We start from the raw sequence: 72,089 nt of genomic DNA, 5'->3' as shown, positions 1-72,089 counted from the left end.
CACACTCTTTCTCTTTCAAATCTGCCCAGCATCTCTCTTTCTACCTTTCTCTCTTTCTCTCATAGGAGACTAGAGTCACTCTCCCTCACTCTGCCTCTCTCAAAGAATCCTTGCATATATAACTCTCTCTCTCTGAAAGGAGTCTAGCATCCCTATGTCTCTCACTCTCAAAGTAGAGTAGCATCTCTCTCTCTCTGTCTCTCAAAGGAGCTCAGCATCTCTCTCTCTCAATGGAGCCAAGCATCTCTCTCTCTTCCTTTCTCTCAAGAAGATTTGCATCTCTCTCTTTCTCTCTCTCTCTCTCTCTCTCAAAGGAGCCTACAATCTCCCTGTCTTTCTATCTCCCTCTTTCTCTCAAAAGAGCCGAGCATCCCTCACTCTCTCTCCCTCTCTCTACGAGTCTTTCATCTCTCTCTGTCTGTCTCTCTCTCTCGCAACGGAACCTAGCATGTATCTCTCTCTGTCTCTCTTTCAAAGGAGTCTAGCATCACTCTCTCTATCAAAGTAGCCTGCAGTCTCTCTGTCTCTCTATATCTTTCTTTCTCTAAATGGAGCCTAGCATCTCTCTCTCTGTCTCTCCCGGGCTCTCTCTCTCTCTCTCTCAAAGAAGCCTAGCAAATCTATCCCGCTTTCTCTCTCTAAGGAGCCTAGCATATCTCTCCCTCCCTCTCTCTCAAAGTAGCCTAGCATATCTCTATCTCTCCCTCTCTCTTTGTCTCGAAGCAGCTTAGCATTTCTCTCCCTCTCTCTCTCTCGCTCTCAACAGTGTCAACCTTCTCACTCTTTCTCTCTCCAAGGAGTAAATCGTCTCTCCCTCTCCCTCCCTCCCCGTCAAAGTGTACTAGCATCCCTTTCTCTCTCTCTCTAAAGGGATTCTAGGATCTCTATCTTTCTCCATCTCGATAGGATATCTACCATCACACTCGCTCTCTTTCAAAGGAGACTAGCATCTCTCTCTCTCTCTCAACGGATTCTAGCATCTCTCTCTTTCTCACTCTCACTAAGAAGACTAGCATCACACTCTCTCTCTTTCAAAAGAGCTTACCATCTCTCTGTCTAACTATCTCTCTTTTTCTCAAAGGAGACTAGAATCTCCGTCTTTTTTCTCTCTTTCTCTCAAAGGAGCCTAGCATCCCTCACTCTCTCTGTGTCTCTCAACGGAGCCTTGCATGTATCCCTTTATCTCTCTCATTCAAAGGAGCCGAGCATGTCTCTCTCTCTCGAAGGAGCCTAGCATATCTCTGTTACTGTATATCTCTCTTTCTCTCAAAGTAGCCTAGAATATCTCTCCCTCTCTCTCTCAAAAAAGCCAATCATCTCTCTCTCTGTCTCTCCCAAAGGAGCCTAGCATCTCCCTGTCTTTCTATCTCTCCTTCTCACAAAGGGGCCTATCATCTCTCAGTGTCTCTCTGTCTATCCCTCTCTCTAAGGTGTCTAGCATGTATCTCCCTCTCTCTCTCTCAAATGAGTCTAGTATCTCTCTCTCTTTCTCAAATGATCCCAGCATCTATCTCTTTCTCTCAAAGGTGTCTAGCATCTCTCTCTCTTTCTCACAGTAGTCTAGAATCTTTCTCTAAGAGTTGCATAGCATCTCTGTCTGTCTCTCTCTCTATAATAAGCCAAGCTTTTCTCTCTCTCTCTCAAATTAGTCTAGATACTCTCTCTTCACTGTCCCGCTGTCTCTCCTGTAATGAGCCTAGCATCTCTCTCAAAGGAGCCTAGCATCTCTCTGTCTCTGTATATCTCTCTTACTCTCTAAGGAACCTAGAATCTCTCAATCCCCTCTCTCTCTCTCAGAGTGGCCTATTATCCCTCTCTCTCTCTCACAAAAGAGCCTATCATCTCTCTCTGTGCATCTCTCTCTGTTTCTCTCTCTGTGAAAGGAGACTAGCATTTAACTCTCTCTCTTTCAAAAGAGACTAGCATCCCTCTCTCTCTCGAAGAATAGCATCTCTCTGTCTCTGTATATCTCTCTTTTCTCAAAGGAGCCTAGATTCTCTCTCTCTCTCACTCTCTCTCTCAAAGGAGCCAACCATTACCCCCTCTCTCTCTCAAAGTAGACCAGCATCTCTCTCCCCCCTCTCTCTCTCAAAGAAGCCTAGCATATCTCTCTCTCTGTCCAAGGATTCTAGCATCTCACCCTTTATCTCTCTCCCTACGAAGCCTAGACTCACACTCTCCCTCTTTCAAAGGAGCCTAACATCTCTCTCTCTCTCTTTCTCTAAAAGGAGACTATAATCTCCCTGTATTTCTATCTCTCTCACTTTACCTATTATCCCAGGTTCCTGGGAATATGTCCCCATGGGACCATCTATGGGATGTCCAGATAGAAGGAATATTGGAAAAGCTTCCCACATACACCCAGAGAAATCTACCAGTTCTCCCCAGAGTGGAGCTAAAGCCCCTGTGAGGAAGGAGCTATGGGGGAACACAAGGAGGGTAAAAATATCCACACTTTGGTTGGACGCCCAGGTTCTAAGTCTGTTCAAACTCACATTCGAATGTGGGGCTTGGTGTCATCCTTGATAACATAGCTGCCAGAAGAGTCATCCAGTTGATCTAGAAAACGCACAACAGAAAGCATCAAGAACACTGACTGGAAGTGATGCAGGATCCCCTTTTACCTGCTTTTGTAGAGCAGCTGAAAGCAGGGTTTCCAAGCTTGCAAGGACGGGAGCTCCCTCAGAACACTAACAGCAGAACTACCGTATGATCCAGCAACCACACTTGTGGTTATTGACCCAAAAGGACTAAAATCGGGCTCTCAACGAGACACCTGCACTCCATTGTTCACTGCAACGTGATTCTGAATAGCTAAGAGGTGGTAACAACCAAGATGCCCATCGACATATGAATGGGGAAAGAATATGTGGTTTATACATACAATGGAATCCAATTTATCCTTGAGAAAAGGAAATTTTGCAATATGCAACACCATGGATCAAACCCTTGAGAACATTAAATGAAACAAGCCAGTCACAGAAAGAGAAATACTGCATGAATACACTTAACATGTAGTATCTAAAGTAGTCAAATTCATATAACCAAATGGTGGAATGGTGTTGGCCAGGGTTAGGGTCATGGGAATTGCGGATTTACTAAACAAGGAGTGTAAAGTCTCAGTTAAGGAAGATGAATAAACTCTGGAGATCTGCTGTACGGCACTGCCAACAATACTACACTAAACACTAAAAAAAACATCTGTTAGACGGTAGGTCTTATGTTAACTCTTCTAGCCACAACAAATATTGTTTAAAAATCATGTGGAAGAGGACTGGGACTTCTAGAAAGACAAATTGCAAATCAACAAAGTAATAGGTAAAAATTACTTTTAAGGCCGTTATAGTCTCTAGAAGTTATCCTAAAGGTATACAGCATTTTAAGAAATATTCATTCAGGACAACTGAGTATTTGTCGGTAAGAATAGTGAGTTTGTGGCATCTTAGGCATGACTTGTAACCTTACCTACCAAACCCATGCACTGTGTATCAGAAGCTCTACTTGGAGTGCTCTACTCCTGGGAGGTGCAGGCAGGGACAAAGTGGGTACCTTTCCTCACAGCTCTCATACGTAAAGAGCTAAAGGAAGGTACAGTGAAAAAAGCTCATCAAAGAGAGAATACTATTGAGAGGTAGAAATTGTATTTTTTTAGAACCAAATGGAAATCTTGGAGTTAAGAACCATAACCAAAATGTGGATTTGAGCTGGCAGAAGTAACCAGCAGCCAACTTAAAGCGAGATCCATGGAGACTATGGATTTTGCAGAACAGAGAGAAAAATTAATGAGTGAAGCAAAACGAAGAGCCACAGAGAAATGTGGGGCATCAATAAGTGCAGCCACACGTGCATTGCGAATACAAGCAGGATTGGAGAAAGGAACAGAAAAATATTTAAAGTATTTAATGGCAGAAAATTCCCAAAATGTGACCAAAAAGCAATACATACATCCAAGAAACTCTATAAATTCCAAGTAGCATACACACAAAGAGCACTCCATCTGGGCACATCATAGGCAAAATACCGAAAGCCAAAGATAAAGATCTTATAGGCAAAAAGAGAAAAATAAAGTGATATACATGTACACTCCAGTAAGCTTAACAGCTGACTTCTCATCAGACATGATAGCAGTTGGAAGGCAGTGGGGACAACATGTTCTCATTGCTGGAAGTAAAAACTCAAACAAGAATCTTATATCCAGCAAATTACCTTTCACAGATGAAGGTGAAAAAAGACATCCTTAGGTAAATAAAAACTGAGGAAACTTGTTGCTAGCTGACATGTCTTACAAGGAACATTAAAGGGAGAGAATTATTCAGCCATGAGAAATATGAAGTTCTGATACACACAACATGGGTGAAACCCTAAGTTTTCATGCTAACTGGAGGAAAACACAAAGATTCACACATTGTATGATTCTCACTTATAGGAAATGTCCAGAAGAGCCGAGCCTACAGGACAGAAAGTAGATTCGTGATTACCTACGGCTAGGGACAGTTCTCCCTTGTGTCATAATGAAAATATCTGAAAATTGATGGTAGCAATGGTGGCACAGCTCTGCGAATATACCAGCCACCACTCTATTGTGTATTTTAAGGGGATGAATTGTATGACATGTGAATTACACCTACACAAGGAATATAAATGCTACAGGAATTTCTTCAGACTGAATAATTAAATTAAATGAGACAGCTATCTGAATCCAAACAAACAGAAAACACTGGTAAATGTACTTCTATAGGTAATTATAAAAGTCAGTATAATTGCATACTTTTTCTCTTTACTTAATTCTCTCAAAGAATCCTAGCATGTCTCTCTCAAAGGAGCCTATATCCTCTCTGTCTCTCTCTGTTTATCTCTCTCTCAAAGAGCCAGCATGTATTGCTCTCTCTCTCTCAAAGGAACCCAGAATCTCTATCTCTCTGTCTCACTCTGTCTCTCTCTCTCAGAGAAGCCTAGCATCTCTCTCTCTCTCTCTCTCTCTAAGATTCTAGCATCTCTCAAATTCTCTCTCACCGTAAGAAGCTTAGCACCACACTCTCCCTCTTTCAAAGGAGCATAACATCTCTCTATCTCTCCCTCTTTCTCTCAAATAGACTAGAATCTCAGTCTTTCTATCTCTCTCTATTTCTCTCAAAGGATCCTAGCATCCCTCAACCTCTCTCTCTCTCTAAGGAGCCTATCTTCTCTCTCCCTCTCTCTCTGTCTCTCTGTTTATCTCTCTCTCAAGGAGCCAGCGTGTATTGCTCTCACTCTCTCAAAGGAACTTAGAATCTCTATCTCTCTGTCTCACTCTGACTCTCTCTCTCTCAAAGAAGCCTAGCATCTCTCTCTCTCTCTCAAAGGATTCTAGCATCGCTCTCTTTCTCTCTCTCCCTAAGAAGCCTAGCATCACACTGTCTGTCTGTCAAAGGAGCCTAATATCTATCGGTCTACATTTCTCTCTTCCTCCCAAAGCAGACTAGACACTCTCTCTCTCACTCTCTCTCTCAAAGAAGCCTACCATCTCTCTCTATCTCCATCTCAAAGGAGCCTACCAGCCCTCTCTCTCTCTCTCTCTTAAAGTAGAATAGCATCTCTCTCCCTCTCTCTCTCTCTCAAAGAAGTATAGTATATATACATATATACATATATATATATATATATCAAAGGATATTAGCATCTCACTTTCTCTGTCTCCGTAAGAGACCTTGCATCACACTCTTTCTCTTTCAAATCTGCCCAGCATCTCTCTTTCTACCTTTCTCTCTTTCTCTCAAAGGAGACTAGAATCACTCTCCCTCACTCTGCCTCTCTCAAAGAATCCTTGCATATATAACTCTCTCTCTCTGAAAGGAGTCTAGCATCCCTATGTCTCTCACTCTCAAAGTAGAGTAGCATCTCTCTCTCTCTGTCCCTCAAAGGAGCTCAGCATCTCTCTCTCTCAATGGAGCCAAGCATCTCTCTCTCTTCCTCTCTCTCAAGAAGATTTGCATATCTCTCTCTCTCTCTCTCCCTCTCTCTCTCAAAGGAGCCTACAATCTCCCTGTCTTTCTATCTCCCTCTTTCTCTCAAAAGCGCCGAGCATCCCTCACTCTCTCTCCCTCTCTCTAACGAGTCTTCCATCTCTCTCTGTCTGTCTCTCTCTCTCGCAACGGAACCTAGCATGTATCTCTCTCTGTCTCTCTTTCAAAGGAGTCTAGCATCACTCTCTCTATCAAAGTAGCCTGGAGTCTCTCTGTCTCTCTATATCTTTCTTTCTCTAAAAGGAGCCTAGCATCTCTCTCTCTGTCTCTCCCGGGCTCTCTCTCTCTCTCTCAAAGAAGCCTAGCAAATCTATCCCGCTTTCTCTCTCTAAGGAGCCTAGCATATCTCTCCCTCCCTCTCTCTCAAAGTAGCCTAGCATATCTCTATCTCTCCCTCTCTCTTTGTCTCGAAGCAGCTTAGCATTTCTCTCCCTCTCTCTCTCTCGCTCTCAACAGTGTCAACCTTCTCACTCTTTCTCTCTCCAAGGAGTAAATCGTCTCTCCCTCTCCCTCCCTCCCCGTCAAAGTGTAATAGCATCCCTTTCTCACTCTCTCTAAAGGGATTCTAGGATCTCTATCTTTCTACATCTCGATAAGATACCTACCATCACACTCGCTCTCTTTCAAAGGAGACTGGCATCTCTCTCTCTCTCTCAAAGGATTCTAGCATCTCTCTCTTTCTCACTCTCACTAAGAAGACTAGCATCACACTCTCTCTCTTTCAAAAGAGCTTACCATCTCTCTGTCTAACTATCTCTCTTTTTCTCAAAGGAGACTAGAATCTCCGTCTTTATTCTCTCTTTCTCTCAAAGGAGCCTAGCATCCCTCACTCTCTCTCTGTGTCTCTCAACGGAGCCTTGCATGTATCCCTTTATCTCTCTCATTCAAAGGAGCCGAGCATGTCTCTCTCACTCGAAGGAGCCTAGCATATCTCTGTTACTGTATATCTCTCTTTCTCTCAAAGTAGCCTAGAATATCTCTCCCTCTATCTCTCAAAGAAGCCAATCATCTCTCTCTCTGTCTCTCCCAAAGGAGCCTAGCAACTCCCTGTCTTTCTATCTCTCCTTCTCACAAAGGGGCCTATCATCTCTCAGTGTCTCTCTGTCTATCTCTCTCTCTAAGTTGTCTAGCATGTATCTCCCTCTCTCTCTCTCAAATGTGTCTAGTATCTCTCTCTCTTTCTCAAATGATCCTAGCATCTATCTCTTTCTCTCAAAGGTGTCTAGCATCTCTCTCTCTTTCTCACAGTAGTCTAGAATCTCTCTCTAAGAGTTGCATAGCATCTCTGTCTGTCTCTCTCTCTATAATAAGCCAAGCTTTTCTCTCTCTCTCTCAAATTAGTCTAGATACTCTCTCTTCACTGTCCCGCTGTCTCTCTCTGTAATGAGCCTAGCATCTCTCTCAAAGGAGCCTAGCATCTCTTTGTCTCTGCATATCTCTCTTACTCTCTAAGGAACCTAGAATCTCTCAACCCCCTCTCTCTCTCTCAGAGTGGCCTATTATCCCTCTCTCTCTCTCACAAAAGAGCCTATCATCTCTCTCTGTGCATCTCTCTCTGTTTCTCTCTCTGTGAAAGGAGACTAGCATGTAACTCTCTCTCTCTTTCAAAAGAGACTAGCATCCCTCTCTCTCTCGAAGCATAGCATCTCTCTGTCTCTGTTTATCTCTCTTTTCTCAAAGGAGCCTAGATTCTCTCTCTCTCTCTCTCTCAAAGGAGCCAACCATTACCCCCTCTCTCTCTCAAAGTAGACCAGCATCTCTCTCCCCCCTCTCTCTCTCAAAGAAGCCTAGCATATCTCTCTCTCTGTCCAAGGATTCTAGCATCTCACCCTTTATCTCTCTCCCTACGACGCCTAGACTCACACTCTCCCTCTTTCAAAGGAGCCTAACATCTCTCTCTCTCTCTTTCTCTAAAAGGAGTCTATAATCTCCCTGTATTTCTATCTCTCTCACTTTACCTATTATCCCAGGTTCCTGGGAATATGTCCCCATGGGACCATCTATGGGATGTCCACATAGAAGGAATATTGGAAAAGCTTCCCACATACACCCAGAGAAATCTACCACATCTCCCCAGAGTGGAGCTAAAGCCCCTGTGAGGAAGGAGCTATGGGGGAACACAAGGAGGGTAAAAATATCCACACTTTGGTTGGACGCCCAGGTTCTAAGTCTGTTCAAACTCACATTCGAATGTGGGGCTTGGTGTCATCCTTGATAACATAGCTGCCAGAAGAGTCATCCAGTTGATCTAGAAAACGCACAACAGAAAGCATCAAGAACACTGACTGGAAGTGATGCAGGATCCCCTTTTACCTGCTTTTGTAGAGCAGCTGAAAGCAGGGTTTCCAAGCTTGCAAGGACGGGAACTCCCTCAGAACACTAACAGCAGAACTACCGTATGATCCAGCAACCACACTTGTGGTTATTGACCCAAAAGGACTAAAATCGGGCTCTCAACGAGACACCTGCACTCCATTGTTCACTGCAACGTGATTCTGAATAGCTAAGAGGTGGTAACAACCAAGATGCCCATCGACATATGAATGGGGAAAGAATATGTGGTTTATACATACAATGGAATCCAATTTATCCTTGAGAAAAGGAAATTTTGCAATATGCAACACCATGGATGAAACCATTGAGAACATTAAATGAAACAAGCCAGTCACAGAAAGAGAAATACTGCATGAATACACTTAACATGTAGTATCTGAAGTAGTCAAATTCATATAACCAAATGGTGGAATGGTGTTGGCCAGGGTTAGGGTCATGGGAATTGCGGATTTACTAAACAAGGAGTGTAAAGTCTCAGTTAAGGAAGATGAATAAACTCTGGAGATCTGCTGTACGGCACTGCCAACAATACTACACTAAACACTAAAAAAAACATCTGGTAGACGGTAGGACTTATGTTAACTCTTCTAGCCACAACAAATATTGTTTAAAAATCATGTGGAAGAGGACTGGGACTTCTAGAAAGACAAATTGTAAATCAACAAAGTAATAGGTAAAAATTACTTTTAAGGCCGTTATAGTCTCTAGAAGTTATCCTAAAGGTATACAGCATTTTAAGAAATATTCATTCAGGACAACTGAGTATTTGTCGGTAAGAATAGTGAGTTTGTGGCATCTTAGGCATGACTTGTAACCTTACCTACCAAACCCATGCACTGTGTATCAGAAGCTCTACTTGGAGTGCTCTACTCCTGGGAGGTGCAGGCAGGGACAAAGTGGGTACCTTTCCTCACAGCTCTCATACGTAAAGAGCTAAAGGAAGGTACATTGAAAAAAGCTCATCAAAGAGAGAATACTATTGAGAGGTAGAAATTGTATTTTTTTAGAACCAAATGGAAATCTTGGAGTTAAGAACCATAACCAAAATGTGGATTTGAGCTGGCAGAAGTAACCAGCAGCCAACTTAAAGCGAGATCCATGGAGACTATGGATTTTGCAGAACAGAGAGAAAAATTAATGAGTGAAGCAAAACGAAGAGCCACAGAGAAATGTGGGGCATCAATAAGTGCAGCCACACGTGCAATGCGAATACAAGCAGGATTGGAGAAAGGAACAGAAAAATATTTAAAGTATTTAATGGCAGAAAATTCCCAAAATGTGACCAAAAAGCAATACATACATCCAAGAAACTCTATAAATTCCAAGTAGCATACACACAAAGAGCACTCCATCTGGGCAAATCATAGGCAAAATATCGAAAGCCAAAGATAAAGATCTTATAGGCAAAAAGAGAAAAATAAAGTGATATACATGTACACTCCAGTAAGCTTAACAGCTGACTTCTCATCAGACATGATAGCAGTTGGAAGGCAGTGGGGACAACATGTTCTCATTGCTGGAAGTAAAAACTCAAACAAGAATCTTATATCCAGCAAATTACCTTTCACAGATGAAGGTGAAAAAAGACATCCTTAGGTAAATAAAAACTGAGGAAACTTGTTGCTAGCTGACATGTCTTACAAGGAACATTAAAGGGAGAGAATTATTCAGCCATGAGAAATATGAAGTTCTGATACACACAACATGGGTGAAACCCTAAGTTTTCATGCTAACTGGAGGAAAACACAAAGATTCACACATTGTATGATTCTCACTTATAGGAAATGTCCAGAAGAGCCGAGCCTACAGGACAGAAAGTAGATTCGTGATTACCTACGGCTAGGGACAGTTCTCCCTTGTGTCATAATGAAAATATCTGAAAATTGATGGTAGCAATGGTGGCACAGCTCTGCGAATATACCAGCCACAACTCTATTGTGTATTTTAAGGGGATGAATTGTATGACATGTGAATTACACCTACACAAGGAATATAAATGCTACAGGAATTTCTTCAGACTGAATAATTAAATTAAATGAGACAGCTATCTGAATCCAAACAAACAGAAAATACTGGGAAATGTACTTCTATAGGTAATTATAAAAGTCAGTATAATTGCATACTTTTTCTCTTTACTTAATTCTCTCAAAGAATCCTAGCATGTCTCTCTCAAAGGAGCCTATATCCTCTCTGTCTCTCTCTGTTTATCTCTCTCTCAAAGAGCCAGCATGTATTGCTCTCTCTCTCTCAAAGGAACCCAGAATCTCTATCTCTCTGTCTCACTCTGTCTCTCTCTCTCAGAGAAGCCTAGCATCTCTCTCTCTCTCTCTCTCTCTAAGATTCTAGCATCTCTCAAATTCTCTCTCTCCGTAAGAAGCCTAGCACCACACTCTCCCTCTTTCAAAGGAGCATAACATCTCTCTATCTCTCCCTCTTTCTCTCAAATAGACTAGAATCTCAGTCTTTCTATCTCTCTCTATTTCTCTCAAAGGATCCTAGCATCCCTCAACCTCTCTCTCTCTCTAAGGAGCCTATCTTCTCTCTCCCTCTCTCTCTGTCTCTCTGTTTATCTCTCTCTCAAGGAGCCAGCGTGTATTGCTCTCACTCTCTCAAAGGAACTTAGAATCTCTTTCTCTCTGTCTCACTCTGACTCTCTCTCTCTCAAAGAAGCCTAGCATCTCTCTCTCTCTCTCAAAGGATTCTAGCATCGCTCTCTTTCTCTCTCTCCCTAAGAAGCCTAGCATCACACTGTCTGTCTTTCAAAGGAGCCTAATATCTATCGGTCTACATTTCTCTCTTCCTCCCAAAGCAGACTAGACACTCTCTCTCTCACTCTCTCTCTCAAAGAAGCCTACCATCTCTCTCTATCTCTATCTCAAAGGAGCCTACCAGCCCCCTCTCTCTCTCTCTCTTAAAGTAGATTAGCATCTCTCTCCCTCTCTCTCTGTCTCTCTCAAAGAAGTATAGTATATATACATATATACATAAATATATATATATATATATATCAAAGGATATTAGCATCTCACTTTCTCTGTCTCCGTAAGAGACCTTGCATCACACTCTTTCTCTTTCAAATCTGCCCAGCATCTCTCTTTCTACCTTTCTCTCTTTCTCTCAAAGGAGACTAGAATCACTCTCCCTCACTCTGCCTCTCTCAAAGAATCCTTGCATATATAACTCTCTCTCTCTGAAAGGAGTCTAGCATCCCTATGTCTCTCACTCTCAAAGTAGAGTAGCATCTCTCTCTCTCTGTCCCTCAAAGGAGCTCAGCATCTCTCTCTCTCAATGGAGCCAAGCATCTCTCTCTCTTCCTCTCTCTCAAGAAGATTTGCATATCTCTCTCTCTCTCTCTCTCTCCCTCTCTCTCTCAAAGGAGCCTACAATCTCCCTGTCTTTCTATCTCCCTCTTTCTCTCAAAAGCGCCGAGCATCCCTCACTCTCTCTCCCTCTCTCTAACGAGTCTTCCATCTCTCTCTGTCTGTCTCTCTCTCTCGCAACGGAACCTAGCATGTATCTCTCTCTGTCTCTCTTTCAAAGGAGTCTAGCATCACTCTCTCTATCAAAGTAGCCTGGAGTCTCTCTGTCTCTCTATATCTTTCTTTCTCTAAAAGGAGCCTAGCATCTCTCTCTCTGTCTCTCCCGGGCTCTCTCTCTCTCTCTCAAAGAAGCCTAGCAAATTTATCCCGCTTTCTCTCTCTAAGGAGCCTAGCATATCTCTCCCTCCCTCTCTCTCAAAGTAGCCTAGCATATCTCTATCTCTCCCTCTCTCTTTGTCTCGAAGCAGCTTAGCATTTCTCTCCCTCTCTCTCTCTCGCTCTCAACAGTGTCAACCTTCTCACTCTTTCTCTCTCCAAGGAGTAAATCGTCTCTCCCTCTCCCTCCCTCCCCGTCAAAGTGTACTAGCATCCCTTTCTCTCTCTCTCTAAAGGGATTCTAGGATCTCTATCTTTCTCCATCTCGATAAGATACCTACCATCACACTCGCTCTCTTTCAAAGGAGACTGGCATCTCTCTCTCTCTCTCAAAGGATTCTAGCATCTCTCTCTTTCTCACTCTCACTAAGAAGACTAGCATCACACTCTCTCTCTTTCAAAAGAGCTTACCATCTCTCTGTCTAACTATCTCTCTTTTTCTCAAAGGAGACTAGAATCTCCGTCTTTTTTCTCTCTTTCTCTCAAAGGAGCCTAGCATCCCTCACTCTCTCTCTGTGTCTCTCAACGGAGCCTTGCATGTATCCCTTTATCTCTCTCATTCAAAGGAGCCGAGCATGTCTCTCTCACTCGAAGGAGCCTAGCATATCTCTGTTACTGTATATCTCTCTTTCTCTCAAAGTAGCCTAGAATATCTCTCCCTCTATCTCTCAAAGAAGCCAATCATCTCTCTCTCTGTCTCTCCCAAAGGAGCCTAGCAACTCCCTGTCTTTCTATCTCTCCTTCTCACAAAGGGGCCTATCATCTCTCAGTGTCTCTCTGTCTATATCTCTCTAAGTTGTCTAGCATGTATCTCCCTCTCTCTCTCTCAAATGAGTCTAGTATCTCTCTCTCTTTCTCAAATGATCCTAGCATCTATCTCTTTTTCTCAAAGGTGTCTAGCATCTCTCTCTCTTTCTCACAGTAGTCTAGAATCTCTCTCTAAGAGTTGCATAGCATCTCTGTCTGTCTCTCTCTCTATAATAAGCCAAGCTTTTCTCTCTCTCTCTCAAATTAGTCTAGATACTCTCTCTTCACTGTCCCGCTGTCTCTCTCTGTAATGAGCCTAGCATCTCTCTCAAAGGAGCCAGCATCTCTCTGTCTCTGTATATCTCTCTTACTCTCTAAGAAACCTAGAATCTCTCAATCCCCTCTCTCTCTCTCAGAGTGGCCTATTTTCCCTCTCTCTCTCTCACAAAAGAGCCTATCATCTCTCTCTGTGCATCTCTCTCTGTTTCTCTCTCTGTGAAAGGAGACTAGCATGTAACTCTCTCTCTCTTTCAAAAGAGACTAGCATCACTCTCTCTCTCGAAGCATAGAATCTCTCTGTCTCTGTTTATCTCTCTTTTCTCAAAGGAGCCTAGATTCTCTCTCTCTCTCACTCTCTCTCTCAAAGGAGCCAACCATTACCCCCTCTCTCTCTCAAAGTAGACCAGCATCTCTCTCCCCCCTCTCTCTCTCAAAGAAGCCTAGCATATCTCTCTCTCTGTCCAAGGATTCTAGCATCTCACCCTTTATCTCTCTCCCTACGACGCCTAGACTCACACTCTCCCTCTTTCAAAGGAGCCTAACATCTCTCTCTCTCTCTTTCTCTAAAAGGAGACTATAATCTCCCTGTATTTCTATCTCTCTCACTTTACCTATTATCCCAGGTTCCTGGGAATATGTCCCCATGGGACCATCTATGGGATGTCCACATAGAAGGAATATTGGAAAAGCTTCCCACATACACCCAGAGAAATCTACCACTTCTCCCCAGAGTGGAGCTAAAGCCCCTGTGAGGAAGGAGCTATGGGGGAACACAAGGAGGGTAAAAATATCCACACTTTGGTTGGACGCCCAGGTTCTAAGTCTGTTCAAACTCACATTCGAATGTGGGGCTTGGTGTCATCCTTGATAACATAGCTGCCAGAAGAGTCATCCAGTTGATCTAGAAAACGCACAACAGAAAGCATCAAGAACACTGACTGGAAGTGATGCAGGATCCCCTTTTACCTGCTTTTGTAGAGCAGCTGAAAGCAGGGTTTCCAAGCTTGCAAGGACGGGAGCTCCCTCAGAACACTAACAGCAGAACTACCGTATGATCCAGCAACCACACTTGTGGTTATTGACCCAAAAGGACTAAAATCGGGCTCTCAACGAGACACCTGCACTCCATTGTTCACTGCAACGTGATTCTGAATAGCTAAGAGGTGGTAACAACCAAGATGCCCATCGACATATGAATGGGGAAAGAATATGTGGTTTATACATACAATGGAATCCAATTTATCCTTGAGAAAAGGAAATTTTGCAATATGCAACACCATGGATGAAACCCTTGAGAACATTAAATGAAACAAGCCAGTCACAGAAAGAGAAATACTGCATGAATACACTTAACATGTAGTATCTAAAGTAGTCAAATTCATATAACCAAATGGTGGAATGGTGTTGGCCAGGGTTAGGGTCATGGGAATTGCGGATTTACTAAACAAGGAGTGTAAAGTCTCAGTTAAGGAAGATGAATAAACTCTGGAGATCTGCTGTACGGCACTGCCAACAATACTACACTAAACACTAAGAAAAACATCTGGTAGACGGTAGGTCTTATGTTAACTCTTCTAGCCACAACAAATATTGTTTAAAAATCATGTGGAAGAGGACTGGGACTTCTAGAAAGACAAATTGTAAATCAACAAAGTAATAGGTAAAAATTACTTTTAAGGCCGTTATAGTCTCTAGAAGTTATCCTAAAGGTATACAGCATTTTAAGAAATATTCATTCAGGACAACTGAGTATTTGTCGGTAAGAATAGTGAGTTTGTGGCATCTGAGGCATGACTTGTAACCTTAACTACCAAACCCATGCACTGTGTATCAGAAGCTCTACGTGGAGTGCTCTACTCCTGGGAGGTGCAGGCAGGGACAAAGTGGGTACCTTTCCTCACAGCTCTCATACGTAAAGAGCTAAAGGAAGGTACAGTGAAAAAAGCTCATCAAAGAGAGAATACTATTGAGAGGTAGAAATTGTATTTTTTTAGAACCAAATGGAAATCTTGGAGTTAAGAACCATAACCAAAATGTGGATTTGAGCTGGCAGAAGTAACCAGCAGCCAACTTAAAGCGAGATCCATGGAGACTATGGATTTTGCAGAACAGAGAGAAAAATTAATGAGTGAAGCAAAACGAAGAGCCACAGAGAAATGTGGGGCATCAATAAGTGCAGCCACACGTGCATTGCGAATACAAGCAGGATTGGAGAAAGGAACAGAAAAATATTTAAAGTATTTAATGGCAGAAAATTCCCAAAATGTGACCAAAAAGCAATACATACATCCAAGAAACTCTATAAATTCCAAGTAGCATACACACAAAGAGCACTCCATCTGGGCACATCATAGGCAAAATACCGAAAGCCAAAGATAAAGATCTTATAGGCAAAAAGAGAAAAATAAAGTGATATACATGTACACTCCAGTAAGCTTAACAGCTGACTTCTCATCAGACATGATAGCAGTTGGAAGGCAGTGGGGACAACATGTTCTCATTGCTGGAAGTAAAAACTCAAACAAGAATCTTATATCCAGCAAATTACCTTTCACAGATGAAGGTGAAAAAAGACATCCTTAGGTAAATAAAAACTGAGGAAACTTGTTGCTAGCTGACATGTCTTACAAGGAACATTAAAGGGAGAGAATTATTCAGCCATGAGAAATATGAAGTTCTGATACACACAACATGGGTGAAACCCTAAGTTTTCATGCTAACTGGAGGAAAACACAAAGATTCACACATTGTATGATTCTCACTTATAGGAAATGTCCAGAAGAGCCGAGCCTACAGGACAGAAAGTAGATTCGTGATTACCTACGGCTAGGGACAGTTCTCCCTTGTGTCATAATGAAAATATCTGAAAATTGATGGTAGCAATGGTGGCACAGCTCTGCGAATATACCAGCCACCACTCTATTGTGTATTTTAAGGGGATGAATTGTATGACATGTGAATTACACCTACACAAGGAATATAAATGCTACAGGAATTTCTTCAGACTGAATAATTAAATTAAATGAGACAGCTATCTGAATCCAAACAAACAGAAAATACTGGGAAATGTACTTCTATAGGTAATTATAAAAGTCAGTATAATTGCATACTTTTTCTCTTTACTTAATTCTCTCAAAGAATCCTAGCATGTCTCTCTCAAAGGAGCCTATATCCTCTCTGTCTCTCTCTGTTTATCTCTCTCTCAAAGAGCCAGCATGTATTGCTCTCTCTCTCTCAAAGGAACCCAGAATCTCTATCTCTCTGTCTCACTGTGTCTCTCTCTCTCAGAGAAGCCTAGCATCTCTCTCTCTCTCTCTCTCTCTAAGATTCTAGCATCTCTCAAATTCTCTCTCTCCCTAAGAAGCCTAGCACCACACTCTCCCTCTTTCAAAGGAGCATAACATCTCTCTATCTCTCCCTCTTTCTCTCAAATAGACTAGAATCTCAGTCTTTCTATCTCTCTCTATTTCTCTCAAAGGATCCTAGCATCCCTCAACCTCTCTCTCTCTCTAAGGAGCCTATCTTCTCTCTCCCTCTCTCTCTGTCTCTCTGTTTATCTCTCTCTCAAGGAGCCAGCGTGTATTGCTCTCACTCTCTCAAAGGAACTTAGAATCTCTATCTCTCTGTCTCACTCTGACTCTCTCTCTCTCAAAGAAGCCTAGCATCTCTCTCTCTCTCTCAAAGGATTCTAGCATCGCTCTCTTTCTCTCTCTCCCTAAGAAGCCTAGCATCACACTGTCTGTCTTTCAAAGGAGCCTAATATCTATCGGTCTACATTTCTCTCTTCCTCCCAAAGCAGACTAGACACTCTCTCTCTCACTCTCTCTCTCAAAGAAGCCTACCATCTCTCTCTATCTCTATCTCAAAGGAGCCTACCAGCCCCCTCTCTCTCTCTCTCTTAAAGTAGATTATCATCTCTCTCCCTCTCTCTCTGTCTCTCTCAAAGAAGTATAGTATATATACATATATACATATATATATATATATATATATATATATCAAAGGATATTAGCATCTCACTTTCTCTGTCTCCGTAAGAGACCTTGCATCACACTCTTTCTCTTTCAAATCTGCCCAGCATCTCTCTTTCTACCTTTCTCTCTTTCTCTCAAAGGAGACTAGAATCACTCTCCCTCACTCTGCCTCTCTCAAAGAATCCTTGCATATATAACTCTCTCTCTCTGAAAGGAGTCTAGCATCCCTATGTCTCTCACTCTCAAAGTAGAGTAGCATCTCTCTCTCTCTGTCCCTCAAAGGAGCTCAGCATCTCTCTCTCTCAATGGAGCCAAGCATCTCTCTCTCTTCCTCTCTCTCAAGAAGATTTGCATCTCTCTCTCTCTCTCTCTCTCTCTCTCTCTCTCTCAAAGGAGCCTACAATCTCCCTGTCTTTCTATCTCCCTCTTTCTCTCAAAAGCGCCGAGCATCCCTCACTCTCTCTCCCTCTCTCTAACGAGTCTTCCATCTCTCTCTGTCTGTCTCTCTCTCTCGCAACGGAACCTAGCATGTATCTCTCTCTGTCTCTCTTTCAAAGGAGTCTAGCATCACTCTCTCTATCAAAGTAGCCTGGAGTCTCTCTGTCTCTCTATATCTTTCTTTCTCTAAAAGGAGCCTAGCATCTCTCTCTCTGTCTCTCCCGGGCTCTCTCTCTCTCTCTCAAAGAAGCCTAGCAAATCTATCCCGCTTTCTCTCTCTAAGGAGCCTAGCATATCTCTCCCTCCCTCTCTCTCAAAGTAGCCTAGCATATCTCTATCTCTCCCTCTCTCTTTGTCTCGAAGCAGCTTAGCATTTCTCTCCCTCTCTCTCTCTCGCTCTCAACAGTGTCAACCTTCTCACTCTTTCTCTCTTCAAGGAATAAATCGTCTCTCCCTCTCCCTCCCTCCCCGTCAAAGTGTACTAGCATCCCTTTCTCTCTCTCTCTAAAGGGATTCTAGGATCTCTATCTTTCTCCATCTCGATAAGATACCTACCATCACACTCGCTCTCTTTCAAAGGAGACTGGCATCTCTCTCTCTCTCTCAAAGGATTCTAGCATCTCTCTCTTTCTCACTCTCACTAAGAAGACTAGCATCACACTATCTCTCTTTCAAAAGAGCTTACCATCTCTCTGTCTAACTATCTCTCTTTTTCTCAAAGGAGACTAGAATCTCCGTCTTTATTCTCTCTTTCTCTCAAAGGAGCCTAGCATCCCTCACTCTCTCTCTGTGTCTCTCAACGGAGCCTTGCATGTATCCCTTTATCTCTCTCATTCAAAGGAGCCGAGCATGTCTCTCTCACTCGAAGGAGCCTAGCATATCTCTGTTACTGTATATCTCTCTTTCTCTCAAAGTAGCCTAGAATATCTCTCCCTCTATCTCTCAAAGAAGCCAATCATCTCTCTCTCTGTCTCTCCCAAAGGAGCCTAGCAACTCCCTGTCTTTCTATCTCTCCTTCTCACAAAGGGGCCTATCATCTCTCAGTGTCTCTCTGTCTATCTCTCTCTCTAAGTTGTCTAGCATGTATCTCCCTCTCTCTCTCTCAAATGAGTCTAGTATCTCTCTCTCTTTCTCAAATGATCCTAGCATCTATCTCTTTCTCTCAAAGGTGTCTAGCATCTCTCTCTCTTTCTCACAGTAGTCTAGAATCTCTCTCTAAGAGTTGCATAGCATCTCTGTCTGTCTCTCTCTCTATAATAAGCCAAGCTTTTCTCTCTCTCTCTCAAATTAGTCTAGATACTCTCTCTTCACTGTCCCGCTGTCTCTCTCTGTAATGAGCCTAGCATCTCTCTCAAAGGAGCCTAGCATCTCTCTGTCTCTGTATATCTCTCTTACTCTCTAAGAAACCTAGAATCTCTCAATCCCCTCTCTCTCTCTCAGAGTGGCCTATTTTCCCTCTCTCTCTCTCACAAAAGAGCCTATCATCTCTCTCTGTGCATCTCTCTCTGTTTCTCTCTCTGTGAAAGGAGACTAGCATGTAACTCTCTCTCTCTTTCAAAAGAGACTAGCATCCCTCTCTCTCTCGAAGCATAGCATCTCTCTGTCTCTGTTTATCTCTCTTTTCTCAAAGGAGCCTAGATTCTCTCTCTCTCTCACTCTCTCTCTCAAAGGAGCCAACCATTACCCCCTCTCTCTCTCAAAGTAGACCAGCATCTCTCTCCCCCCTCTCTCTCTCAAAGAAGCCTAGCATATCTCTCTCTCTGTCCAAGGATTCTAGCATCTCACCCTTTATCTCTCTCCCTACGACGCCTAGACTCACACTCTCCCTCTTTCAAAGGAGCCTAACATCTCTCTCTCTCTCTTTCTCTAAAAGGAGACTATAATCTCCCTGTATTTCTATCTCTCTCACTTTACCTATTATCCCAGGTTCCTGGGAATATGTCCCCATGGGACCATCTATGGGATGTCCACATAGAAGGAATATTGGAAAAGCTTCCCACATACACCCAGAGAAATCTACCACTTCTCCCCAGAGTGGAGCTAAAGCCCCTGTGAGGAAGGAGCTATGGGGGAACACAAGGAGGGTAAAAATATCCACACTTTGGTTGGACGCCCAGGTTCTAAGTCTGTTCAAACTCACATTCGAATGTGGGGCTTGGTGTCATCCTTGATAACATAGCTGCCAGAAGAGTCATCCAGTTGATCTAGAAAACGCACAACAGAAAGCATCAAGAACACTGACTGGAAGTGATGCAGGATCCCCTTTTACCTGCTTTTGTAGAGCAGCTGAAAGCAGGGTTTCCAAGCTTGCAAGGACGGGAGCTCCCTCAGAACACTAACAGCAGAACTACCGTATGATCCAGCAACCACACTTGTGGTTATTGACCCAAAAGGACTAAAATCGGGCTCTCAACGAGACACCTGCACTCCATTGTTCACTGCAACGTGATTCTGAATAGCTAAGAGGTGGTAACAACCAAGATGCCCATCGACATATGAATGGGGAAAGAATATGTGGTTTATACATACAATGGAATCCAATTTATCCTTGAGAAAAGGAAATTTTGCAATATGCAACACCATGGATGAAACCCTTGAGAACATTAAATGAAACAAGCCAGTCACAGAAAGAGAAATACTGCATGAATACACTTAACATGTAGTATCTAAAGTAGTCAAATTCATATAACCAAATGGTGGAATGGTGTTGGCCAGGGTTAGGGTCATGGGAATTGTGGATTTACTAAACAAGGAGTGTAAAGTCTCAGTTAAGGAAGATGAATAAACTCTGGAGATCTTCTGTACGGCACTGCCAACAATACTACACTAAACACTAAAAAAAACATCTGGTAGACGTTAGGTCTTATGTTAACTCTTCTAGCCACAACAAATATTGTTTAAAAATCATGTGGAAGAGGACTGGGACTTCTAGAAAGACAAATTGTAAATCAACAAAGTAATAGGTAAAAATTACTTTTAAGGCCGTTATAGTCTCTAGAAGTTATCCTAAAGGTATACAGCATTTTAAGAAATATTCATTCAGGACAACTGAGTATTTGTCGGTAAGAATAGTGAGTTTGTGGCATCTGAGGCATGACTTGTAACCTTACCTACCAAACCCATGCACTGTGTATCAGAAGCTCTACTTGGAGTGCTCTACTCCTGGGAGGTGCAGGCTGGGACAAAGTGGGTACCTTTCCTCACAGCTCTCATACGTAAAGAGCTAAAGGAAGGTACAGTGAAAAAAGCTCATCAAAGAGAGAATACTATTGAGAGGTAGAAATTGTATTTTTTTAGAACCAAATGGAAATCTTGGAGTTAAGAACCATAACCAAAATGTGGATTTGAGCTGGCAGAAGTAACCAGCAGCCAACTTAAAGCGAGATCCATGGAGACTATGGATTTTGCAGAACAGAGAGAAAAATTAATGAGTGAAGCAAAACGAAGAGCCACAGAGAAATGTGGGGCATCAATAAGTGCAGCCACACGTGCATTGCGAATACAAGCAGGATTGGAGAAAGGAACAGAAAAATATTTAAAGTATTTAATGGCAGAAAATTCCCAAAATGTGACCAAAAAGCAATACATACATCCAAGAAACTCTATAAATTCCAAGTAGCATACACACAAAGAGCACTCCATCTGGGCACATCATAGGCAAAATACCGAAAGCCAAAGATAAAGATCTTATAGGCAAAAAGAGAAAAATAAAGTGATATACATGTACACTCCAGTAAGCTTAACAGCTGACTTCTCATCAGACATGATAGCAGTTGGAAGGCAGTGGGGACAACATGTTCTCATTGCTGGAAGTAAAAACTCAAACAAGAATCTTATATCCAGCAAATTACCTTTCACAGATGAAGGTGAAAAAAGACATCCTTAGGTAAATAAAAACTGAGGAAACTTGTTGCTAGCTGACATGTCTTACAAGGAACATTAAAGGGAGAGAATTATTCAGCCATGAGAAATATGAAGTTCTGATACACACAACATGGGTGAAACCCTAAGTTTTCATGCTAACTGGAGGAAAACACAAAGATTCACACATTGTATGATTCTCACTTATAGGAAATGTCCAGAAGAGCCGAGCCTACAGGACAGAAAGTAGATTCGTGATTACCTACGGCTAGGGACAGTTCTCCCTTGTGTCATAATGAAAATATCTGAAAATTGATGGTAGCAATGGTGGCACAGCTCTGCGAATATACCAGCCACCACTCTATTGTGTATTTTAAGGGGATGAATTGTATGACATGTGAATTACACCTACACAAGGAATATAAATGCTACAGGAATTTCTTCAGACTGAATAATTAAATTAAATGAGACAGCTATCTGAATCCAAACAAACAGAAAATACTGGGAAATGTACTTCTATAGGTAATTATAAAAGTCAGTATAATTGCATACTTTTTCTCTTTACTTAATTCTCTCAAAGAATCCTAGCATGTCTCTCTCAAAGGAGCCTATATCCTCTCTGTCTCTCTCTGTTTATCTCTCTCTCAATGAGCCAGAATGTATTGCTCTCTCTCTCTCAAAGGAACCCAGAATCTCTATCTCTCTGTCTCACTCTGTCTCTCTCTCTCAGAGAAGCCTAGCATCTCTCTCTCTCTCTCTCTCTCTAAGATTCTAGCATCTCTCAAATTCTCTCTCTCCGTAAGAAGCCTAGCACCACACTCTCCCTCTTTCAAAGGAGCATAACATCTCTCTATCTCTCCCTCTTTCTCTCAAATAGACTAGAATCTCAGTCTTTCTATCTCTCTCTATTTCTCTCAAAGGATCCTAGCATCCCTCAACCTCTCTCTCTCTCTAAGGAGCCTATCTTCTCTCTCCCTCTCTCTCTGTCTCTCTGTTTATCTCTCTCTCAAGGAGCCAGCGTGTATTGCTCTCACTCTCTCAAAGGAACTTAGAATCTCTATCTCTCTGTCTCACTCTGACTCTCTCTCTCTCAAAGAAGCCTAGCATCTCTCTCTCTCTCTCAAAGGATTCTAGCATCGCTCTCTTTCTCTCTCTCCCTAAGAAGCCTAGCATCACACTGTCTGTCTTTCAAAGGAGCCTAATATCTATCGGTCTACATTTCTCTCTTCCTCCCAAAGCAGACTAGACACTCTCTCTCTCACTCTCTCTCTCAAAGAAGCCTACCATCTCTCTCTATCTCTATCTCAAAGGAGCCTACCAGCCCCCTCTCTCTCTCTCTCTTAAAGTAGATTAGCATCTCTCTCCCTCTCTCTCTGTCTCTCTCAAAGAAGTATAGTATATATACATATATACATATATATATATATATATATCAAAGGATATTAGCATCTCACTTTCTCTGTCTCCGTAAGAGACCTTGCATCACACTCTTTCTCTTTCAAATCTGCCCAGCATCTCTCTTTCTACCTTTCTCTCTTTCTCTCAAAGGAGACTAGAATCACTCTCCCTCACTCTGCCTCTCTCAAAGAATCCTTGCATATATAACTCTCTCTCTCTGAAAGGAGTCTAGCATCCCTATGTCTCTCACTCTCAAAGTAGAGTAGCATCTCTCTCTCTCTGTCCCTCAAAGGAGCTCAGCATCTCTCTCTCTCAATGGAGCCAAGCATCTCTCTCTCTTCCTCTCTCTCAAGAAGATTTGCATCTCTCTCTCTCTCTCTCTCTCTCTCTCTCTCAAAGGAGCCTACAATCTCCCTGTCTTTCTATCTCCCTCTTTCTCTCAAAAGCGCCGAGCATCCCTCACTCTCTCTCCCTCTCTCTAACGAGTCTTCCATCTCTCTCTGTCTGTCTCTCTCTCTCGCAACGGAACCTAGCATGTATCTCTCTCTGTCTCTCTTTCAAAGGAGTCTAGCATCACTCTCTCTATCAAAGTAGCCTGGAGTCTCTCTGTCTCTCTATATCTTTCTTTCTCTAAAAGGAGCCTAGCATCTCTCTCTCTGTCTCTCCCGGGCTCTCTCTCTCTCTCTCAAAGAAGCCTAGCAAATCTATCCCGCTTTCTCTCTCTAAGGAGCCTAGCATATCTCTCCCTCCCTCTCTCTCAAAGTAGCCTAGCATATCTCTATCTCTCCCTCTCTCTTTGTCTCGAAGCAGCTTAGCATTTCTCTCCCTCTCTCTCTCTCGCTCTCAACAGTGTCAACCTTCTCACTCTTTCTCTCTCCAAGGAGTAAATCGTCTCTCCCTCTCCCTCCCTCCCCGTCAAAGTGTACTAGCATCCCTTTCTCTCTCTCTCTAAAGGGATTCTAGGATCTCTATCTTTCTCCATCTCGATAAGATACCTACCATCACACTCGCTCTCTTTCAAAGGAGACTGGCATCTCTCTCTCTCTCTCAAAGGATTCTAGCATCTCTCTCTTTCTCACTCTCACTAAGAAGACTAGCATCACACTCTCTCTCTTTCAAAAGAGCTTACCATCTCTCTGTCTAACTATCTCTCTTTTTCTCAAAGGAGACTAGAATCTCCGTCTTTTTTCTCTCTTTCTCTCAAAGGAGCCTAGCATCCCTCACTCTCTCTCTGTGTCTCTCAACGGAGCCTTGCATGTATCCCTTTATCTCTCTCATTCAAAGGAGCCGAGCATGTCTCTCTCACTCGAAGGAACCTAGCATATCTCTGTTACTGTATATCTCTCTTTCTCTCAAAGTAGCCTAGAATATCTCTCCCTCTATCTCTCAAAGAAGCCAATCATCTCTCTCTCTGTCTCTCCCAAAGGAGCCTAGCAACTCCCTGTCTTTCTATCTCTCCTTCTCACAAAGGGGCCTATCATCTCTCAGTGTCTCTCTGTCTATCTCTCTCTCTAAGTTGTCTAGCATGTATCTCCCTCTCTCTCTCTCAAATGAGTCTAGTATCTCTCTCTCTTTCTCAAATGATCCTAGCATCTATCTCTTTCTCTCAAAGGTGTCTAGCATCTCTCTCTCTTTCTCACAGTAGTCTAGAATCTCTCTCTAAGAGTTGCATAGCATCTCTGTCTGTCTCTCTCTCTATAATAAGCCAAGCTTTTCTCTCTCTCTCTCAAATTAGTCTAGATACTCTCTCTTCACTGTCCCGCTGTCTCTCTCTGTAATGAGCCTAGCATCTCTCTCAAAGGAGCCTAGCATCTCTCTGTCTCTGTATATCTCTCTTACTCTCTAAGAAACCTAGAATCTCTCAATCCCCTCTCTCTCTCTCAGAGTGGCCTATTTTCCCTCTCTCTCTCTCACAAAAGAGCCTATCATCTCTCTCTGTGCATCTCTCTCTGTTTCTCTCTCTGTGAAAGGAGACTAGCATGTAACTCTCTCTCTCTTTCAAAAGAGACTAGCATCCCTCTCTCTCTCGAAGCATAGCATCTCTCTGTCTCTGTTTATCTCTCTTTTCTCAAAGGAGCCTAGATTCTCTCTCTCTCTCACTCTCTCTCTCAAAGGAGCCAACCATTACCCCCTCTCTCTCTCAAAGTAGACCAGCATCTCTCTCCCCCCACTCTCTCTCAAAGAAGCCTAGCATATCTCTCTCTCTGTCCAAGGATTCTAGCATCTCACCCTTTACCTCTCTCCCTACGACGCCTAGACTCACACTCTCCCTCTTTCAAAGGAGCCTAACATCTCTCTCTCTCTCTTTCTCTAAAAGGAGACTATAATCTCCCTGTATTTCTATCTCTCTCACTTTACCTATTATCCCAGGTTCCTGGGAATATGTCCCCATGGGACCATCTATGGGATGTCCACATAGAAGGAATATTGGAAAAGCTTCCCACATACACCCAGAGAAATCTACCACTTCTCCCCAGAGTGGAGCTAAAGCCCCTGTGAGGAAGGAGCTATGGGGGAACACAAGGAGGGTAAAAATATCCACACTTTGGTTGGACGCCCAGGTTCTAAGTCTGTTCAAACTCACATTCGAATGTGGGGCTTGGTGTCATCCTTGATAACATAGCTGCCAGAAGAGTCATCCAGTTGATCTAGAAAACGCACAACAGAAAGCATCAAGAACACTGACTGGAAGTGATGCAGGATCCCCTTTTACCTGCTTTTGTAGAGCAGCTGAAAGCAGGGTTTCCAAGCTTGCAAGGACGGGAGCTCCCTCAGAACACTAACAGCAGAACTACCGTATGATCCAGCAACCACACTTGTGGTTATTGACCCAAAAGGACTAAAATCGGGCTCTCAACGAGACACCTGCACTCCATTGTTCACTGCAACGTGATTCTGAATAGCTAAGAGGTGGTAACAACCAAGATGCCCATCGACATATGAATGGGCAAAGAATATGTGGTTTATACATACAATGGAATCCAATTTATCCTTGAGAAAAGGAAATTTTGCAATATGCAACACCATGGATGAAACCCTTGAGAACATTAAATGAAACAAGCCAGTCACAGAAAGAGAAATACTGCATGAATACACTTAACATGTAGTATCTAAAGTAGTCAAATTCATATAACCAAATGGTGGAATGGTGTTGGCCAGGGTTAGGGTCATGGGAATTGCGGATTTACTAAACAAGGAGTGTAAAGTCTCAGTTAAGGAAGATGAATAAACTCTGGAGATCTGCTGTACGGCACTGCCAACAATACTACACTAAACACTAAAAAAAAAATCTGGTAGACGGTAGGTCTTATGTTAACTCTTCTAGCCACAACAAATATTGTTTAAAAATCATGTGGAAGAGGACTGGGACTTCTAGAAAGACAAATTGTAAATCAACAAAGTAATAGGTAAAAATTACTTTTAAGGCCGTTATAGTCTCTAGAAGTTATCCTAAAGGTACACAGCATTTTAAGAAATATTCATTCAGGACAACTGAGTATTTGTCGGTAAGAATAGTGAGTTTGTGGCATCTGAGGCATGACTTGTAACCTTAACTACCAAACCCATGCACTGTGTATCAGAAGCTCTACGTGGAGTGCTCTACTCCTGGGAGGTGCAGGCAGGGACAAAGTGGGTACCTTTCCTCACAGCTCTCATACGTAAAGAGCTAAAGGAAGGTACAGTGAAAAAAGCTCATCAAAGAGAGAATACTATTGAGAGGTAGAAATTGTATTTTTTTAGAACCAAATGGAAATCTTGGAGTTAAGAACCATAACCAAAATGTGGATTTGAGCTGGCAGAAGTAACCAGCAGCCAACTTAAAGCGAGATCCATGGAGACTATGGATTTTGCAGAACAGAGAGAAAAATTAATGAGTGAAGCAAAACGAAGAGCCACAGAGAAATGTGGGGCATCAATAAGTGCAGCCACACGTGCATTGCGAATACAAGCAGGATTGGAGAAAGGAACAGAAAAATATTTAAAGTATTTAATGGCAGAAAATTCCCAAAATGTGACCAAAAAGCAATACATACATCCAAGAAACTCTATAAATTCCAAGTAGCATACACACAAAGAGCACTCCATCTGGGCATATCATAGGCAAAATACCGAAAGCCAAAGATAAAGATCTTATAGGCAAAAAGAGAAAAATAAAGTGATATACATGTACACTCCAGTAAGCTTAACAGCTGACTTCTCATCAGACATGATAGCAGTTGGAAGGCAGTGGGGACAACATGTTCTCATTGCTGGAAGTAAAAACTCAAACAAGAATCTTATATCCAGCAAATTACCTTTCACAGATGAAGGTGAAAAAAGACATCCTTAGGTAAATAAAAACTGAGGAAACTTGTTGCTAGCTGACATGTCTTACAAGGAACATTAAAGGGAGAGAATTATTCAGCCATGAGAAATATGAAGTTCTGATACACACAACATGGGTGAAACCCTAAGTTTTCATGCTAACTGGAGGAAAACACAAAGATTCACACATTGTATGATTCTCACTTATAGGAAATGTCCAGAAGAGCCGAGCCTACAGGACAGAAAGTAGATTCGTGATTACCTACGGCTAGGGACAGTTCTCCCTTGTGTCATAATGAAAATATCTGAAAATTGATGGTAGCAATGGTGGCACAGCTCTGCGAATATACCAGCCACCACTCTATTGTGTATTTTAAGGGGATGAACTGTATGACATGTGAATTACACCTACACAAGGAATATAAATGCTACAGGAATTTCTTCAGACTGAATAATTAAATTAAATGAGACAGCTATCTGAATCCAAACAAACAGAAAACACTGGGAAATGTACTTCTATAGGTAATTATAAAAGTCAGTATAATTGCATACTTTTTCTCTTTACTTAATTCTCTCAAAGAATCCTAGCATGTCTCTCTCAAAGGAGCCTATATCCTCTCTGTCTCTCTCTGTTTATCTCTCTCTCAAAGAGCCAGCATGTATTGCTCTCTCTCTCTCAAAGGAACCCAGAATCTCTATCTCTCTGTCTCACTCTGTCTCTCTCTCAGAGAAGCCTAGCATCTTTCTCTCTCTCTCTCTAAGATTCTAGCATCTCTCAAATTCTCTCTCTCCGTAAGAAGCCTAGCACCACACTCTCCCTCTTTCAAAGGAGCATAACATCTCTCTATCTCTCCCTCTTTCTCTCAAATAGACTAGTATCTCAGTCTTTCTATCTCTCTCTATTTCTCTCAAAGGAGCCTAGCGTCCCTCAACCTCTCTCTCTCTCTAAGGAGCCTATCTTCTCTCTCCCTCTCTCTCTGTCTCTCTGTTTATCTCTCTCTCAAGGAGCCAGCGTGTATTGCTCTCACACTCTCAAAGGAACTTAGAATCTCTATCTCTCTGTCTCACTCTGACTCTCTCTCTCTCAAAGAAGCATAGCATCTCTCTCTCTCTCTCTCAAAGGATTCTAGCATCGCTCTCTTTCTCTCTCTCCCTAAGAAGCCTAGCATCACACTGTCTGTCTTTCAAAGGAGCCTAATATCTATCCGTCTACATTTCTCTCTTCCTCCCAAAGCAGACTAGACACTCTCTCTCTCACTCTCTCTCTCAAAGAAGCCTACCATCTCTCTCTATCTCTATCTCAAAGGAGCCTACCAGCCCTCTCTCTCTCTCTCTCTCTTAAAGTAGAATAGCATCTCTCTCCCTCTCTCTCTGTCTCTCTCAAAGAAGTATAGTATATATACATATATATACATATATATATATCAAAGGATATTAGCATCTCACTTTCTCTGTCTCCGTAAGAGACCTTGCATCACACTCTTTCTCTTTCAAATCTGCCCAGCATCTCTCTTTCTACCTTTCTCTCTTTCTCTCAAATGAGACTAGAATCACTCTCCCTCACTCTGCCTCTCTCAAAGAATCCTTGCATATATAACTCTCTCTCTCTGAAAGGAGTCTAGCATCCCTATGTCTCTCACTCTCAAAGTAGAGTAGCATCTCTCTCTCTCTGTCCCTCAAAGGAGCTCAGCATCTCTCTCTCTCAATGGAGCCAAGCATCTCTCTCTCTTCCTCTCTCTCAAGAAGATTTGCATATCTCTCTCTCTCTCTCTCTCTCTCTCTCTCTCTCTCTCTCTCCCTCTCTCTCTCTCAAAGGAGCCTACAATCTCCATGTCTTTCTATCTCCCTCTTTCTCTCAAAAGCGCCGAGCATCCCTCACTCTCTCTCCCTCTCTCTAACGAGTCTTCCATCTCTCTCTGTCTGTCTCTCTCTCTCGCAACGGAACCTAGCATGTATCTCTCTCTGTCTCTCTTTCAAAGGAGTCTAGCATCACTCTCTCTATCAAAGTAGCCTGGAGTCTCTCTGTCTCTCTATATCTTTCTTTCTCTAAAAGGAGCCTAGCATCTCTCTCTCTGTCTCTCCCGGGCTCTCTCTCTCTCTCTCAAAGAAGCCTAGCAAATCTATCCCGCTTTCTCTCTCTAAGGAGCCTAGCATATCTCTCCCTCCCTCTCTCTCAAAGTAGCCTAGCATATCTCTATCTCTCCCTCTCTCTTTGTCTCGAAGCAGCTTAGCATTTCTCTCCCTCTCTCTCTCTCGCTCTCAACAGTGTCAACCTTCTCACTCTTTCTCTCTCCAAGGAGTAAATCGTCTATCCCTCTCCCTCCCTCCCCGTCAAAGTGTACTAGCATCCCTTTCTCTCTCTCTCTAAAGGGATTCTAGGATCTCTATCTTTCTCCATCTCGATAAGATACCTACCATCACACTCGCTCTCTTTCAAAGGAGACTGGCATCTCTCTCTCTCTCTCAAAGGATTCTAGCATCTCTCTCTTTCTCACTCTCACTAAGAAGACTAGCATCACAATCTCTCTCTTTCAAAAGAGCTTACCATCTCTCTGTCTAACTATCTCTCTTTTTCTCAAAGGAGACTAGAATCTCCGTCTTTTTTCTCTCTTTCTCTCAAAGGAGCCTAGCATCCCTCACTCTCTCTCTGTGTCTCTCAACGGAGCCTTGCATGTATCCCTTTATCTCTCTCATTCAAAGGAGCCGAGCATGTCTCTCTCACTCGAAGGAGCCTAGCATATCTCTGTTACTGTATATCTCTCTTTCTCTCAAAGTAGCCTAGAATATCTCTCCCTCTATCTCTCAAAGAAGCCAATCATCTCTCTCTCTGTCTCTCCCAAAGGAGCCTAGCAACTCCCTGTCTTTCTATCTCTCCTTCTCACAAAGGGGCCTATCATCTCTCAGTGTCTCTCTGTCTATCTCTCTCTCTAAGTTGTCTAGCATGTATCTCCCTCTCTCTCTCTCAAATGAGTCTAGTATCTCTCTCTCTTTCTCAAATGATCCTAGCATCTATCTCTTTCTCTCAAAGGTGTCTAGCATCTCTCTCTCTTTCTCACAGTAGTCTAGAATCTCTCTCTAAGAGTTGCATAGCATCTCTGTCTGTCTCTCTCTCTATAATAAGCCAAGCTTTTCTCTCTCTCTCTCAAATTAGTCTAGATACTCTCTCTTCACTGTCCCGCTGTCTCTCTCTGTAATGAGCTAGCATCTCTCTCAAAGGAGCCTAGCATCTCTCTGTCTCTGTATATCTCTCTTACTCTCTAAGGAACCTAGAATCTCTCAACCCCCCTCTCTCTCTCTCAGAGTGGCCTATTATCCCTCTCTCTCTCTCACAAAAGAGCCTATCATCTCTCTCTGTGCATCTCTCTCTGTTTCTCTCTCTGTGAAAGGAGACTAGCATGTAACTCTCTCTCTCTTTCAAAAGAGACTAGCATCCCTCTCTCTCTCGAAGCATAGCATCTCTCTGTCTCTGTATATCTCTCTTTTTTCAAAGGAGCCTAGATTCTCTCTCTCTCTCACTCTCTCTCTCAAAGGAGCCAACCATTACCCCCTCTCTCTCTCAAAGTATACCAGCATCTCTCTACCCCCTCTCTCTCTCAAAGAAGCCTAGCATATCTCTCTCTCTGTCCAAGGATTCTAGCATCTCACCCTTTATCTCTCTCCCTACGAAGCCTAGACTCACACTCTCCCTCTTTCAAAGGAGCCTAACATCTCTCTCTCTCTCTTTCTCTCAAAGGAGACTATAATCTCCCTGTATTTCTATCTCTCTCACTTTACCTATTATCCCAGGTTCCTGGGAATATGTCCCCATGGGACCATCTATGGGATGTCCAGATAGAAGGAATATTGGAAAAGCTTCCCACATACACCCAGAGAAATCTACCACTTCTCCCCAGAGTGGAGCTAAAGCCCCTGTGAGGAAGGAGCTATGGGGGAACACAAGGAGGGTAAAAATATCCACACTTTGGTTGGACGCCCAGGTTCTAAGTCTGTTCAAACTCACATTCGAATGTGGGGCTTGGTGTCATCCTTGATAACATAGCTGCCAGAAGAGTCATCCAGTTGATCTAGAAAACGCACAACAGAAAGCATCAAGAACACTGACTGGAAGTGATGCAGGATCCCCTTTTACCTGCTTTTGTAGAGCAGCTGAAAGCAGGGTTTCCAAGCTTGCAAGGACGGGAGCTCCCTCAGAACACTAACAGCAGAACTACCGTATGATCCAGCAACCACACTTGTGGTTATTGACCCAAAAGGACTAAAATCGGGCTCTCAACGAGACACCTGCACTCCATTGTTCACTGCAACGTGATTCTGAATAGCTAAGAGGTGGTAACAACCAAGATGCCCATCGACATATGAATGGGCAAAGAATATGTGGTTTATACATACAATGGAATCCAATTTATCCTTGAGAAAAGGAAATTTTGCAATATGCAACAACATGGATGAAACCCTTGAGAACATTAAATGAAACAAGCCAGTCACAGAAAGAGAAATACTGCATGAATACACTTAACATGTAGTATCTAAAGTAGTCAAATTCATATAACCAAATGGTGGAATGGTGTTGGCCAGGGTTAGGGTCATGGGAATTGCGGATTTACTAAACAAGGAGTGTAAAGTCTCAGTTAAGGAAGATGAATAAACTCTGGAGATCTGCTGTACGGCACTGCCAACAATACTACATTAAACACTAAAAAAAACATCTGGTAGACGGTAGGTCTTATGTTAACTCTTCTAGCCACAACAAATATTGTTTAAAAATCATGTGGAAGAGGACTGGGACTTCTAGAAAGACAAATTGTAAATCAACAAAGTAATAGGTAAAAATTACTTTTAAGGCCGTTATAGTCTCTAGAAGTTATCCTAAAGGTATACAGCATTTTAAGAAATATTCATTCAGGACAACTGAGTATTTGTCGGTAAGAATAGTGAGTTTGTGGCATCTGAGGCATGACTTGTAACCTTACCTACCAAACCCATGCACTGTGTATCAGAAGCTCTACTTGGAGTGCTCTACTCCTGGGAGGTGCAGGCAGGGACAAAGTGGGTACCTTTCCTCACAGCTCTCATACGTAAAGAGCTAAAGGAAGGTACAGTGAAAAAAGCTCATCAAAGAGAGAATACTATTGAGAGGTAGAAATTGCATTTTTTTAGAACCAAATGGAAATCTTGGAGTTAAGAACCATAACCAAAATGTAGATTTGAGCTGGCAGAAGTAACCAGCAGCCAACTTAAAGCGAGATCCATGGAGACTATGGATTTTGCAGAACAGAGAGAAAAATTAATGAGTGAAGCAAAACGAAGAGCCACAGAGAAATGTGGGGCATCAATAAGTGCAGCCACACGTGCATTGCGAATACAAGCAGGATTGGAGAAAGGAACAGAAAAATATTTAAAGTATTTAATGGCAGAAAATTCCCAAAATGTGACCAAAAAGCAATACATACATCCAAGAAACTCTATAAATTCCAAGTAGCATACACACAAAGAGCACTCCATCTGGGCACATCATAGGCAAAATACCGAAAGCCAAAGATAAAGATCTTATAGGCAAAAAGAGAAAAATAAAGTGATATACATGTACACTCCAGTAAGCTTAACAGCTGACTTCTCATCAGACATGATAGCAGTTGGAAGGCAGTGGGGACAACATGTTCTCATTGCTGGAAGTAAAAACTCAAACAAGAATCTTATATCCAGCAAATTACCTTTCACAGATGAAGGTGAAAAAAGACATCCTTAGGTAAATAAAAACTGAGGAAACTTGTTGCTAGCTGACATGTCTTACAAGGAACATTAAAGGGAGAGAATTATTCAGCCATGAGAAATATGAAGTTCTGATACACACAACATGGGTGAAACCCTAAGTTTTCATGCTAACTGGAGGAAAACACAAAGATTCACACATTGTATGATTCTCACTTATAGGAAATGTCCAGAAGAGCCGAGCCTACAGGACAGAAAGTAGATTTGTGATTACCTACGGCTAGGGACAGTTCTCCCTTGTGTCATAATGAAAATATCTGAAAATTGATGGTAGCAATGGTGGCACAGCTCTGCGAATATACCAGCCACCACTCTATTGTGTATTTTAAGGGGATGAATTGTATGACATGTGAATTACACCTACACAAGGAATATAAATGCTACAGGAATTTCTTCAGACTGAATAATTAAATTAAATGAGACAGCTATCTGAATCCAAACAAACAGAAAACACTGGGAAATGTACTTCTATAGGTAATTATAAAAGTCAGTATAATTGCATACTTTTTCTCTTTACTTAATTCTCTCAAAGAATCCTAGCATGTCTCTCTCAAAGGAGCCTATATCCTCTCTGTCTCTCTCTGTTTATCTCTCTCTCAAAGAGCCAGCATGTATTGCTCTCTCTCTCTCAAAGGAACCCAGAATCTCTATCTCTCTGTCTCACTCTGTCTCTCTCTCAGAGAAGCCTAGCATCTCTCTCTCTCTCTCTCTAAGATTCTAGAATCTCTCTAATTCTCTCTCTCCCTAAGAAGCCTAGCACCACACTCTCCCTCTTTCAAAGGAGCATAACATCTCTCTATCTCTCCCTCTTTCTCTCAAATAGACTAGAATCTCAGTCTTTCTATCTCTCTCTATTTCTCTCAAAGGAGCCTAGCATCCCTCAACTTCTCTCTCTCTCTAAGGAGCCTATCTTCTCTCTCCCTCTCTCTCTGTCTCTCTATTTATCTCTCTCTCAAGGAGCCAGCGTGTATTGCTCTCACTCTCTCAAAGGAATTTAGAATCTCTATCTCTCTGTCTCACTCTGACTCTCTCTCTCTCAAAGAAGCCTAGCATCTCTCTCTCTCTCTCTCTCAAAGGATTCTAGCATCGCTCTCTTTCTCTCTCTCCCTAAGAAGCCTAGCATCACACTGTCTGTCTTTCAAAGGAGCCTAATATCTATCCGTCTACATTTCTCTCTTCCTCCCAAAGCAGACTAGACACTCTCTCTCTCACTCTCTCTCTCAAAGAAGCCTACCATCTCTCTCTATCTCTATCTCAAAGGAGCCTACCAGCCCTCTCTCTCTCTCTCTCTTAAAGTAGAATAGCATCTCTCTCCCTCTCTCTCTGTCTCTCTCAAAGAAGTATAGTATATATACATATATATATATATATATATCAAAGGATATTAGCATCTCACTTTCTCTGTCTCCGTAAGAGACCTTGCATCACACTCTTTCTCTTTCAAATCTGCCCAGCATCTCTCTTTCTACCTTTCTCTCTTTCTCTCAAAGGAGACTAGAATCACTCTCCCTCACTCTGCCTCTCTCAAAGAATCCTTGCATATATAACTCTCTCTCTCTGAAAGGAGTCTAGCATCCCTATGTCTCTCACTCTCAAAGTAGAGTAGCATCTCTCTCTCTCTGTCCCTCAAAGGAGCTCAGCATCTCTCTCTCTCAATGGAGCCAAGCATCTCTCTCTTTTCCTCTCTCTCAAGAAGATTTGCATATCTCTCTCTCTCTCTCTCTCTCTCTCTCTCTCTCTCTCTCTCTCTCAAAGGAGCCTACAATCTCCCTGTCTTTCTATCTCCCTCTTTCTCTCAAAAGCGCCGAGCATCCCTCACTCTCTCTCCCTCTCTCTAACGAGTCTTCCATCTCTCTCTGTCTGTCTCTCTCTCTCGCAACGGAACCTAGCATGTATTTCTCTCTGTCTCTCTTTCAAAGGAGTCTAGCATCACTCTCTCTATCAAAGTAGCCTGGAGTCTCTCTGTCTCTCTATATTTTTCTTTCTCTAAAAGGAGCCTAGCATCTCTCTCTCTGTCTCTCCCGGGCTCTCTCTCTCTCTCTCAAAGAAGCCTAGCAAATCTATCCCGCTTTCTCTCTCTAAGGAGCCTAGCATATCTCTCCCTCCCTCTCTCTCAAAGTAGCCTAGCATATCTCTATCTCTCCCTCTCTCTTTGTCTCGAAGCAGCTTAGCATTTCTCTCCCTCTCTCTCTCTCGCTCTCAACAGTGTCAACCTTCTCACTCTTTCTCTCTCCAAGGAGTAAATCGTCTCTCCCTCTCCCTCCCTCCCCGTCAAAGTGTACTAGCATCCCTTTCTCTCTCTCTCTAAAGGGATTCTAGGATCTCTATCTTTCTCCATCTCGATAAGATACCTACCATCACACTCGCTCTCTTTCAAAGGAGACGAGCATCTCTCTCTCTCTCTCTCAAAGGATTCTAGCATCTCTCTCTTTCTCACTCTCAGTAAGAAGTCTAGCATCACACTCTCTCTCTTTCAAAAGAGCTTACCATCTCTCTGTCTAACTATCTCTCTTTTTCTCAAAGGAGACTAGAATCTCCGTCTTTTTTCTCTCTTTCTCTCCAAGGAGCCTAGCATCCCTCACTCTCTCTCTGTGTCTCTCAACGGAGCCTTGCATGTATCCCTTTATCTCTCTCATTCAAAGGAGCCGAGCATGTCTCTCTCACTCGAAGGAGCCTAGCATATCTCTGTTACTGTATATCTCTCTTTCTCTCAAAGTAGCCTAGAATATCTCTCCCTCTCTCTCTCAAAGAAGCCAATCATCTCTCTCTCTGTCTCTCCCAAAGGAGCCTAGCAACTCCCTGTCTTTCTATCTCTCCTTCTCACAAAGGGGCCTATCATCTCTCAGTGTATCTCTGTCTATCTCTCTCTAAGTTGTCTAGCATGTATCTCCCTCTCTCTCTCTCAAATGAGTCTAGTATCTCTCTCTCTTTCTCAAATGATCCTAGCATCTATCTCTTTCTCTCAAAGGTGTCTAGCATCTCTCTCTCTTTCTCACAGTAGTCTAGAATCTCTCTCTAAGAGTTGCATAGCATCTCTGTCTGTCTCTCTCTCTATAATAAGCCAAGCTTTTCTCTCTCTCTCTCAAATTAGTCTAGATACTCTCTCTTCACTGTCCCGCTGTCTCTCTCTGTAATGAGCCTAGCATCTCTCTCAAAGGAGCCTAGCATCTCTCTGTCTCTGCATATCTCTCTTACTCTCTAAGGAACCTAGAATCTCTCAACCCCCTCTCTCTCTCTCAGAGTGGCCTATTATCCCTCTCTCTCTCTCACAAAAGAGCCTATCATCTCTCTCTGTGCATCTCTCTCTGTTTCTCTCTCTGTGAAAGGAGACTAGCATGTAACTCTCTCTCTCTTTCAAAAGAGACTAGCATCCCTCTCTCTCTCGAAGCATAGCATCTCTCTGTCTCTGTATATCTCTCTTTTCTCAAAGGAGCCTAGATTCTCTCTCTCTCTCTCTCTCTCTCTCAAAGGAGCCAACCATTACCCCCTCTCTCTCTCAAAGTAGACCAGCATCTCTCTCCCCCCTCTCTCTCTCAAAGAAGCCTAGCATATCTCTCTCTCTGTCCAAAGATTCTAGCATCTCACCATTTATCTCTCTCCCTACGAAGCCTAGACTCACACTCTCCCTCTTTCAAAGGAGCCTAACATCTCTCTCTCTCTCTCTTTCTCTCAAAGGAGACTATAATCTCCCTGTATTTCTATCTCTCTCACTTTACCTATTATCCTGGGATATTGTCCTGGTTCCTGGGAATATGTCCCCATGGGACCATCTATGGGATGTCCAGATAGAAGGAATATTGGAAAAGCTTCCCACATACACCCAGAGAAATCTACCACTTCTCCCCAGAGTGGAGCTAAAGCCCCTGTGAGGAAGGAGCTATGGGGGAACACAAGGAGGGTAAAAATATCCACACTTTGGTTGGACGCCCAGGTTCTAAGTCTGTTCAAACTCACATTCGAATGTGGGGCTTGGTGTCATCCTTGATAACATAGCTGCCAGAAGAGTCATCCAGTTGATCTAGAAAACGCACAACAGAAAGCATCAAGAACACTGACTGGAAGTGATGCAGGATCCCCTTTTACCTGCTTTTGTAGAGCAGCTGAAAGCAGGGTTTCCAAGCTTGCAAGGACGGGAGCTCCCTCAGAACACTAACAGCAGAACTACCGTATGATCCAGCAACCACACTTGTGGTTATTGACCCAAAAGGACTAAAATCGGGCTCTCAACGAGACACCTGCACTCCATTGTTCACTGCAACGTGATTCTGAATAGCTAAGAGGTGGTAACAACCAAGATGCCCATCGACATATGAATGGGCAAAGAATATGTGGTTTATACATACAATGGAATCCAATTTATCCTTGAGAAAAGGAAATTTTGCAATATGCAACAACATGGATGAAACCCTTGAGAACATTAAATGAAACAAGCCAGTCACAGAAAGAGAAATACTGCATGAATACACTTAACATGTAGTATCTAAAGTAGTCAAATTCATATAACCAAATGGTGGAATGGTGTTGGCCAGGGTTAGGGTCATGGGAATTGCGGATTTACTAAACAAGGAGTGTAAAGTCTCAGTTAAGGAAGATGAATAAACTCTGGAGATCTGCTGTACGGCACTGCCAACAATACTACACTAAACACTAAAAAAAACATCTGGTAGACGGTAGGTCTTATGTTAACTCTTCTAGCCACAACAAATATTGTTTAAAAATCATGTGGAAGAGGACTGGGACTTCTAGAAAGACAAATTGTAAATCAACAAAGTAATAGGTAAAAATTACTTTTAAGGCCGTTATAGTCTCTAGAAGTTATCCTAAAGGTATACAGCATTTTAAGAAATATTCATTCAGGACAACTGAGTATTTGTCGGTAAGAATAGTGAGTTTGTGGCATCTGAGGCATGACTTGTAACCTTACCTACCAAACCCATGCACTGTGTATCAGAAGCTCTACTTGGAGTGCTCTACTCCTGGGAGGTGCAGGCAGGGACAAAGTGGGTACCTTTCCTCACAGCTCTCATACGTAAAGAGCTAAAGGAAGGTACAGTGAAAAAAGCTTATCAAAGAGAGAATACTATTGAGAGGTAGAAATTGTATTTTTTTAGAACCAAATGGAAATCTTGGAGTTAAGAACCATAACCAAAATGTAGATTTGAGCTGGCAGAAGTAACCAGCAGCCAACTTAAAGCGAGATCCATGGAGACTATGGATTTTGCAGAACAGAGAGAAAAATTAATGAGTGAAGCAAAACGAAGAGCCACAGAGAAATGTGGGGCATCAATAAGTGCAGCCACACGTGCATTGCGAATACAAGCAGGATTGGAGAAAGGAACAGAAAAATATTTAAAGTATTTAATGGCAGAAAATTCCCAAAATGTGACCAAAAAGCAATACATACATCCAAGAAACTCTATAAATTCCAAGTAGCATACACACAAAGAGCACTCCATCTGGGCACATCATAGGCAAAATACCGAAAGCCAAAGATAAAGATCTTATAGGCAAAAAGAGAAAAATAACGTGGTATACATGTACACTCCAGTAAGCTTAACAGCTGACTTCTCATCAGACATGATAGCAGTTGGAAGGCAGTGGGGACAACATGTTCTCATTGCTGGAAGTAAAAACTCAAACAAGAATCTTATATCCAGCAAATTACCTTTCACAGATGAAGGTGAAAAAAGACATCCTTAGGTAAATAAAAACTGAGGAAACTTGTTGCTAGCTGACATGTCTTACAAGGAACATTAAAGGGAGAGAATTATTCAGCCATGAGAAATATGAAGTTCTGATACACACAACATGGGTGAAACCCTAAGTTTTCATGCTAACTGGAGGAAAACACAAAGATTCACACATTGTATGATTCTCACTTATAGGAAATGTCCAGAAGAGCCGAGCCTACAGGACAGAAAGTAGATTCGTGATTACCTACGGCTAGGGACAGTTCTCCCTTGTGTCATAATGAAAATATCTGAAAATTGATGGTAGCAATGGTGGCACAGCTCTGCGAATATACCAGCCACCACTCTATTGTGTATTTTAAGGGGATGAACTGTATGACATGTGAATTACACCTACACAAGGAATATAAATGCTACAGGAATTTCTTCAGACTGAATAATTAAATTAAATGAGACAGCTATCTGAATCCAAACAAACAGAAAACACTGGGAAATGTACTTCTATAGGTAATTATAAAAGTCAGTATAATTGCATACTTTTTCTCTTTACTTAATTCTCTCAAAGAATCCTAGCATGTCTCTCTCAAAGGAGCCTATATCCTCTCTGTCTCTCTCTGTTTATCTCTCTCTCAAAGAGCCAGCATGTATTGCTCTCACTCTCTCAAAGGAACCCAGAATCTCTATCTCTCTGTCTCACTCTGTCTCTCTCTCAGAGAAGCCTAGCATCTCTCTCTCTCTCTCTCTCTCTAAGATTCTAGCATCTCTCAAATTCTCTCTCTCCCTAAGAAGCCTAGCACCACACTCTCCCTCTTTCAAAGGAGCATAACATCTCTCTATCTCTCCCTCTTTCCTCAAATAGACTAGAATCTCAGTCTTTCTATCTCTCTCTATTTCTCTCAAAGGAGCCTAGCATCCCTCAACCTCTCTCTCTCTCTAAGGAGCCTATCTTCTCTATCCCTCTCTCTCTGTCTCTCTTTTTATCTCTCTCTCAAGGAGCCAGCGTGTATTGCTCTCACTCTCTCAAAGGAACTTAGAATCTCTATCTCTCTGTCTCACTCTGACTCTCTCTCTCTCAAAGAAGCCTAGCATCTCTCTCTCTCTCTCAAAGGATTCTAGCATCGCTCTCTTTCTCTCTCTCCCTAAGAAGCCTAGCATCACACTGTCTGTCTTTCAAAGGAGCCTAATATCTATCCGTCTACATTTCTCTCTTCCTCCCAAAGCAGACTAGACACTCTCTCTCTCACTCTCTCTCTCAAAGAAGCCTACCATCTCTCTCTATCTCTATCTCAACGGAGCCTACCAGCACTCTCTCTCTCTCTCTTAAAGTAGAAGAGCATCTCTCTCCCTCTCTCTCTGTCTCTCTCAAAGAAGTATAGTATATATACATATATATACATATATATATATATCAAAAGATATTAGCATCTCACTTTCTCTGTCTCCGTAAGAGACCTTGCATCACACTCTTTCTCTTTCAAATCTGCCCAGCATCTCTCTTTCTACCTTTCTCTCTTTCTCTCAAAGGAGACTAGAGTCACTCTCCCTCACTCTGCCTCTCTCAAAGAATCCTTGCATATATAACTCTCTCTCTCTGAAAGGAGTCTAGCATCCCTATGTCTCTCACTCTCAAGGTAGAGTAGCATCTCTCTCTCTCTGTCTCTCAAAGGAGCTCAGCATCTCTCTCTCTCAATGGAGCCAAGCATCTCTCTCTCTTCCTCTCTCTCAAGAAGATTTGCATCTCTCTCTCTCTCTCTCTCTCAAAGGAGCCTACAATCTCCCTGTCTTTCAATCTCCCTCTTTCTCTCAAAAGCGCCGAGCATCCCTCACTCTCTCTCCCTCTCTCTAACGAGTCTTCCATCTCTCTCTGTCTGTCTCTCTCTCTCGCAACGGAACCTAGCATGTATCTCTCTCTGTCTCTCTTTCAAAGGAGTCTAGCATCACTCTCTCTATCAAAGTAGCCTGGAGTCTCTCTGTCTCTCTATATCTTTCTTTCTCTAAAAGGAGCCTAGCATCTCTCTCTCTGTCTCTCCCGGGCTCTCTCTCTCTCTCTCAAAGAAGCCTAGCAAATCTATCCCGCTTTCTCTCTCTAAGGAGCCTAGCATATCTCTCCCTCCCTCTCTCTCAAAGTAGCCTAGCATATCTCTATCTCTCCCTCTCTCTTTGTGTCGAAGCAGCTTAGCATTTCTCTCCCTCTCTCTCTCTCGCTCTCAACAGTGTCAACCTTCTCACTCTTTCTCTCTCCAAGGAGTAAATCGTCTCTCCCTCTCCCTCCCTCCCCGTCAAAGTGTAATAGCATCCCTTTCTCACTCTCTCTAAAGGGATTCTAGGATCTCTATCTTTCTACATCTCGATAAGATACCTACCATCACACTCGCTCTCTTTCAAAGGAGACTAGCATCTCTCTCTCTCTCTCTCAAAGGATTCTAGCATCTCTCTCTTTCTCACTCTCAGTAAGAAGTCTAGCATCACACTCTCTCTCTTTCAAAAGAGCTTACCATCTCTCTGTCTAACTATCTCTCTTTTTCTCAAAGGAGACTAGAATCTCCGTCTTTTTTCTCTCTTTCTCTCCAAGGAGCCTAGCATCCCTCACTCTCTCTCTGTGTCTCTCAACGGAGCCTTGCATGTATCCCTTTATCTCTCTCATTCAAAGGAGCCGAGCATGTCTCTCTCACTCGAAGGAGCCTAGCATATCTCTGTTACTGTATATCTCTCTTTCTCTCAAAGTAGCCTAGAATATCTCTCCCTCTATCTCTCAAAGAAGCCAATCATCTCTCTCTCTGTCTCTCCCAAAGGAGCCTAGCAACTCCCTGTCTTTCTATCTCTCCTTCTCACAAAGGGGCCTATCATCTCTCAGTGTCTCTCTGTCTATCTCTCTCTCTAAGTTGTCTAGCATGTATCTCCCTCTCTCTCTCTCAAATGAGTCTAGTATCTCTCTCTCTTTCTCAAATGATCCTAGCATCTATCTCTTTCTCTCAAAGGTGTCTAGCATCTCTCTCTCTTTCTCACAGTAGTCTAGAATCTCTCTCTAAGAGTTGCATAGCATCTCTGTCTGTCTCTCTCTCTCTAATAAGCCAAGCTTTTCTCTCTCTCTCTCAAATTAGTCTAGATACTCTCTCTTCACTGTCCCGCTGTCTCTCTCTGTAATGAGCCTAGCATCTCTCTCAAAGGAGCCTAGCATCTCTCTGTCTCTGTATATCTCTCTTACTCTCTAAGAAACCTAGAATCTCTCAATCCCCTCTCTCTCTCTCAGAGTGGCCTATTTTCCCTCTCTCTCTCTCACAAAAGAGCCTATCATCTCTCTCTGTGCATCTCTCTCTGTTTCTCTCTCTGTGAAAGGAGACTAGCATGTAACTCTCTCTCTCTTTCAAAAGAGACTAGCATCCCTCTCTCTCTCGAAGCATAGCATCTCTCTGTCTCTGTTTATCTCTCTTTTCTCAAAGGAGCCTAGATTCTCTCTCTCTCTCACTCTCTCTCTCAAAGGAGCCAACCATTACCCCCTCTCTCTCTCAAAGTAGACCAGCATCTCTCTCCCCCCTCTCTCTCTCAAAGAAGCCTAGCATATCTCTCTCTCTGTCCAAGGATTCTAGCATCTCACCCTTTATCTCTCTCCCTACGACGCCTAGACTCACACTCTCCCTCTTTCAAAGGAGCCTAACATCTCTCTCTCTCTCTTTCTCTAAAAGGAGACTATAATCTCCCTGTATTTCTATCTCTCTCACTTTACCTATTATCCCAGGTTCCTGGGAATATGTCCCCATGGGACCATCTATGGGATGTCCAGATAGAAGGAATATTGGAAAAGCTTCCCACATACACCCAGAGAAATCTACCACTTCTCCCCAGAGTGGAGCTAAAGCCCCTGTGAGGAAGGAGCTATGGGGGAACACAAGGAGGGTAAAAATATCCACACTTTGGTTGGACGCCCAGGTTCTAAGTCTGTTCAAACTCACATTCGAATGTGGGGCTTGGTGTCATCCTTGATAACATAGCTGCCAGAAGAGTCATCCAGTTGATCTAGAAAACGCACAACAGAAAGCATCAAGAACACTGACTGGAAGTGATGCAGGATCCCCTTTTACCTGCTTTTGTAGAGCAGCTGAAAGCAGGGTTTCCAAGCTTGCAAGGACGGGAGCTCCCTCAGAACACTAACAGCAGAACTACCGTATGATCCAGCAACCACACTTGTGGTTATTGACCCAAAAGGACTAAAATCGGGCTCTCAACGAGACACCTGCACTCCATTGTTCACTGCAACGTGATTCTGAATAGCTAAGAGGTGGTAACAACCAAGATGCCCATCGACATATGAATGGGGAAAGAATATGTGGTTTATACATACAATGGAATCCAATTTATCCTTGAGAAAAGGAAATTTTGCAATATGCAACACCATGGATGAAACCCTTGAGAACATTAAATGAAACAAGCCAGTCACAGAAAGAGAAATACTGCATGAATACACTTAACATGTAGTATCTAAAGTAGTCAAATTCATATAACCAAATGGTGGAATGGTGTTGGCCAGGGTTAGGGTCATGGGAATTGCGGATTTACTAAACAAGGAGTGTAAAGTCTCAGTTAAGGAAGATGAATAAACTCTGGAGATCTGCTGTACGGCACTGCCAACAATACTACACTAAACACTAAAAAAAACATCTGGTAGACGGTAGGTCTTATGTTAACTCTTCTAGCCACAACAAATATTGTTTAAAAATCATGTGGAAGAGGACTGGGACTTCTAGAAAGACAAATTGTAAATCAACAAAGTAATAGGTAAAAATTACTTTTAAGGCCGTTATAGTCTCTAGAAGTTATCCTAAAGGTATACAGCATTTTAAGAAATATTCATTCAGGACAACTGAGTATTTGTCGGTAAGAATAGTGAGTTTGTGGCATCTGAGGCATGACTTGTAACCTTACCTACCAAACCCATGCACTGTGTATCAGAAGCTCTACTTGGAGTGCTCTACTCCTGGGAGGTGCAGGCAGGGACAAAGTGGGTACCTTTCCTCACAGCTCTCATACGTAAAGAGCTAAAGGAAGGTACAGTGAAAAAAGCTCATCAAAGAGAGAATACTATTGAGAGGTAGAAATTGTATTTTTTTAGAACCAAATGGAAATCTTGGAGTTAAGAACCATAACCAAAATGTAGATTTGAGCTGGCAGAAGTAACCAGCAGCCAACTTAAAGCGAGATCCATGGAGACTATGGATTTTGCAGAACAGAGAGAAAAATTAATGAGTGAAGCAAAACGAAGAGCCACAGAGAAATGTGGGGCATCAATAAGTGCAGCCACACGTGCATTGCGAATACAAGCAGGATTGGAGAAAGGAACAGAAAAATATTTAAAGTATTTAATGGCAGAAAATTCCCAAAATGTGACCAAAAAGCAATACATACATCCAAGAAACTCTATAAATTCCAAGTAGCATACACACAAAGAGCACTCCATCTGGGCACATCATAGGCAAAATACCGAAAGCCAAAGATAAAGATCTTATAGGCAAAAAGAGAAAAATAACGTGGTATACATGTACACTCCAGTAAGCTTAACAGCTGACTTCTCATCAGACATGATAGCAGTTGGAAGGCAGTGGGGACAACATGTTCTCATTGCTGGAAGTAAAAACTCAAACAAGAATCTTATATCCAGCAAATTACCTTTCACAGATGAAGGTGAAAAAAGACATCCTTAGGTAAATAAAAACTGAGGAAACTTGTTGCTAGCTGACATGTCTTACAAGGAACATTAAAGGGAGAGAATTATTCAGCCATGAGAAATATGAAGTTCTGATACACACAACATGGGTGAAACCCTAAGTTTTCATGCTAACTGGAGGAAAACACAAAGATTCACACATTGTATGATTCTCACTTATAGGAAATGTCCAGAAGAGCCGAGCCTACAGGACAGAAAGTAGATTCGTGATTACCTACGGCTAGGGACAGTTCTCCCTTGTGTCATAATGAAAATATCTGAAAATTGATGGTAGCAATGGTGGCACAGCTCTGCGAATATACCAGCCACCACTCTATTGTGTATTTTAAGGGGATGAACTGTATGACATGTGAATTACACCTACACAAGGAATATAAATGCTACAGGAATTTCTTCAGACTGAATAATTAAATTAAATGAGACAGCTATCTGAATCCAAACAAACAGAAAACACTGGGAAATGTACTTCTATAGGTAATTATAAAAGTCAGTATAATTGCATACTTTTTCTCTTTACTTAATTCTCTCAAAGAATCCTAGCATGTCTCTCTCAAAGGAGCCTATATCCTCTCTGTCTCTCTCTGTTTATCTCTCTCTCAAAGAGCCAGCATGTATTGCTCTCACTCTCTCAAAGGAACCCAGAATCTCTATCTCTCTGTCTCACTCTGTCTCTCTCTCAGAGAAGCCTAGCATCTCTCTCTCTCTCTCTCTCTCTAAGATTCTAGCATCTCTCAAATTCTCTCTCTCCCTAAGAAGCCTAGCACCACACTCTCCCTCTTTCAAAGGAGCATAACATCTCTCTATCTCTCCCTCTTTCCTCAAATAGACTAGAATCTCAGTCTTTCTATCTCTCTCTATTTCTCTCAAAGGAGCCTAGCATCCCTCAACCTCTCTCTCTCTCTAAGGAGCCTATCTTCTCTATCCCTCTCTCTCTGTCTCTCTTTTTATCTCTCTCTCAAGGAGCCAGCGTGTATTGCTCTCACTCTCTCAAAGGAACTTAGAATCTCTATCTCTCTGTCTCACTCTGACTCTCTCTCTCTCAAAGAAGCCTAGCATCTCTCTCTCTCTCTCAAAGGATTCTAGCATCGCTCTCTTTCTCTCTCTCCCTAAGAAGCCTAGCATCACACTGTCTGTCTTTCAAAGGAGCCTAATATCTATCCGTCTACATTTCTCTCTTCCTCCCAAAGCAGACTAGACACTCTCTCTCTCACTCTCTCTCTCAAAGAAGCCTACCATCTCTCTCTATCTCTATCTCAACGGAGCCTACCAGCACTCTCTCTCTCTCTCTTAAAGTAGAAGAGCATCTCTCTCCCTCTCTCTCTGTCTCTCTCAAAGAAGTATAGTATATATACATATATATACATATATATATATATCAAAAGATATTAGCATCTCACTTTCTCTGTCTCCGTAAGAGACCTTGCATCACACTCTTTCTCTTTCAAATCTGCCCAGCATCTCTCTTTCTACCTTTCTCTCTTTCTCTCAAAGGAGACTAGAGTCACTCTCCCTCACTCTGCCTCTCTCAAAGAATCCTTGCATATATAACTCTCTCTCTCTGAAAGGAGTCTAGCATCCCTATGTCTCTCACTCTCAAGGTAGAGTAGCATCTCTCTCTCTCTGTCTCTCAAAGGAGCTCAGCATCTCTCTCTCTCAATGGAGCCAAGCATCTCTCTCTCTTCCTCTCTCTCAAGAAGATTTGCATCTCTCTCTCTCTCTCTCTCTCAAAGGAGCCTACAATCTCCCTGTCTTTCAATCTCCCTCTTTCTCTCAAAAGCGCCGAGCATCCCTCACTCTCTCTCCCTCTCTCTAACGAGTCTTCCATCTCTCTCTGTCTGTCTCTCTCTCTCGCAACGGAACCTAGCATGTATCTCTCTCTGTCTCTCCTTCAAAGGAGTCTAGCATCACTCTCTCTATCAAAGTAGCCTGGAGTCTCTCTGTCTCTCTATATCTTTCTTTCTCTAAAAGGAGCCTAGCATCTCTCTCTCTGTCTCTCCCGGGCTCTCTCTCTCTCTCTCAAAGAAGCCTAGCAAATCTATCCCGCTTTCTCTCTCTAAGGAGCCTAGCATATCTCTCCCTCCCTCTCTCTCAAAGTAGCCTAGCATATCTCTATCTCTCCCTCTCTCTTTGTGTCGAAGCAGCTTAGCATTTTTCTCCCTCTCTCTCTCTCGCTCTCAACAGTGTCAACCTTCTCACTCTTTCTCTCTCCAAGGAGTAAATCGTCTCTCCCTCTCCCTCCCTCCCCGTCAAAGTGTAATAGCATCCCTTTCTCACTCTCTCTAAAGGGATTCTAGGATCTCTATCTTTCTACATCTCGATAAGATACCTACCATCACACTCGCTCTCTTTCAAAGGAGACTAGCATCTCTCTCTCTCTCTCTCAAAGGATTCTAGCATCTCTCTCTTTCTCACTCTCAGTAAGAAGTCTAGCATCACACTCTCTCTCTTTCAAAAGAGCTTACCATCTCTCTGTCTAACTATCTCTCTTTTTCTCAAAGGAGACTAGAATCTCCGTCTTTTTTCTCTCTTTCTCTCCAAGGAGCCTAGCATCCCTCACTCTCTCTCTGTGTCTCTCAACGGAGCCTTGCATGTATCCCTTTATCTCTCTCATTCAAAGGAGCCGAGCATGTCTCTCTCACTCGAAGGAGCCTAGCATATCTCTGTTACTGTATATCTCTCTTTCTCTCAAAGTAGCCTAGAATATCTCTCCCTCTATCTCTCAAAGAAGCCAATCATCTCTCTCTCTGTCTCTCCCAAAGGAGCCTAGCAACTCCCTGTCTTTCTATCTCTCCTTCTCACAAAGGGGCCTATCATCTCTCAGTGTCTCTCTGTCTATCTCTCTCTCTAAGTTGTCTAGCATGTATCTCCCTCTCTCTCTCTCAAATGAGTCTAGTATCTCTCTCTCTTTCTCAAATGATCCTAGCATCTATCTCTTTCTCTCAAAGGTGTCTAGCATCTCTCTCTCTTTCTCACAGTAGTCTAGAATCTCTCTCTAAGAGTTGCATAGCATCTCTGTCTGTCTCTCTCTCTATAATAAGCCAAGCATTTCTCTCTCTCTCTCAAATTAGTCTAGATACTCTCTCTTCACTGTCCCGCTGTCTCTCTCTGTAATGAGCCTAGCATCTCTCTCAAAGGAGCCTAGCATCTCTCTGTCTCTGTATATCACTCTTACTCTCTAAGGAACCTAGAATCTCTCAACCCCCCTCTCTCTCTCTCAGAGTGGCCTATTATCCCTCTCTCTCTCTCACAAAAGAGCCTATCATCTCTCTCTGTGCATCTCTCTCTGTTTCTCTCTCTGTGAAAGGAGACTAGCATGTAATTCTCTCTCTCTTTCAAAAGAGACTAGCATCCCTCTCTCTCTCGAAGCATAGCATCTCTCTGTCTCTGTATATCTCTCTTTTCTCAAAGGAGCCTAGATTCTCTCTCTCTCTCACTCTCTCTCTCAACGGAGCCAACCATTACCCCCTCTCTCTCTCAAAGTAGACCAGCATCTCTCTCCCCCCACTCTCTCTCAAAGAAGCCTAGCATATCTCCCTCTCTGGCCAAGGATTCTAGCATCTCACCCTTTATCTCTCTCCCTACGACGCCTAGACTCACACTCTCCCTCTTTCAAAGGAGCCTAACATCTCTCTCTCTCTCTTTCTCTAAAAGGAGACTATAATCTCCCTGTATTTCTATCTCTCTCACTTTACCTATTATCCCAGGTTCCTGGGAATATGTCCCCATGGGACCATCTATGGGATGTCCAGATAGAAGGAATATTGGAAAAGCTTCCCACATACACCCAGAGAAATCTACCACTTCTCCCCAGAGTGGAGCTAAAGCCCCTGTGAGGAAGGAGCTATGGGGGAACACAAGGAGGGTAAAAATATCCACACTTTGGTTGGACGCCCAGGTTCTAAGTCTGTTCAAACTCACATTCGAATGTGGGGCTTGGTGTCATCCTTGATAACATAGCTGCCAGAAGAGTCATCCAGTTGATCTAGAAAACGCACAACAGAAAGCATCAAGAACACTGACTGGAAGTGATGCAGGATCCCCTTTTACCTGCTTTTGTAGAGCAGCTGAAAGCAGGGTTTCCAAGCTTGCAAGGACGGGAGCTCCCTCAGAACACTAACAGCAGAACTACCGTATGATCCAGCAACCACACTTGTGGTTATTGACCCAAAAGGACTAAAATCGGGCTCTCAACGAGACACCTGCACTCCATTGTTCACTGCAACGTGATTCTGAATAGCTAAGAGGTGGTAACAACCAAGATGCCCATCGACATATGAATGGGGAAAGAATATGTGGTTTATACATAGAATGGAATCCAATTTATCCTTGAGAAAAGGAAATTTTGCAATATGCAACACCGTGGATGAAACCCTTGAGAACATTAAATGAAACAAGCCAGTCACAGAAAGAGAAATACTGCATGAATACACTTAACATGTAGTATCTAAAGTAGTCAAATTCATATAACCAAATGGTGGAATGGTGTTGGCCAGGGTTAGGGTCATGGGAATTGTGGATTTACTAAACAAGGAGTGTAAAGTCTCAGTTAAGGAAGATGAATAAACTCTGGAGATCTTCTGTACGGCACTGCCAACAATACTACACTAAACACTAAAAAAAACATCTGGTAGACGGTAGGTCTTATGTTAACTCTTCTAGCCACAACAAATATTGTTTAAAAATCATGTGGAAGAGGACTGGGACTTCTAGAAAGACAAATTGTAAATCAACAAAGTAATAGGTAAAAATTACTTTTAAGGCCGTTATAGTCTCTAGAAGTTATCCTAAAGGTATACAGCATTTTAAGAAATATTCATTCAGGACAACTGAGTATTTGTCGGTAAGAATAGTGAGTTTGTGGCATCTGAGGCATGACTTGTAACCTTACCTACCAAACCCATGCACTGTGTATCAGAAGCTCTACTTGGAGTGCTCTACTCCTGGGAGGTGCAGGCTGGGACAAAGTGGGTACCTTTCCTCACAGCTCTCATACGTAAAGAGCTAAAGGAAGGTACAGTGAAAAAAGCTCATCAAAGAGAGAATACTATTGAGAGGTAGAAATTGTATTTTTTTAGAACCAAATGGAAATCTTGGAGTTAAGAACCATAACCAAAATGTGGATTTGAGCTGGCAGAAGTAACCAGCAGCCAACTTAAAGCGAGATCCATGGAGACTATGGATTTTGCAGAACAGAGAGAAAAATTAATGAGTGAAGCAAAACGAAGAGCCACAGAGAAATGTGGGGCATCAATAAGTGCAGCCACACGTGCATTGCGAATACAAGCAGGATTGGAGAAAGGAACAGAAAAATATTTAAAGTATTTAATGGCAGAAAATTCCCAAAATGTGACCAAAAAGCAATACATACATCCAAGAAACTCTATAAATTCCAAGTAGCATACACACAAAGAGCACTCCATCTGGGCACATCATAGGCAAAATACCGAAAGCCAAAGATAAAGATCTTATAGGCAAAAAGAGAAAAATAAAGTGATATACATGTACACTCCAGTAAGCTTAACAGCTGACTTCTCATCAGACATGATAGCAGTTGGAAGGCAGTGGGGACAACATGTTCTCATTGCTGGAAGTAAAAACTCAAACAAGAATCTTATATCCAGCAAATTACCTTTCACAGATGAAGGTGAAAAAAGACATCCTTAGGTAAATAAAAACTGAGGAAACTTGTTGCTAGCTGACATGTCTTACAAGGAACATTAAAGGGAGAGAATTATTCAGCCATGAGAAATATGAAGTTCTGATACACACAACATGGGTGAAACCCTAAGTTTTCATGCTAACTGGAGGAAAACACAAAGATTCACACATTGTATGATTCTCACTTATAGGAAATGTCCAGAAGAGCCGAGCCTACAGGACAGAAAGTAGATTCGTGATTACCTACGGCTAGGGACAGTTCTCCCTTGTGTCATAATGAAAATATCTGAAAATTGATGGTAGCAATGGTGGCACAGCTCTGCGAATATACCAGCCACCACTCTATTGTGTATTTTAAGGGGATGAATTGTATGACATGTGAATTACACCTACACAAGGAATATAAATGCTACAGGAATTTCTTCAGACTGAATAATTAAATTAAATGAGACAGCTATCTGAATCCAAACAAACAGAAAATACTGGGAAATGTACTTCTATAGGTAATTATAAAAGTCAGTATAATTGCATACTTTTTCTCTTTACTTAATTCTCTCAAAGAATCCTAGCATGTCTCTCTCAAAGGAGCCTATATCCTCTCTGTCTCTCTCTGTTTATCTCTCTCTCAAAGAGCCAGAATGTATTGCTCTCTCTCTCTCAAAGGAACCCAGAATCTCTATCTCTCTGTCTCACTCTGTCTCTCTCTCTCAGAGAAGCCTAGCATCTCTCTCTCTCTAAGATTCTAGCATCTCTCAAATTCTCTCTCTCCGTAAGAAGCCTAGCACCACACTCTCCCTCTTTCAAAGGAGCATAACATCTCTCTATCTCTCCCTCTTTCTCTCAAATAGACTAGAATCTCAGTCTTTCTATCTCTCTCTATTTCTCTCAAAGGATCCTAGCATCCCTCAACCTCTCTCTCTCTCTAAGGAGCCTATCTTCTCTCTACCTCTCTCTCTGTCTCTCTGTTTATCTCTCTCTCAAGGAGCCAGCGTGTATTGCTCTCACTCTCTCAAAGGAACTTAGAATCTCTATCTCTCTGTCTCACTCTGACTCTCTCTCTCTCAAAGAAGCCTAGCATCTCTCTCTCTCTCTCAAAGGATTCTAGCATCGCTCTCTTTCTCTCTCTCCCTAAGAAGCCTAGCATCACACTGTCTGTCTTTCAAAGGAGCCTAATATCTATCGGTCTACATTTCTCTCTTCCTCCCAAAGCAGACTAGACACTCTCTCTCTCACTCTCTCTCTCAAAGAAGCCTACCATCTCTCTCTATCTCTATCTCAAAGGAGCCTACCAGCCCTCTCTCTCTCTCTCTCTTAAAGTAGATTAGCATCTCTCTCCCTCTCTCTCTGTCTCTCTCAAAGAAGTATAGTATATATACATATATACATATATATATATATATATCAAAGGATATTAGCATCTCACTTTCTCTGTCTCCGTAAGAGACCTTGCATCACACTCTTTCTCTTTCAAATCTGCCCAGCATCTCTCTTTCTACCTTTCTCTCTTTCTCTCAAAGGAGACTAGAGTCACTCTCCCTCACTCTGCCTCTCTCAAAGAATCCTTGCATATATAACTCTCTCTCTCTGAAAGGAGTCTAGCATCCCTATGTCTCTCACTCTCAAAGTAGAGTAGCATCTCTCTCTCTCTGTCCCTCAAAGGAGCTCAGCATCTCTCTCTCTCAATGGAGCCAAGCATCTCTCTCTCTTCCTCTCTCTCAAGAAGATTTGCATATCTCTCTCTCTCTCTCTCTCTCTCTCTCTCTCTCAAAGGAGCCTACAATCTCCCTGTCTTTCTATCTCCCTCTTTCTCTCAAAAGCGCCGAGCATCCCTCACTCTCTCTCCCTCTCTCTAACGAGTCTTCCATCTCTCTCTGTCTGTCTCTCTCTCTCGCAACGGAACCTAGCATGTATCTCTCTCTGTCTCTCTTTCAAAGGAGTCTAGCATCACTCTCTCTATCAAAGTAGCCTGGAGTCTCTCTGTCTCTCTATATCTTTCTTTCTCTAAAAGGAGCCTAGCATCTCTCTCTCTGTCTCTCCCGGGCTCTCTCTCTCTCTCTCAAAGAAGCCTAGCAAATCTATCCCGCTTTCTCTCTCTAAGGAGCCTAGCATATCTCTCCCTCCCTCTCTCTCAAAGTAGCCTAGCATATCTCTATCTCTCCCTCTCTCTTTGTCTCGAAGCAGCTTAGCATTTCTCTCCCTCTCTCTCTCTCGCTCTCAACAGTGTCAACCTTCTCACTCTTTCTCTCTCCAAGGATTAAATCGTCTCTCCCTCTCCCTCCCTCCCCGTCAAAGTGTACTAGCATCCCTTTCTCTCTCTCTCTAAAGGGATTCTAGGATCTCTATCTTTCTCCATCTCGATAAGATACCTACCATCACACTCGCTCTCTTTCAAAGGAGACTGGCATCTCTCTCTCTCTCTCAAAGGATTCTAGCATCTCTCTCTTTCTCACTCTCACTAAGAAGACTAGCATCACACTCTCTCTCTTTCAAAAGAGCTTACCATCTCTCTGTCTAACTATCTCTCTTTTTCTCAAAGGAGACTAGAATCTCCGTCTTTTTTCTCTCTTTCTCTCAAAGGAGCCTAGCATCCCTCACTCTCTCTCTGTGTCTCTCAACGGAGCCTTGCATGTATCCCTTTATCTCTCTCATTCAAAGGAGCCGAGCATGTCTCTCTCACTCGAAGGAACCTAGCATATCTCTGTTACTGTATATCTCTCTTTCTCTCAAAGTAGCCTAGAATATCTCTCCCTCTATCTCTCAAAGAAGCCAATCATCTCTCTCTCTGTCTCTCCCAAAGGAGCCTAGCAACTCCCTGTCTTTCTATCTCTCCTTCTCACAAAGGGGCCTATCATCTCTCAGTGTCTCTCTGTCTATCTCTCTCTCTAAGTTGTCTAGCATGTATCTCCCTCTCTCTCTCTCAAATGAGTCTAGTATCTCTCTCTCTTTCTCAAATGATCCTAGCATCTATCTCTTTCTCTCAAAGGTGTCTAGCATCTCTCTCTCTTTCTCACAGTAGTCTAGAATCTCTCTCTAAGAGTTGCATAGCATCTCTGTCTGTCTCTCTCTCTATAATAAGCCAAGCTTTTCTCTCTCTCTCTCAAATTAGTCTAGATACTCTCTCTTCACTGTCCCGCTGTCTCTCTCTGTAATGAGCCTAGCATCTCTCTCAAAGGAGCCTAGCATCTCTCTGTCTCTGTATATCTCTCTTACTCTCTAAGAAACCTAGAATCTCTCAATCCCCTCTCTCTCTCTCAGAGTGGCCTATTTTCCCTCTCTCTCTCTCACAAAAGAGCCTATCATCTCTCTCTGTGCATCTCTCTCTGTTTCTCTCTCTGTGAAAGGAGACTAGCATGTAACTCTCTCTCTCTTTCAAAAGAGACTAGCATCCCTCTCTCTCTCGAAGCATAGCATCTCTCTGTCTCTGTTTATCTCTCTTTTCTCAAAGGAGCCTAGATTCTCTCTCTCTCTCACTCTCTCTCTCAAAGGAGCCAACCATTACCCCCTCTCTCTCTCAAAGTAGACCAGCATCTCTCTCCCCCCTCTCTCTCTCAAAGAAGCCTAGCATATCTCTCTCTCTGTCCAAGGATTCTAGCATCTCACCCTTTACCTCTCTCCCTACGACGCCTAGACTCACACTCTCCCTCTTTCAAAGGAGCCTAACATCTCTCTCTCTCTCTTTCTCTAAAAGGAGACTATAATCTCCCTGTATTTCTATCTCTCTCACTTTACCTATTATCCCAGGTTCCTGGGAATATGTCCCCATGGGACCATCTATGGGATGTCCACATAGAAGGAATATTGGAAAAGCTTCCCACATACACCCAGAGAAATCTACCACTTCTCCCCAGAGTGGAGCTAAAGCCCCTGTGAGGAAGGAGCTATGGGGGAACACAAGGAGGGTAAAAATATCCACACTTTGGTTGGACGCCCAGGTTCTAAGTCTGTTCAAACTCACATTCGAATGTGGGGCTTGGTGTCATCCTTGATAACATAGCTGCCAGAAGAGTCATCCAGTTGATCTAGAAAACGCACAACAGAAAGCATCAAGAACACTGACTGGAAGTGATGCAGGATCCCCTTTTACCTGCTTTTGTAGAGCAGCTGAAAGCAGGGTTTCCAAGCTTGCAAGGACGGGAGCTCCCTCAGAACACTAACAGCAGAACTACCGTATGATCCAGCAACCACACTTGTGGTTATTGACCCAAAAGGACTAAAATCGGGCTCTCAACGAGACACCTGCACTCCATTGTTCACTGCAACGTGATTCTGAATAGCTAAGAGGTGGTAACAACCAAGATGCCCATCGACATATGAATGGGCAAAGAATATGTGGTTTATACATACAATGGAATCCAATTTATCCTTGAGAAAAGGAAATTTTGCAATATGCAACACCATGGATGAAACCCTTGAGAACATTAAATGAAACAAGCCAGTCACAGAAAGAGAAATACTGCATGAATACACTTAACATGTAGTATCTAAAGTAGTCAAATTCATATAACCAAATGGTGGAATGGTGTTGGCCAGGGTTAGGGTCATGGGAATTGCGGATTTACTAAACAAGGAGTGTAAAGTCTCAGTTAAGGAAGATGAATAAACTCTGGAGATCTGCTGTACGGCACTGCCAACAATACTACACTAAACACTAAAAAAAAAATCTGGTAGACGGTAGGTCTTATGTTAACTCTTCTAGCCACAACAAATATTGTTTAAAAATCATGTGGAAGAGGACTGGGACTTCTAGAAAGACAAATTGTAAATCAACAAAGTAATAGGTAAAAATTACTTTTAAGGCCGTTATAGTCTCTAGAAGTTATCCTAAAGGTACACAGCATTTTAAGAAATATTCATTCAGGACAACTGAGTATTTGTCGGTAAGAATAGTGAGTTTGTGGCATCTGAGGCATGACTTGTAACCTTAACTACCAAACCCATGCACTGTGTATCAGAAGCTCTACGTGGAGTGCTCTACTCCTGGGAGGTGCAGGCAGGGACAAAGTGGGTACCTTTCCTCACAGCTCTCATACGTAAAGAGCTAAAGGAAGGTACAGTGAAAAAAGCTCATCAAAGAGAGAATACTATTGAGAGGTAGAAATTGTATTTTTTTAGAACCAAATGGAAATCTTGGAGTTAAGAACCATAACCAAAATGTGGATTTGAGCTGGCAGAAGTAACCAGCAGCCAACTTAAAGCGAGATCCATGGAGACTATGGATTTTGCAGAACAGAGAGAAAAATTAATGAGTGAAGCAAAACGAAGAGCCACAGAGAAATGTGGGGCATCAATAAGTGCAGCCACACGTGCATTGCGAATACAAGCAGGATTGGAGAAAGGAACAGAAAAATATTTAAAGTATTTAATGGCAGAAAATTCCCAAAATGTGACCAAAAAGCAATACATACATCCAAGAAACTCTATAAATTCCAAGTAGCATACACACAAAGAGCACTCCATCTGGGCATATCATAGGCAAAATACCGAAAGCCAAAGATAAAGATCTTATAGGCAAAAAGAGAAAAATAAAGTGATATACATGTACACTCCAGTAAGCTTAACAGCTGACTTCTCATCAGACATGATAGCAGTTGGAAGGCAGTGGGGACAACATGTTCTCATTGCTGGAAGTAAAAACTCAAACAAGAATCTTATATCCAGCAAATTACCTTTCACAGATGAAGGTGAAAAAAGACATCCTTAGGTAAATAAAAACTGAGGAAACTTGTTGCTAGCTGACATGTCTTACAAGGAACATTAAAGGGAGAGAATTATTCAGCCATGAGAAATATGAAGTTCTGATACACACAACATGGGTGAAACCCTAAGTTTTCATGCTAACTGGAGGAAAACACAAAGATTCACACATTGTATGATTCTCACTTATAGGAAATGTCCAGAAGAGCCGAGCCTACAGGACAGAAAGTAGATTCGTGATTACCTACGGCTAGGGACAGTTCTCCCTTGTGTCATAATGAAAATATCTGAAAATTGATGGTAGCAATGGTGGCACAGCTCTGCGAATATACCAGCCACCACTCTATTGTGTATTTCAAGGGGATGAACTGTATGACATGTGAATTACACCTACACAAGGAATATAAATGCTACAGGAATTTCTTCAGACTGAATAATTAAATTAAATGAGACAGCTATCTGAATCCAAACAAACAGAAAACACTGGGAAATGTACTTCTATAGGTAATTATAAAAGTCAGTATAATTGCATACTTTTTCTCTTTACTTAATTCTCTCAAAGAATCCTAGCATGTCTCTCTCAAAGGAGCCTATATCCTCTCTGTCTCTCTCTGTTTATCTCTCTCTCAAAGAGCCAGCATGTATTGCTCTCTCTCTCTCAAAGGAACCCAGAATCTCTATCTCTCTGTCTCACTCTGTCTCTCTCTCAGAGAAGCCTAGCATCTCTCTCTCTCTCTCTAAGATTCTAGCATCTCTCAAATTCTCTCTCTCCGTAAGAAGCCTAGCACCACACTCTCCCTCTTTCAAAGGAGCATAACATCTCTCTATCTCTCCCTCTTTCTCTCAAATAGACTAGTATCTCAGTCTTTCTATCTCTCTCTATTTCTCTCAAAGGAGCCTAGCGTCCCTCAACCTCTCTCTCTCTCTAAGGAGCCTATCTTCTCTCTCCCTCTCTCTCTGTCTCTCTGTTTATCTCTCTCTCAAGGAGCCAGCGTGTATTGCTCTCACACTCTCAAAGGAACTTAGAATCTCTATCTCTCTGTCTCACTCTGACTCTCTCTCTCTCAAAGAAGCATAGCATCTCTCTCTCTCTCTCTCAAAGGATTCTAGCATCGCTCTCTTTCTCTCTCTCCCTAAGAAGCCTAGCATCACACTGTCTGTCTTTCAAAGGAGCCTAATATCTATCCGTCTACATTTCTCTCTTCCTCCCAAAGCAGACTAGACACTCTCTCTCTCACTCTCTCTCTCAAAGAAGCCTACCATCTCTCTCTATCTCTATCTCAAAGGAGCCTACCAGCCCTCTCTCTCTCTCTCTCTCTTAAAGTAGAATAGCATCTCTCTCCCTCTCTCTCTGTCTCTCTCAAAGAAGTATAGTATATATACATATATATACATATATATATATCAAAGGATATTAGCATCTCACTTTCTCTGTCTCCGTAAGAGACCTTGCATCACACTCTTTCTCTTTCAAATCTGCCCAGCATCTCTCTTTCTACCTTTCTCTCTTTCTCTCAAATGAGACTAGAATCACTCTCCCTCACTCTGCCTCTCTCAAAGAATCCTTGCATATATAACTCTCTCTCTCTGAAAGGAGTCTAGCATCCCTATGTCTCTCACTCTCAAAGTAGAGTAGCATCTCTCTCTCTCTGTCCCTCAAAGGAGCTCAGCATCTCTCTCTCTCAATGGAGCCAAGCATCTCTCTCTCTTCCTCTCTCTCAAGAAGATTTGCATATCTCTCTCTCTCTCTCTCTCTCTCTCTCTCCCTCTCTCTCTCTCAAAGGAGCCTACAATCTCCATGTCTTTCTATCTCCCTCTTTCTCTCAAAAGCGCCGAGCATCCCTCACTCTCTCTCCCTCTCTCTAACGAGTCTTCCATCTCTCTCTGTCTGTCTCTCTCTCTCGCAACGGAACCTAGCATGTATCTCTCTCTGTCTCTCTTTCAAAGGAGTCTAGCATCACTCTCTCTATCAAAGTAGCCTGGAGTCTCTCTGTCTCTCTATATCTTTCTTTCTCTAAAAGGAGCCTAGCATCTCTCTCTCTGTCTCTCCCGGGCTCTCTCTCTCTCTCTCAAAGAAGCCTAGCAAATCTATCCCGCTTTCTCTCTCTAAGGAGCCTAGCATATCTCTCCCTCCCTCTCTCTCAAAGTAGCCTAGCATATCTCTATCTCTCCCTCTCTCTTTGTCTCGAAGCAGCTTAGCATTTCTCTCCCTCTCTCTCTCTCGCTCTCAACAGTGTCAACCTTCTCACTCTTTCTCTCTCCAAGGAGTAAATCGTCTCTCCCTCTCCCTCCCTCCCCGTCAAAGTGTACTAGCATCCCTTTCTCTCTCTCTCTAAAGGGATTCTAGGATCTCTATCTTTCTCCATCTCGATAAGATACCTACCATCACACTCGCTCTCTTTCAAAGGAGACTGGCATCTCTCTCTCTCTCTCAAAGGATTCTAGCATCTCTCTCTTTCTCACTCTCACTAAGAAGACTAGCATCACAATCTCTCTCTTTCAAAAGAGCTTACCATCTCTCTGTCTAACTATCTCTCTTTTTCTCAAAGGAGACTAGAATCTCCGTCTTTTTTCTCTCTTTCTCTCAAAGGAGCCTAGCATCCCTCACTCTCTCTCTGTGTCTCTCAACGGAGCCTTGCATGTATCCCTTTATCTCTCTCATTCAAAGGAGCCGAGCATGTCTCTCTCACTCGAAGGAGCCTAGCATATCTCTGTTACTGTATATCTCTCTTTCTCTCAAAGTAGCCTAGAATATCTCTCCCTCTATCTCTCAAAGAAGCCAATCATCTCTCTCTCTGTCTCTCCCAAAGGAGCCTAGCAACTCCCTGTCTTTCTATCTCTCCTTCTCACAAAGGGGCCTATCATCTCTCAGTGTCTCTCTGTCTATCTCTCTCTCTAAGTTGTCTAGCATGTATCTCCCTCTCTCTCTCTCAAATGAGTCTAGTATCTCTCTCTCTTTCTCAAATGATCCTAGCATCTATCTCTTTCTCTCAAAGGTGTCTAGCATCTCTCTCTCTTTCTCACAGTAGTCTAGAATCTCTCTCTAAGAGTTGCATAGCATCTCTGTCTGTCTCTCTCTCTATAATAAGCCAAGCTTTTCTCTCTCTCTCTCAAATTAGTCTAGATACTCTCTCTTCACTGTCCCGCTGTCTCTCTCTGTAATGAGCTAGCATCTCTCTCAAAGGAGCCTAGCATCTCTCTGTCTCTGTATATCTCTCTTACTCTCTAAGGAACCTAGAATCTCTCAACCCCCCTCTCTCTCTCTCAGAGTGGCCTATTATCCCTCTCTCTCTCTCACAAAAGAGCCTATCATCTCTCTCTGTGCATCTCTCTCTGTTTCTCTCTCTGTGAAAGGAGACTAGCATGTAACTCTCTCTCTCTTTCAAAAGAGACTAGCATCCCTCTCTCTCTCGAAGCATAGCATCTCTCTGTCTCTGTATATCTCTCTTTTTTCAAAGGAGCCTAGATTCTCTCTCTCTCTCACTCTCTCTCTCAAAGGAGCCAACCATTACCCCCTCTCTCTCTCAAAGTAGACCAGCATCTCTCTACCCCCTCTCTCTCTCAAAGAAGCCTAGCATATCTCTCTCTCTGTCCAAGGATTCTAGCATCTCACCCTTTATCTCTCTCCCTACGAAGCCTAGACTCACACTCTCCCTCTTTCAAAGGAGCCTAACATCTCTCTCTCTCTCTTTCTCTAAAAGGAGACTATAATCTCCCTGTATTTCTATCTCTCTCACTTTACCTATTATCCCAGGTTCCTGGGAATATGTCCCCATGGGACCATCTATGGGATGTCCAGATAGAAGGAATATTGGAAAAGCTTCCCACATACACCCAGAGAAATCTACCACTTCTCCCCAGAGTGGAGCTAAAGCCCCTGTGAGGAAGGAGCTATGGGGGAACACAAGGAGGTTAAAAATATCCACACTTTGGTTGGACGCCCAGGTTCTAAGTCTGTTCAAACTCACATTCGAATGTGGGGCTTGGTGTCATCCTTGATAACATAGCTGCCAGAAGAGTCATCCAGTTGATCTAGAAAACGCACAACAGAAAGCATCAAGAACACTGACTGGAAGTGATGCAGGATCCCCTTTTACCTGCTTTTGTAGAGCAGCTGAAAGCAGGGTTTCCAAGCTTGCAAGGACGGGAGCTCCCTCAGAACACTAACAGCAGAACTACCGTATGATCCAGCAACCACACTTGTGGTTATTGACCCAAAAGGACTAAAATCGGGCTCTCAACGAGACACCTGCACTCCATTGTTCACTGCAACGTGATTCTGAATAGCTAAGAGGTGGTAACAACCAAGATGCCCATCGACATATGAATGGGCAAAGAATATGTGGTTTATACATACAATGGAATCCAATTTATCCTTGAGAAAAGGAAATTTTGCAATATGCAACAACATGGATGAAACCCTTGAGAACATTAAATGAAACAAGCCAGTCACAGAAAGAGAAATACTGCATGAATACACTTAACATGTAGTATCTAAAGTAGTCAAATTCATATAACCAAATGGTGGAATGGTGTTGGCCAGGGTTAGGGTCATGGGAATTGCGGATTTACTAAACAAGGAGTGTAAAGTCTCAGTTAAGGAAGATGAATAAACTCTGGAGATCTGCTGTACGGCACTGCCAACAATACTACACTAAACACTAAAAAAAACATCTGGTAGACGGTAGGTCTTATGTTAACTCTTCTAGCCACAACAAATATTGTTTAAAAATCATGTGGAAGAGGACTGGGACTTCTAGAAAGACAAATTGTAAATCAACAAAGTAATAGGTAAAAATTACTTTTAAGGCCGTTATAGTCTCTAGAAGTTATCCTAAAGGTATACAGCATTTTAAGAAATATTCATTCAGGACAACTGAGTATTTGTCGGTAAGAATAGTGAGTTTGTGGCATCTGAGGCATGACTTGTAACCTTACCTACCAAACCCATGCACTGTGTATCAGAAGCTCTACTTGGAGTGCTCTACTCCTGGGAGGTGCAGGCAGGGACAAAGTGGGTACCTTTCCTCACAGCTCTCATACGTAAAGAGCTAAAGGAAGGTACAGTGAAAAAAGCTCATCAAAGAGAGAATACTATTGAGAGGTAGAAATTGCATTTTTTTAGAACCAAATGGAAATCTTGGAGTTAAGAACCATAACCAAAATGTAGATTTGAGCTGGCAGAAGTAACCAGCAGCCAACTTAAAGCGAGATCCATGGAGACTATGGATTTTGCAGAACAGAGAGAAAAATTAATGAGTGAAGCAAAACGAAGAGCCACAGAGAAATGTGGGGCATCAATAAGTGCAGCCACACGTGCATTGCGAATACAAGCAGGATTGGAGAAAGGAACAGAAAAATATTTAAAGTATTTAATGGCAGAAAATTCCCAAAATGTGACCAAAAAGCAATACATACATCCAAGAAACTCTATAAATTCCAAGTAGCATACACACAAAGAGCACTCCATCTGGGCACATCATAGGCAAAATACCGAAAGCCAAAGATAAAGATCTTATAGGCAAAAAGAGAAAAATAAAGTGATATACATGTACACTCCAGTAAGCTTAACAGCTGACTTCTCATCAGACATGATAGCAGTTGGAAGGCAGTGGGGACAACATGTTCTCATTGCTGGAAGTAAAAACTCAAACAAGAATCTTATATCCAGAAAATTACCTTTCACAGATGAAGGTGAAAAAAGACATCCTTAGGTAAATAAAAACTGAGGAAACTTGTTGCTAGCTGACATGTCTTACAAGGAACATTAAAGGGAGAGAATTATTCAGCCATGAGAAATATGAAGTTCTGATACACACAACATGGGTGAAACCCTAAGTTTTCATGCTAACTGGAGGAAAACACAAAGATTCACACATTGTATGATTCTCACTTATAGGAAATGTCCAGAAGAGCCGAGCCTACAGGACAGAAAGTAGATTCGTGATTACCTACGGCTAGGGACAGTTCTCCCTTGTGTCATAATGAAAATATCTGAAAATTGATGGTAGCAATGGTGGCACAGCTCTGCGAATATACCAGCCACCACTCTATTGTGTATTTTAAGGGGATGAACTGTATGACATGTGAATTACACCTACACAAGGAATATAAATGCTACAGGAATTTCTTCAGACTGAATAATTAAATTAAATGAGACAGCTATCTGAATCCAAACAAACAGAAAACACTGGGAAATGTACTTCTATAGGTAATTATAAAAGTCAGTATAATTGCATACTTTTTCTCTTTACTTAATTCTCTCAAAGAATCCTAGCATGTCTCTCTCAAAGGAGCCTATATCGTCTCTGTCTCTCTCTGTTTATCTCTCTCTCAAAGAGCCAGCATGTATTGCTCTCTCTCTCTCAAAGGAACCCAGAATCTCTATCTCTCTGTCTCACTCTGTCTCTCTCTCAGAGAAGCCTAGCATCTCTCTCTCTCTCTCTCTAAGATTCTAGCATCTCTCAAATTCTCTCTCTCCGTAAGAAGCCTAGCACCACACTCTCCCTCTTTCAAAGTAGCATAACATCTCTCTATCTCTCCCTCTTTCTCTCAAATAGACTAGTATCTCAGTCTTTCTATCTCTCTCTATTTCTCTCAAAGGAGCCTAGCGTCCCTCAACCTCTCTCTCTCTCTAAGGAGCCTATCTTCTCTCTCCCTCTCTCTCTGTCTCTCTGTTTATCTCTTTCTCAAGGAGCCAGCGTGTATTGCTCTCACACTCTCAAAGGAACTTAGAATCTCTATCTCTCTGTCTCACTCTGACTCTCTCTCTCTCAAAGAAGCATAGCATCTCTCTCTCTCTCTCTCAAAGGATTCTAGCATCGCTCTCTTTCTCTCTCTCCCTAAGAAGCCTAGCATCACACTGTCTGTCTTTCAAAGGAGCCTAATATCTATCCGTCTACATTTCTCTCTTCCTCCCAAAGCAGACTAGACACTCTCTCTCTCACTCTCTCTCTCAAAGAAGCCTACCATCTCTCTCTATCTCTATCTCAAAGGAGCCTACCAGCCCTCTCTCTCTCTCTCTCTCTCTCTCTTAAAGTAGAATAGCATCTCTCTCCCTCTCTCTCTGTCTCTCTCAAAGAAGTATAGTATATATACATATATATACATATATATATATCAAAGGATATTAGCATCTCACTTTCTCTGTCTCCGTAAGAGACCTTGCATCACACTCTTTCTCTTTCAAATCTGCCCAGCATCTCTCTTTCTACCTTTCTCTCTTTCTCTCAAAGGAGACTAGAATCACTCTCCCTCACTCTGCCTCTCTCAAAGAATCCTTGCATATATAACTCTCTCTCTCTGAAAGGAGTCTAGCATCCCTATGTCTCTCACTCTCAAAGTAGAGTAGCATCTCCCTCTCTCTGTCCCTCAAAGGAGCTCAGCATCTCTCTCTCTCAATGGAGCCAAGCATCTCTCTCTCTTCCTCTCTCTCAAGAAGATTTGCATCTCTCTCTCTCTCTCTCTCTCTCTCTCTCTCCCTCTCTCTCTCTCAAAGGAGCCTACAATCTCCATGTCTTTCTATCTCCCTCTTTCTCTCAAAAGCGCCGAGCATCCCTCACTCTCTCTCCCTCTCTCTAACGAGTCTTCCATCTCTCTCTGTCTGTCTCTCTCTCTCGCAACGGAACCTAGCATGTATCTCTCTCTGTCTCTCTTTCAAAGGAGTCTAGCATCACTCTCTCTATCAAAGTAGCCTGGAGTCTCTCTGTCTCTCTATATCTTTCTTTCTCTAAAAGGAGCCTAGCATCTCTCTCTCTGTCTCTCCCGGGCTCTCTCTCTCTCTCTCAAAGAAGCCTAGCAAATCTATCCCGCTTTCTCTCTCTAAGGAGCCTAGCATATCTCTCCCTCCCTCTCTCTCAAAGTAGCCTAGCATATCTCTATCTCTCCCTCTCTCTTTGTCTCGAAGCAGCTTAGCATTTCTCTCCCTCTCTCTCTCTCGCTCTCAACAGTGTCAACCTTCTCACTCTTTCTCTCTCCAAGGAGTAAATCGTCTCTCCCTCTCCCTCCCTCCCCGTCAAAGTGTACTAGCATCCCTTTCTCTCTCTCTCTAAAGGGATTCTAGGATCTCTATCTTTCTCCATCTCGATAAGATAACTACCATCACACTCGCTCTCTTTCAAAGGAGACTGGCATCTCTCTCTCTCTCTCAAAGGATTCTAGCATCTCTCTCTTTCTCACTCTCACTAAGAAGACTAGCATCACAATCTCTCTCTTTCAAAAGAGCTTACCATCTCTCTGTCTAACTATCTCTCTTTTTCTCAAAGGAGACTAGAATCTCCGTCTTTTTTCTCTCTTTCTCTCAAAGGAGCCTAGCATCCCTCACTCTCTCTCTGTGTCTCTCAACGGAGCCTTGCATGTATCCCTTTATCTCTCTCATTCAAAGGAGCCGAGCATGTCTCTCTCACTCGAAGGAGCCTAGCATATCTCTGTTACTGTATATCTCTCTTTCTCTCAAAGTAGCCTAGAATATCTCTCCCTCTATCTCTCAAAGAAGCCAATCATCTCTCTCTCTGTCTCTCCCAAAGGAGCCTAGCAACTCCCTGTCTTTCTATCTCTCCTTCTCACAAAGGGGCCTATCATCTCTCAGTGTCTCTCTGTCTATCTCTCTCTCTAAGTTGTCTAGCATGTATCTCCCTCTCTCTCTCTCAAATGAGTCTAGTATCTCTCTCTCTTTCTCAAATGATCCTAGCATCTATCTCTTTCTCTCAAAGGTGTCTAGCATCTCTCTCTCTTTCTCACAGTAGTCTAGAATCTCTCTCTAAGAGTTGCATCGCATCTCTGTCTGTCTCTCTCTCTATAATAAGCCAAGCTTTTCTCTCTCTCTCTCAAATTAGTCTAGATACTCTCTCTTCACTGTCCCGCTGTCTCTCTCTGTAATGAGCTAGCATCTCTCTCAAAGGAGCCTAGCATCTCTCTGTCTCTGTATATCTCTCTTACTCTCTAAGGAACCTAGAATCTCTCAACCCCCCTCTCTCTCTCTCAGAGTGGCCTATTATCCCTCTCTCTCTCTCACAAAAGAGCCTATCATCTCTCTCTGTGCATCTCTCTCTGTTTCTCTCTCTGTGAAAGGAGACTAGCATGTAACTCTCTCTCTCTTTCAAAAGAGACTAGCATCCCTCTCTCTCTCGAAGCATAGCATCTCTCTGTCTCTGTATATCTCTCTTTTTTCAAAGGAGCCTAGATTCTCTCTCTCTCTCACTCTCTCTCTCAAAGGAGCCAACCATTACCCCCTCTCTCTCTCAAAGTAGACCAGCATCTCTCTACCCCCTCTCTCTCTCAAAGAAGCCTAGCATATCTCTCTCTCTGTCCAAGGATTCTAGCATCTCACCCTTTATCTCTCTCCCTACGAAGCCTAGACTCACACTCTCCCTCTTTCAAAGGAGCCTAACATCTCTCTCTCTCTCTTTCTCTAAAAGGAGACTATAATCTCCCTGGACCATCTATGGGATGTCCAGATAGAAGGAATATTGGAAAAGCTTCCCACATACACCCAGAGAAATCTACCACTTCTCCCCAGAGTGGAGCTAAAGCCCCTGTGAGGAAGGAGCTATGGGGGAACACAAGGAGGGTAAAAATATCCACACTTTGGTTGGACGCCCAGGTTCTAAGTCTGTTCAAACTCACATTCGAATGTGGGGCTTGGTGTCATCCTTGATAACATAGCTGCCAGAAGAGTCATCCAGTTGATCTAGAAAACGCACAACAGAAAGCATCAAGAACACTGACTGGAAGTGATGCAGGATCCCCTTTTACCTGCTTTTGTAGAGCAGCTGAAAGCAGGGTTTCCAAGCTTGCAAGGACGGGAGCTCCCTCAGAACACTAACAGCAGAACTACCGTATGATCCAGCAACCACACTTGTGGTTATTGACCCAAAAGGACTAAAATCGGGCTCTCAACGAGACACCTGCACTCCATTGTTCACTGCAACGTGATTCTGAATAGCTAAGAGGTGGTAACAACCAAGATGCCCATCGACATATGAATGGGCAAAGAATATGTGGTTTATACATACAATGGAATCCAATTTATCCTTGAGAAAAGGAAATTTTGCAATATGCAACAACATGGATGAAACCCTTGAGAACATTAAATGAAACAAGCCAGTCACAGAAAGAGAAATACTGCATGAATACACTTAACATGTAGTATCTAAAGTAGTCAAATTCATATAACCAAATGGTGGAATGGTGTTGGCCAGGGTTAGGGTCATGGGAATTGCGGATTTACTAAACAAGGAGTGTAAAGTCTCAGTTAAGGAAGATGAATAAACTCTGGAGATCTGCTGTACGGCACTGCCAACAATACTACACTAAACACTAAAAAAAACATCTGGTAGACGGTAGGTCTTATGTTAACTCTTCTAGCCACAACAAATATTGTTTAAAAATCATGTGGAAGAGGAATGGGACTTCTAGAAAGACAAATTGTAAATCAACAAAGTAATAGGTAAAAATTACTTTTAAGGCCGTTATAGTCTCTAGAAGTTATCCTAAAGGTATACAGCATTTTAAGAAATATTCATTCAGGACAACTGAGTATTTGTCGGTAAGAATAGTGAGTTTGTGGCATCTGAGGCATGACTTGTAACCTTACCTACCAAACCCATGCACTGTGTATCAGAAGCTCTACTTGGAGTGCTCTACTCCTGGGAGGTGCAGGCAGGGACAAAGTGGGTACCTTTCCTCACAGCTCTCATACGTAAAGAGCTAAAGGAAGGTACAGTGAAAAAAGCTCATCAAAGAGAGAATACTATTGAGAGGTAGAAATTGTATTTTTTTAGAACCAAATGGAAATCTTGGAGTTAAGAACCATAACCAAAATGTAGATTTGAGCTGGCAGAAGTAACCAGCAGCCAACTTAAAGCGAGATCCATGGAGACTATGGATTTTGCAGAACAGAGAGAAAAATTAATGAGTGAAGCAAAACGAAGAGCCACAGAGAAATGTGGGGCATCAATAAGTGCAGCCACACGTGCATTGCGAATACAAGCAGGATTGGAGAAAGGAACAGAAAAATATTTAAAGTATTTAATGGCAGAAAATTCCCAAAATGTGACCAAAAAGCAATACATACATCCAAGAAACTCTATAAATTCCAAGTAGCATACACACAAAGAGCACTCCATCTGGGCACATCATAGGCAAAATACCGAAAGCCAAAGATAAAGATCTTATAGGCAAAAAGAGAAAAATAAAGTGATATACATGTACACTCCAGTAAGCTTAACAGCTGACTTCTCATCAGACATGATAGCAGTTGGAAGGCAGTGGGGACAACATGTTCTCATTGCTGGAAGTAAAAACTCAAACAAGAATCTTATATCCAGAAAATTACCTTTCACAGATGAAGGTGAAAAAAGACATCCTTAGGTAAATAAAAACTGAGGAAACTTGTTGCTAGCTGACATGTCTTACAAGGAACATTAAAGGGAGAGAATTATTCAGCCATGAGAAATATGAAGTTCTGATACACACAACATGGGTGAAACCCTAAGTTTTCATGCTAACTGGAGGAAAACACAAAGATTCACACATTGTATGATTCTCACTTATAGGAAATGTCCAGAAGAGCCGAGCCTACAGGACAGAAAGTAGATTCGTGATTACCTACGGCTAGGGACAGTTCTCCCTTGTGTCATAATGAAAATATCTGAAAATTGATGGTAGCAATGGTGGCACAGCTCTGCGAATATACCAGCCACCACTCTATTGTGTATTTTAAGGGGATGAACTGTATGACATGTGAATTACACCTACACAAGGAATATAAATGCTACAGGAATTTCTTCAGACTGAATAATTAAATTAAATGAGACAGCTATCTGAATCCAAACAAACAGAAAACACTGGGAAATGTACTTCTATAGGTAATTATAAAAGTCAGTATAATTGCATACTTTTTCTCTTTACTTAATTCTCTCAAAGAATCCTAGCATGTCTCTCTCAAAGGAGCCTATATCCTCTCTGTCTCTCTCTGTTTATCTCTCTCTCAAAGAGCCAGCATGTATTGCTCTCTCTCTCTCAAAGGAACCCAGAATCTCTATCTCTCTGTCTCACTCTGTCTCTCTCTCAGAGAAGCCTAGCATCTCTCTCTCTCTCTCTCTAAGATTCTAGAATCTCTCTAATTCTCTCTCTCCCTAAGAAGCCTAGCACCACACTCTCCCTCTTTCAAAGGAGCATAACATCTCTCTATCTCTCCCTCTTTCTCTCAAATAGACTAGAATCTCAGTCTTTCTATCTCTCTCTATTTCTCTCAAAGGAGCCTAGCATCCCTCAACTTCTCTCTCTCTCTAAGGAGCCTATCTTCTCTCTCCCTCTCTCTCTGTCTCTCTATTTATCTCTCTCTCAAGGAGCCAGCGTGTATTGCTCTCACTCTCTCAAAGGAATTTAGAATCTCTATCTCTCTGTCTCACTCTGACTCTCTCTCTCTCAAAGAAGCCTAGCATCTCTCTCTCTCTCTCTCTCAAAGGATTCTAGCATCGCTCTCTTTCTCTCTCTCCCTAAGAAGCCTAGCATCACACTGTCTGTCTTTCAAAGGAGCCTAATATCTATCCGTCTACATTTCTCTCTTCCTCCCAAAGCAGACTAGACACTCTCTCTCTCACTCTCTCTCTCAAAGAAGCCTACCATCTCTCTCTATCTCTATCTCAAAGGAGCCTACCAGCCCTCTCTCTCTCTCTCTCTTAAAGTAGAATAGCATCTCTCTCCCTCTCTCTCTGTCTCTCTCAAAGAAGTATAGTATATATACATATATATATATATATATCAAAGGATATTAGCATCTCACTTTCTCTGTCTCCGTAAGAGACCTTGCATCACACTCTTTCTCTTTCAAATCTGCCCAGCATCTCTCTTTCTACCTTTCTCTCTTTCTCTCAAAGGAGACTAGAATCACTCTCCCTCACTCTGCCTCTCTCAAAGAATCCTTGCATATATAACTCTCTCTCTCTGAAAGGAGTCTAGCATCCCTATGTCTCTCACTCTCAAAGTAGAGTAGCATCTCTCTCTCTCTGTCCCTCAAAGGAGCTCAGCATCTCTCTCTCTCAATGGAGCCAAGCATCTCTCTCTCTTCCTCTCTCTCAAGAAGATTTGCATATCTCTCTCTCTCTCTCTCTCTCTCTCTCTCTCTCTCTCAAAGGAGCCTACAATCTCCCTGTCTTTCTATCTCCCTCTTTCTCTCAAAAGCGCCGAGCATCCCTCACTCTCTCTCCCTCTCTCTAACGAGTCTTCCATCTCTCTCTGTCTGTCTCTCTCTCTCGCAACGGAACCTAGCATGTATCTCTCTCTGTCTCTCTTTCAAAGGAGTCTAGCATCACTCTCTCTATCAAAGTAGCCTGCAGTCTCTCTGTCTCTCTATATCTTTCTTTCTCTAAATGGAGCCTAGCATCTCTCTCTCTGTCTCTCCCGGGCTCTCTCTCTCTATCTCTCAAAGAAGCCTAGCAAATCTATCCCGCTTTCTCTCTCTAAGGAGCCTAGCATATCTCTCCCTCCCTCTCTCTCAAAGTAGCCTAGCATATCTCTATCTCTCCCTCTCTCTTTGTCTCGAAGCAGCTTAGCATTTCTCTCCCTCTCTCTCTCTCGCTCTCAACAGTGTCAACCTTCTCACTCTTTCTCTCTCCAAGGAGTAAATCGTCTCTCCCTCTCCCTCCCTCCCCGTCAAAGTGTACTAGCATCCCTTTCTCTCTCTCTCTAAAGGGATTCTAGGATCTCTATCTTTCTCCATCTCGATAGGATACCTACCATCACACTCGCTCTCTTTCAAAGGAGACGAGCATCTCTCTCTCTCTCTCTCAAAGGATTCTAGCATCTCTCTCTTTCTCACTCTCAGTAAGAAGTCTAGCATCACACTCTCTCTCTTTCAAAAGAGCTTACCATCTCTCTGTCTAACTATCTCTCTTTTTCTCAAAGGAGACTAGAATCTCCGTCTTTTTTCTCTCTTTCTCTCCAAGGAGCCTAGCATCCCTCACTCTCTCTCTGTGTCTCTCAACGGAGCCTTGCATGTATCCCTTTATCTCTCTCATTCAAAGGAGCCGAGCATGTCTCTCTCACTCGAAGGAGCCTAGCAGATCTCTGTTACTGTATATCTCTCTTTCTCTCAAAGTAGCCTAGAATATCTCTCCCTCTCTCTCTCAAAGAAGCCAATCATCTCTCTCTCTGTCTCTCCCAAAGGAGCCTAGCAACTCCCTGTCTTTCTATCTCTCCTTCTCACAAAGGGGCCTATCATCTCTCAGTGTATCTCTGTCTATCTCTCTCTAAGTTGTCTAGCATGTATCTCCCTCTCTCTCTCTCAAATGAGTCTAGTATCTCTCTCTCTTTCTCAAATTAACCTAGCATCTATCTCTTTATCTCAAAGGTGTCTAGCATCTCTCTCTCTTTCTCACAGTAGTCTAGAATCTCTCTCTAAGAGTTGCATAGCATCTCTGTCTGTCTCTCTCTCTATAATAAGCCAAGCTTTTCTCTCTCTCTCTCAAATTAGTCTAGATACTCTCTCTTCACTGTCCCGCTGTCTCTCTCTGTAATGAGCCTAGCATCTCTCTCAAAGGAGCCTAGCATCTCTCTGTCTCTGCATATCTCTCTTACTCTCTAAGGAACCTAGAATCTCTCAAACCCCTCTCTCTCTCTCAGAGTGGCCTATTATCCCTCTCTCTCTCTCACAAAAGAGCCTATCATCTCTCTCTGTGCATCTCTCTCTGTTTCTCTCTCTGTGAAAGGAGACTAGCATGTAACTCTCTCTCTCTTTCAAAAGAGACTAGCATCCCTCTCTCTCTCGAAGCATAGCATCTCTCTGTCTCTGTATATCTCTCTTTTCTCAAAGGAGCCTAGATTCTCTCTCTCTCTCTCTCTCTCTCTCAAAGGAGCCAACCATTACCCCCTCTCTCTCTCAAAGTAGACCAGCATCTCTCTCCCCCCTCTCTCTCTCAAAGAAGCCTAGCATATCTCTCTCTCTGTCCAAAGATTCTAGCATCTCACCATTTATCTCTCTCCCTACGAAGCCTAGACTCACACTCTCCCTCTTTCAAAGGAGCCTAACATCTCTCTCTCTCTCTCTTTCTCTCAAAGGAGACTATAATCTCCCTGTATTTCTATCTCTCTCACTTTACCTATTATCCTGGGATATTGTCCTGGTTCCTGGGAATATGTCCCCATGGGACCATCTATGGGATGTCCACATAGAAGGAATATTGGAAAAGCTTCCCACATACACCCAGAGAAATCTACCACTTCTCCCCAGAGTGGAGCTAAAGCCCCTGTGAGGAAGGAGCTATGGGGGAACACAAGGAGGGTAAAAATATCCACACTTTGGTTGGACGCCCAGGTTCTAAGTCTGTTCAAACTCACATTCGAATGTGGGGCTTGGTGTCATCCTTGATAACATAGCTGCCAGAAGAGTCATCCAGTTGATCTAGAAAACGCACAACAGAAAGCATCAAGAACACTGACTGGAAGTGATGCAGGATCCCCTTTTACCTGCTTTTGTAGAGCAGCTGAAAGCAGTGTTTCCAAGCTTGCAAGGACGGGAGCTCCCTCAGAACACTAACAGCAGAACTACCGTATGATCCAGCAACCACACTTGTGGTTATTGACCCAAAAGGACTAAAATCGGGCTCTCAACGAGACACCTGCACTCCATTGTTCACTGCAACGTGATTCTGAATAGCTAAGAGGTGGTAACAACCAAGATGCCCATCGACATATGAATGGGGAAAGAATATGTGGTTTATACATACAATGGAATCCAATTTATCCTTGAGAAAAGGAAATTTTGCAATATGCAACAACATGGATGAAACCCTTGAGAACATTAAATGAAACAAGCCAGTCACAGAAAGAGAAATACTGCATGAATACACTTAACATGTAGTATCTAAAGTAGTCAAATTCATATAACCAAATGGTGGAATGGTGTTGGCCAGGGTTAGGGTCATGGGAATTGCGGATTTACTAAACAAGGAGTGTAAAGTCTCAGTTAAGGAAGATGAATAAACTCTGGAGATCTGCTGTACGGCACTGCCAACAATACTACATTAAACACTAAAAAAAACATCTGGTAGACGGTAGGTCTTATGTTAACTCTTCTAGCCACAACAAATATTGTTTAAAAATCATGTGGAAGAGGACTGGGACTTCTAGAAAGACAAATTGTAAATCAACAAAGTAATAGGTAAAAATTATTTTTAAGGCCGTTATAGTCTCTAGAAGTTATCCTAAAGGTATACAGCATTTTAAGAAATATTCATTCAGGACAACTGAGTATTTGTCGGTAAGAATAGTGAGTTTGTGGCATCTGAGGCATGACTTGTAACCTTACCTACCAAACCCATGCACTGTGTATCAGAAGCTCTACTTGGAGTGCTCTACTCCTGGGAGGTGCAGGCAGGGACAAAGTGGGTACCTTTCCTCACAGCTCTCATACGTAAAGAGCTAAAGGAAGGTACAGTGAATAAATCTCATAAAAGAGAGAATACTATTGAGAGGTAGAAATTGTATTTTTTTAGAACCAAATGGAAATCTTGGAGTTAAGAACC

Source organism: Manis pentadactyla, chromosome 15 (assembly GCF_030020395.1).
Source record: "Manis pentadactyla isolate mManPen7 chromosome 15, mManPen7.hap1, whole genome shotgun sequence".
Taxonomy (NCBI): Eukaryota; Metazoa; Chordata; class Mammalia; order Pholidota; family Manidae; genus Manis; species Manis pentadactyla.
Note: the sequence above shows the minus strand (reverse complement) of the source record.